Here is a 72,089-nt window from a genome sequence, read left to right as displayed (position 1 = left end):
GTCACGCAGCATCCATAGGAAGCAAAAGGCGACCAACATTTCGAGTTTGAGCACTTCATCAGGACTCTTCTTAGGCCTTCGTCAGAATTTATGAATTTCCTATGGACCCCAACATCTGAATGTTTTCCCGTTTAATATCAATAGTTTATATTTTGCTCCAGATTCCTGCATCTGCAGACACTAATGTCTCCTGATCCTCTTGATTGCCATTCTCCTTTTTTTGTCAAGAACTCTAATTCACCGACCCACCCCGAGCTTCCATCCAGTTCAATAAGCCAAATTCACTATTACATTGCACAACTTGACATCCAATATCTACCTCAATTTGTTGACGAGTTCTACAATAGCAAAGGCAGCAAAAAGCACATTCAGGGTATTTAATTGTGAAAGGCTAACTTATTGCAGTGAGATGCAAGGCAACAAGAGTATTAGCATTTTGTATGTCCAGTCATTTGCCATGCCAATTTTATACTTTCTCAGATGCTCTCTGACCTCATTAACATTTTCACTACTTCCGGTTTAATGTCAAATTTCCAGTATTCCATATATTTTGGTTGTGCATGAGCACAGCTAAAGAACTGAGACAGCAGGCTGTAAGTTTGTTTAGCACAATTGAAGTTCATGCTGCAGCCTTTAAGGCTGTCCGTAGCCTGCCACTCACGTCCCCGAACTTACGTCATGCTGTGGTAAGCGCAGATGTGTCCTTCCAGTCTGTAATGGGAGAGAAGGACCACGATGCCATCTTTGCCGTGGCTTCCCCACTGACCATGCTTGACGAGCAAGGCCGGTTCACCACAGGTTTTGTTTTTTTTTTAAGTTAGGAACCTCAGTAGACACAACACAAAAATAAATACTAACCAGTGTTTCTAGTGTTTCTGTTTGTGAACAAAGGAGATAGTGATCAAAATGTATAATATTCTGATCAAACTGCACCCTATGAGTTAAAAGATGCATCAAAAATGTATTCATCAAAGATGAATGGAGGTTATTCAAGCATTAGTTACATTCTGATAGACATTAAGACTGAATTCACAGTGTACTGAGATCTGAGTTATGAAGGATGGGGATATGGGTAAATATAGGAAACCCCATCTAACATATTAACATTGCATGAAACTTTGGGAACTAATGGACACAGAGCGATTTGCTGAAGATTAACTTTACAATTAATTTCAAGAAACCAGTTGTCCACAATTCTGAAATTTTCTGAGATCAGGCTGTGAGTTAGCATAAATAAATGTACAGTTGTACATGTTGGCAATGGAAATAAACATGCAGAATACTATTTGGATGGGATGAAAATTCAGATCTCAGATGTGCAAAGGGACCTGGGTGTCCTTGTGCAGGGGAAACCTAAAAGTTAATCACCAGTTGAAATTGGTAATGAAGAAAGTGAATGCTATATTGGCATTCATTTCAAGAGGAATAGTGATTAAAAGTAAAGAGGTGTTGATAAGGCTCTATGGGTACTGGTGAGACCTTATTTGGAGTATTGTGTGCAGTTTTGTGACCCCTATTTTAGAAAGGATGTGATGTTGTTGGAGAAGATGCAGAGGAGATTTACGAGGAGGATTCCCGGAATGCAAGGGCTAATGTATTTTGGCAGCTCTTGGGTTGTATTCGTTGGAGTATAGGAGAATGAGACGAGATCTCAGAGAGGCATTTCGTATTTTGAAAGGTTTAGGTAGAGTGCATGCAGGTAAGATGTTTCCCTTGGTGGGTGAATTGAGGACAAGGGGTCATAGTCTGAAAATTAGAGGTTATTCATATAAAGCAGAGATTAAGAACTTCTTTAGCCAGAGGGCCATGGATCTGTGGAACTCACTGCTGCATACAGCAGTGGAAGCCAGATAACTGGGAGTATTTAAACAAGAAATAGACAAGTATATCATTAGTGAGGGTATCAAGGGATATGGCGGAAAGGCCAAAAATTGGAACTTGTGTAAATTAGCTTAGTGTAGTTTTACAGAACAGACTCGATGGACCTAGTGGCCTGCTTCAGTTCCTTCATCTTGTGAATCTTGTGAATAATACTTGTGCCATTATGTTCCTTCATAATCGATTAAAGTTGACATTTGACAGGAATGATCACCTTCAGGTTATACAATATCCTCTTGTGAGCATCATTATGGTGGCGTGCTTCAGAAGAGCTTTTTTTTAAAAAAAAACTTAATATTCCCAAAATTAACTGCCAAGATTACAGCAAAGAAAATCTTTCTTGGGACTTGACCATACATTTGAATTTCTAGCTGCATGATGTGTAGACTCAGCCATTCAGCTGTATGCAGATCTGTAGGTTTTAGTAGGAAAATGCAAGAATCTCATGCGCCTCTGGCTGCAGGGCGAAAAAAATAAAATAAAATAAATTGGACATGACTTGCTTTCAGATTTGCTGCATTTTCTATCTTCTCTTTTGAACAATTTCATGGTGCACTCTTGAAACATTATTTTGTCAAAATCACAGAGTCTTCTCTTGTACAAGCAGTACAATTATCATGCAACTGGTTTATGGTCTGAAATCTACCTGAAATTAAGAATTGTCCCTATAAAAAGGGAAGACTTTACAAGTGATAGGAAATGAGGAAAAGATAGCAAAAGAATAGGCAGGACTGTGCTACTAGCAGGCCTATAGAGAACCATTAACATATTGCAGTATTTTGTGGACTACAGTGTCATAGAAGTGCAGAACACACTAGAGGTCAGATGGAAATGAACCTGACCTCTCGCTTTTCCTCTGGACTCACCATTGAGAAAAAAATAATCTGAGCTGAGTGTTCCGATACCTATCTGGTCCCTCCAGCTTTACCAGCTGTACAAAGAATATAAACAAATGCTTCAGCTTACCAAGTCTCTGTCAACCATCAATCACCCACTTCTAACAATTCTCCACTGATCTCATTTTATTTTGCCTGCATCCCATCAACTTCCTCCAGATTCTGTCACTAGCCCACTGCTGGCAATTCATGGTGGCCTTTCCTCTGACTGAACTTCGTGGGAGGAAACCAGACCAACAGACAATAGGTGATGGAGTAGGCCATTCAGCCCATTGAGCCAGCACTGCCATTCATTTAAATCATGGCTGATCTTCTACTGCCTTTTCCCCATAACCCTTAATTCCCCTGTCCACAAGAACCTTATCTAACTCCCTAATTAACTTATCCAGAGAATTTGCCTCTGCCACCTTCTGTGGCAAAGCATTCCACAGACCAACATTTCTCTGGTTAAAACAAAATTCTTTCTTATCTCTGTCCTAAAGGGCCTTCCCTTTATTCTTAAACTATAGCCTCTAGACCTAGTCTCCCCTAGCATTGGGAACCTGTAATCAGTTTCTATCATGTCCAATCCCTTAATAATATTATAAACCTCAATCATATCTCCCTTCATCCTTCTAAATTCCAATATATTCAACTGCAATTTATCCAACCTTTCAGCATACATCAACCCTGCCACCCCTTGAAGTACCTTGTGAATCTACACTGCATTCCCTCAATAGTAAAAAAGTCCTTCCTCAAATTAGGAGACCAGAACTGGACACAATACTCCATGTGTGGTCTCACCAGGGCCCTATACAACTGCAGAAGGACACCTTTACTCCTATACTCTATTCTCCTTTTTATGAAGGCCAACAAGCCATTTGCCTTTTTCACAACTCGTTGAACCTGCATGCTAGCTTTTAGTGACTCATGTACAAGTACACCTAGATCACGTTTCACTTCCCCACTCCCTAACAACTCCATTTAAATAATAATCTGTCTTCCTGTTCCTACCACCAACATGGATAATGTCATATTTCTCCACACTAAATTGCATCTTCCATGCATCCACCCACTTGCCTAACCTGTCCAAGTCCCCCTTCATTTTCCTAACATCCTCCTCTCACTTCACACTGCCACCTAATTTTGTGTCATCTGCAAATTTGCTATGTTATTTATAATCCCCTTTTCTAAATCATTAATATACATGATAAACAACTGAGGATCCAACACCAAGCCCTGCAGAACCCCACGTCACATCCTGCCATCCTGAAAGTGATCCATTAATGCCAAAAATTTGTTTCCTGTCTGTCAACCAATTTTCTATCCATGTCAGCACCCATAACCATGCTCTCAGATTTTGCCTACTAATCTCCTATTATCAAAAGCCTTCTGAAAGTCCAAGTCCTCCACATCCACTGGCTCTCCCATGTCCACCCTCCTCGTCACATCCTCAAAAAATTTCAGATTAGTCAAGCATAATTTTCACTTCAGAAATCCATTCTGACTTGTAATTATACTATTATTTCTGTCTAAGTGTTCTGTTATTTCTTCTTTTATAACAGATTCTAATATCTTCTCCACCACTTACGTCAGGCTAACCGGTCTATAATTACCCATTCTCTCCCTCCCTCCCTTCTTAAAAAGCGGCACATTAGCCACCCTCCAATCCACAGGCACCTCTCCTGAATCTATAGAACATTGGAAAATGTCGTCCAATGCATCCACAATTTCAAGAGTAACTTCCCTAAGCTCCCTGGGATGCATTCCATCAGGCCCTGGGGACTTATCAGCCTTCAGTCCATTCAATTTACTCAAGGACACATGCATCAGAATCTGGATTTCCATCAATTCTTTCATTACCGTTGGAATTTCTATCAATTCCTTTGATACCGCAGGACCTCTACCTCCTATCTGACCTTTACTTGTATCTTTCCTGGTGAAGACAGATCCAAAATATCTGTTAAACTTGTCAGCCATTTTCTTGCTTCTCGTAGTAATTTTGTCCGTGGTGGAAATCCATGCAGTCAGAGAGAGAAGGTGTTAACTAAACTTAGACACCACCAAAGGATAGGGTATAGCTGTGCCACTGTACCAACCCATTCACTCATATGAATGAAGCCATTGACCATCAAATCAAAGTGGGCTTTTTAAAATATTCTAAATATTATTATATCAATGAATTTGCATATTTACTTTTGTTTGAAGTGAATTTATTATTTTTGAATCACATATTTTTTTCTTTTTTAAGTGTTTTTAAATATTTCAGATCAGAGATGTTTAGACATAGTGACAAAGACTTTAAGGAACATAAGTGTAAGCAGGTCTATGGGTAGATCCTCCAAATTCACTGACTGTGGCTGAGTCATTGCTTTGATAGGTTGCTAAGAACTGCACAGTCACAATAGGCTTGTGCAGCTGTGAGTACACCACCCTTTGGCCAATTGGTCCACATCTAGACCGGGCAATTTAGTTGGTTAAACAAACTTGTTTGCTTTAAAACAGTTCAATGTAAAATTTAGATTGTTATCTAATGTGGGGAAATGCTTGAGTGTGAACTGTGCATGAAGATTTTGGGAACATCATTCTGGACACCATGTTTATATAAACCATGACCTGACAGTGGGTTATGTTGATTTGATACCAGTATGACCAATTTGTTGCTTAAAAGTGTAATTAGATGAGGCTTGATCAGAAAGCATATTTAGCAGTAGGAAGTAACCCTTTCCCTTTCTATTTAATAGAATTATCAACTATTGGATTAAATGATTATTTTCCAGCTTTTTTTCCCGTTCCACAAGTTTTTAGTTTCAGTTTTTTAAATCTGCTGCAAGCATTGTGGTGCATTTTGACTACAAAGCATCAGAAACTCCCTGAGAAGGTTGTTCCAGAAGGCATTCCTCAAGCCAAACAGCCTGATATGGAGAACAAGCAGCATGCAAGCTGAGCAAAAGAAACTGCTGGAAAAGAGAGGAGGAAGAGGTGCTGAAAGGTTTTCAGCAGGAGACAATTTCCAGCCAGGATATTGGAGTAGATCTCCTGCCTGAACCTTAATGTAGAAATAACATACGAGGGGTGTGTGTTCCACAATGAATGACCTCATTGACTTCTGCCAGAAATGCTTCTGCAATTTCATAGTAATTGCCAGTGTTTATTTAAATTTACACAATCAATTTGCTATTTTCTTTTCAAGAAGGATTCTGCATTGATCTTGTTCAAGTCTGTCCCTTGCAACTCCTCGCAACTTGGCATCTTCTCAGTGCAAGGCGACGCTGAGACTCTTCGTACAAAGATATATGAGCACATTTCACTGATTTTGTTTTCTGTCAGATAACTGTAAGAGAGACCAACATCATGGGTTGTCATGGGGTGTTGTTTAGTGTACATTCATCAGTTTGTATGTGTTCCTTAACAACCAGGTAACACCAATGCAGAAAATAATTTATTTACCTCAATGCCATATGATTTAATAGACAGTGAATCAAGCACATCAAAGCCTTGCTCGCATTGTTCATAAGTTTACCATGCCAACAACACTTAAACCAACATGATAAACCTAAAGGTGCATAGCAAGCTAAAGGATTTATCCACTGGTGATTTATCTAACTACAGGGACAGAATGTATAACAGTGGTGAAGATGCCATTCAAAATGTTGTGGATCAGACTGAGACCATATTTTTGTTGCCAGGGAGCACTTGGCAGACTGGCAGACATATATTCACATATTTTGCCAGATGTGACATAAACTTGCCAACATCAGAGGGCAAAATGGTTATATTTTCATGCCCCTACTTCTCCAAGAGAGAAGTAGGGGCATAAAAATGAGAGCAAACCCAAGGAAGAGGAAGTGGATGAGCAAAAAGTAAAGGAGAGAAAGAAGGGAACAAGTAAAATAAATAAGGAAGCTCTGCCCTGAAGTAGGATTTTTACCCAAAATATTGTCAGTCCAATTTCCTCCATGCATGTTATCTGACCTGCTCAATTCCTCCAGGATTTTATTTTTCCCAACCAAGCTAGTCAAGCAGATTCTGCCCAAGAAGAACACAAGTATAATAGTAGTGAGTTCCAGGATTCCAGAATCCAGGATCTAGTGACTTACCCAGTGTGTAATTGGATGCTGGATTTTCTCACCTCCAAACTCCAGTGTGGATTGGCAAAAACATCCCTTGCACAATCTCCATCAACACTGAGCATCCACCATGCTGCATACTTAGCCCCCGCTCTACTTACTTTACATTTATGAATGTGTGGCTCAGTATGACAACAAGATCATGATACCACAATAGTGTTCTGAATAAAAAGGGGCATTGAATCAGTATACAGGAGAGAGGTTTAAAATTTGGCTGAATGGTGTGCTAACAACAACCTCTTGCTCAATGCCACCAAAACCAACGGGCAGATTGTAGACTTTAGGAAGGGAAAAGCAGAGGTGTACAATCCATTGATCGTTGGGTTATCAGAGGTTGAAAGGGTGAGAATGTTTAGATTCCTGGGACTCACTATCTTGGAAGACCTTTCATGTACCCAACATACTAATGACATCGTGAAGAAAGGAGATCAATGCATCTAATTCCTCACAGGGTGCAGAGAATTGGAATGACTTTGGAAACCTTAGCAAACTTCTGTAGATCTGTAATGGAAATTAAGCATAATGGCTGCATCACAGCCTCATATTGGAGCACCAATACCTCTGAGAGGAAAGCCCTGCAAAAGATGATGGACACGGCCCAGTAAATCATAGGCAAAACTCTCCCCACTATCAAGAAAATCTACTTGAACACTGCCAGCAGAGAGCCACAGCAATCATCAAGGATTCACACCACTCATGTTCTGTTCTTGCCGCTACCATAAGCAAAGAGGTATAGGTGCTATAAGACATCACTCCAAGTTCAGGAAGTTTTACTACGTTCCTCCATCAGACTCCAAACCGATTCAATCAGAGACTCATTTAAGGATTCTTTGCACATTATTTATAAAAACCATTGAACACAGAAAACAGTAGTCTTCAGCCCTTCTAGTTTGTGCTGAACCATTTTATTTTTGCCTAGTCCCACTGACCTGCACTCAGTCTATACCCCTCCATACCTCTCCCATCCATGTACCTGTCTAAATTCTTAAATGTTAAAATTTGCCCACATTCAGCACTTCAGCTGGAAGCTCATTCCACACACCCATCACTTTCTGTGTAAAGAAGTTCCCACTCATGCTCCCCCTAAACCTGTCCCCTTTCACTCTGAACCCATGTCCTCTGGTTTCTATCTCACCTAATCTCAGTGGAAAAAAAGCCTATCTACATTTACTCGGTCTATCCCCCTCATAATTTTAAATACCTCTATCAAATCTCCCTTTATTCTTTACACTCCAGGGAATAAAGTTCGAACCTATTTTGCCTTTCTCTGTAACTCAGATATTGAAGTCCGAGCAACATCGAAGTAAATGTTCTCTGCACTCTTTCTATCTTTCCTGTAGTTCAATGACCAAAACTGCACACAATACTCCAAATCTGGCCTCAACAATGTCTTATACAGCTTTATCATTAGATCCTAACTCCTATACTCAATACTTTGATTTATGAAGGCCAATGTGCCTCATAGCTCTCTTTATAACCCTATGCACCTTTGACGACAGTTTCAAGGAAACTGCATTCTCGGGTCCATCTGTTCTACCACACTCCTCAGTCCCTTATCATTCAGTGTGGATATCCTTACTTGATTTGCCCTACCACTTATCTGTACTAAATTTCATCTGCCATTTTTCACCCTACTTTCCCAGCTGGTCCAGATCCTTTTGAAAATCTTCTTCATTGTCCACAATGCCTGCAGTCATAGTGTCATCTGCAGACTTTCTGATCAAATTTATCACATTATCATCAAGATCATTGATATAGATGACAAACAACAATGGTCCCAGCACCAAACTTTGAGACACACCACTAGTCACACGTCTCCAGTCTGAGAAGCAAATATCCACCACTACTCTCTGGCTTCTCCTCTCCAGCTATTGTCGAACCCAGTTCACTACTTCACCATGTGTACTTAATGTCTAAAACTTCATGACTAACCTCCCAAATGGGACTTAGTCAAATACCTCACTAAAATCCATGCCGACAACATCAACAGCCTTTCCATCATCAACTTTCCTGGTAACCTCTTCCAAATCTATAAGATTGGTTAACCATGACTTACCATGCACAAAGCCAATTTTCACTAATGGCCACAATGTAATAATTCCACGTGCCAATCCACACGCTAACCTCGTCTGCCTTTCCTACAACACTCCTTGCATTGAAATAGATGCACTATAGAAAATTTCCACCACATATTTGACTTCCAACTGTGCATGCAATTTTCACATCATCTCTTCCCTCCTCCAATCTTCCATTTGTTGTGTCATTCTGGTTTATATCCCCCTGAAAATCAAGTTTAAACCCACAGGAGCAGCACCAGCAAACATTCCCACAATGATATTAATCCCCCTCCAGTTCAGATGCAAACCGTCCTGTCGGAACAGCTCCCACCTTCCCTGGAAGAGAGCTCAATGATCCAGAAACCTGAAGCTCTCCTGCCTGCTCTATGTTTTAGCTATGTGCTAAGATATATTAAGTTTCTATTTTTAACCTCACTAGCAAGTGGCATGGGTAGCAATCCTGAGATCACAACCCTGGAGATCCTGTCCTTCTACCTAGAATCTAACTTCTTCAACCCTCCTTGCAGCACCTCCTCACCTTTGCTACCCATGTCATTGGTACCTATATGGATCACAATATCTGCTTAATCATCCTTCCTCCTGAGAATGCCATGAACTCGATCTGAGATATCTCAGACCTTGGCACCAGGGAGGCGACATGCCATTCAGGATACACAATCTCATTCACAGAACCTCTTGTCTGTCCCCATAACTATAATCCGCAATCACTACAACTCCCCTCTTCTCCTCCCTTCCCATTTTAGCTACAGGACCAGACTCCATGCCAGAGACCTGATCAATGTGACTTATCCCTAATAGATCATCCCCCTCAACAGTATCCAAAATAGCATAAGTGTGATTGAGGGGAACAGCAACAGGGGTGTCCTTGCACTACCTGCCTGTTCCCTTTCCCTCTCCTCTCTGTCACCCATTTATCCTCCTCCTGCCTCTCAGTGTGATAGTACCCCAGTAACTCCTGACTATCATCCCTTCTGCCTTCCGAATGATCTGAGCTTTAACTAACTCCAACTACAATTCCTTAACTTGGCTTGTCAGAAGCTGCAACTGGATGCACCTCTCGCAGATGAAGTCATCAGGGATACTACTGGCTTCCCTGAGAACCCACATTCTGCAAAAGGAGCCTTGGCTTCCATTCTCACTGTTTATGACAAGATGAACAAAATATATGATATATAAAAGCTGCCTTTACCTATAACTACCTGCTGAATCATTTTTTGTTCCTTGAAATGTGTGGCCCTTTCTTACTTCAACTCCAACTATACCTCACTTTTTACATGTTCTCACCGGATTACTGAATATTTATCTGCATTCCAATGTCAGTTTGTTTACATTCCTTTTTGTTTACATTTCTCTTTTTTGTATAATATCTTTTTCATGAGTGCAGTTTTCAGTAGAAATTCTGCTTGGCCCGTGAAAACAAGAATCTCAGGGTTGTATGTGATATCATGCATGTATTCTGACAATAAAGTTGTACTTTTATCATTGAATTTTAACTCATTCTCCAGCACCCACATTTTACCTTCCCACTGGCACTGAACATCATTCTGTTCAATTGATTACAATCCAAGAATAAATATCAACCCAGAAATTTGCCTTATTCCAAAAATAAAATAAATAACCTTGGATCTTCATTTTGCCTTGCTTGCTCTAAAAAGTGGCTTTCCCCAGAGGCTTCTACACTGATTGTAGTAGCGTAGTGATTTTATTATTTACTGGGCTGCAGAAAGTCTTGGAGGACAACTTTGACCTGCCCTCGAATTAAATAACTTGTTGACATCGTAGTCCGAATGCATCGTCTCCAATCATGAACAGTGGGCTAGATTGCTGTGTAGAATTAGTAATCTAGTACACTAGGGGACAAATGCAAATTGAAGAAATAGCATTGACTTCATAAGAGAGATCAGCAATTTCATGCCCCTTGAGTTACTACTATTTCATGCTTAGAGCACACTTAGAATATTGTGTTTTTTTCTGATCACCTCATTATAGGAAGGATGTGGAAACTTTTGAAAGGATGCAGAGGAGATTGCCTGTATTTTAAAATAAGTCATATCAGGGAAGATTAGCAGAGCTGAGCCTTGAGAAGAGACTATAATATTCTGAGAAGCATAGATAAGGTGAACAGCTAGCACCTTTTTCCAAGGGCAGGAATAGCAAACACCGGAAGACATCTCTACAAAGTGAAGGGAGGAAAGTTTAGGGGAGACATCAGGAGTAGGTTTTTTTTACACAGATAGGTGTTTGTGTTTAGAATGCATGGCCAAGGATGTTCGTGGAGGCTGAAATATTAGGGGCATTTCAAAGACTCTTAGACATACATATGGATGAAAGAAAAAAAAAGAGGGTTACGAATTAGGAAGGTTTTAGATATAATTTTTGCAGGAATATATAGATCAGCATGACGTTGAGAGCTGAAGGACCTGTACAGTGCTCTAATGTTCTATGTACTCCACAGTGTCAGCATCTCACCACTCTGGGACACCAGCTGAAGGACGGATTGTTGGAGGGTTAGATCAATCAGAAGCTCGCGGCTCATGGTGATCCACAGCAATGTTGGCAGTCATCCAGGTTTCAAGAGCAACAGTCAGGAATTTTATTCCACATACCATTCCCACAATGACATATCTATCCATGGCCTTATGCACTGCCAAACCAAAGTGACTCACAAATTAGAGGAACAGCCTAATATTCCATCTGGCTACTCTCCCATCCAACAGTATTAACATTGACATCTCCAGTTTCCATTAATCCCCTACCCGGAGTCTCTCTCATTCGGTATCCCTCTGAATTATTTCCTTGAACTCTGTACCCCATTCTCTTCCTTCTCCAATTAGAGAACTATCCTCGATCACTTCTCAATGGTTTGGTGACTCCTACCCTCCCACCTGTATCAACATCTGACCTCTTACTTGTTCTCCTCTCCCCACTCCTTCTTTCCTCCTCTCCTCTCCTTCTCCCACCCCCAACATTTTTATTCAGGCATGTGCCTGTCTTTTGCTGGTGTGTTGACAAAGGGTTCAGGCCATAAGTATTGATTATCCTTTACCACTTGAGACTCCATGACCTGTGGAGTGTCTCCAGCACTTCTCTGAAGTCATACACTGTCATGGCTTACCAGTCATTCCCAAAGTGGGTGCTGTTGCCCCTCCCCACCCCCCCACACCCAGGGGCAGTGGAAAGATCCAAGGGTATGATGAGAAAAAAAGGGATGGTCCAAAAATTTGTTTGTATCTTGATGACAGGACAGGACGTGCCACACGTCGACACCACGGGGACAGGCGATCATTGCATTTTCATGCCTGCAAGGGGCACTCTAGGTTTGTAAGTATTGCAAGTTATCTTCAGCTGGGGATGGTGACTGGCTGGGACAGGACTGCTCAGGATGGGACCACTCGGAAAGGTGAGCGGCCTGGACAGTGATCAACCACTAGGGATGGTGACTGCTCAAGATGGGGACCAACTGCTTGGGATGGGGACTGACTATGTTATATCAAAACCTGTGCTGTTCATAACCATGTTATACAAAGTGTACAAGGTATTTACATCTAACTGTAACTTCTAATGTTAAGTAGTTGTTAAGTATTTGATTTTTTAGTTTCACTTTCATACTTGTATTATTGTGTCATGTACTTCTCCTAGTAATTGCGTTGCTATTACATTTCCTTACTTTTTCTGCTGCATTTTGCTGTGATTGGCATGAATTTTACAAATAACGTATATGTTTTTGTTGCAGAATAAACTATGGCTGTATCATAGCAAATACAAAAAGAAGTGTAGGCAAGATGGTGTGTGAAAACTGAAGACAATGCAGTTGCAGGTGAGATGTAAATTAACCTATTTATATTGCTAAATAAATTGGTTTACTGTAAGTTTTATTTATGAAATACATATGCTTGTTTATAGTGTTAGATTAGTTGTTTTAAATTTGAAGTAGCCAATGTGTTCATTGTAATTGTGTGGTGGGGTGAGGAGGGTGGGGGGTGGTGGGCACTAGGAATATGGCCTGGGAGCCAAGGGGGCAGCAGCTGGAAAAGTTTGGCAACCACTGTCTTGGACTATTCACACAGTCCATCAAAATCTTGGCTTCCTTTATCCAGTGTGCTCTGTGTGCACCTTTGCGATCAAGGACTAAGGCAGCTTAACAAGGTGGCGTATGACTGCCTTCACAAGGTCAGTGGGAGACAAGAAAACAGATATTAACCTCATCAGTAACACCCACATTATAAAATGTTGATAGTGTCCAACTGTTTTTACCTCATAAATTTCAAAAATTCTGGTCAGCAATAAAAGATCAAGGACTTTGAACATTGTTTTGATGAGCTTAAAAAGTTTGCATTTTTGGCATGATTTTCCCGAATGGAAATGACGTGACAATTTTTTGGATGAAGCAACAACAAAGAGTCAGTACATGAAAAGAGGATTCTTTTTAAAGATGCAAAGGGCCTTAGCACCTTGAGTAATTACAAAGGCTTAGCCCAAGTATATTTGCACAAAAATAGCTTTAATTTATTCCAGTCATTATCAAGTGTGGCTTTCAGCAGTTCCCTGTTTGCACATAGTGTTCATTTCAAAATCACATTGACAGTGATCTGTAGGAGTTAGATGGACTTAACCGGCTTTCCGCACATGAAAACATGATTATTGAGCACATTGAACCTTTCTTTTGAAATATTTGACTCCAGTTTTGACAAATGTGAAATGTTCTCAAAAATGCGTAATTACTGTGAGCATTTCAAAAATGATTGTAAAATGCTAACACAATACAAATTTGTGATCCATTCAGTTGTCCTTTCCAAATCATGAGCTGCTGCATGCCAAGTGTTGTGCTTGTGCAACCCAAGATTAATTTTATTATTTCTTCTTTGCAGCTACCAACATTGCAGCTGTCAATCTTAATCTCTGGCATATTAGATCAGAGAATGTGAATAATATGATCTGCATCGAGTGCTGTGTGTGCCAGTTTGCAGTGATCTCCTCACCCATGGCATACGCATAATATGCAAAACTACATGCATTTTTAACAGATAAACAATAGGGCTTTGTTGTCAAACAGACAACTCCACAGTTTAAGAGCTCTGGAGAGGCATGTGTAAAGGGATAGGCAAGAGAGCACGTCCTATTTTCATGTGCACTAGCTTAAGGTGTATTCTTACCACTTACAGACTGCAAGGGCATATTCATGATCGACAAAGGAAGTAAGAGGCAGTGGCATGGCTTTTTGGCAAGGTACTGTAGCGGTAGCTACACGGAGTGGAAAGAACGAGGTCAGTACTCGATGGTTTGTCTGCACTCCAGTTGTTTTATTTAACTTATTGAGCTGCACCTTATCGGAAGTGACATCATGCCGCAATCCTGAGCGTATGCACGCTCTGCCCAACTGGCTGAAAAGACATTCCCAGCGGCGCTACCTTGACGCGGCCATAACATGTGGAGCCAGTTTGCCTGCTGTCAAGATTGTGCATCGCCACACAACCCCACCTCCACCACCCCCTCCGCCCCTCCCCAGAACAGGCAGTAGCATGTTGTGCTCCAGAGTCCAAATCTCCGAATCTGGTTGTACTTTTGGAGGTCTGCCCCGTCGCTTGGCCAGCTACAGAACAACTGGCTGGCTGGGGTCGAGATGTGCAAGCTTCAGGCAGTTGGCCGTGAATAGCTCCTGCCTGCCCCCAATATCCAATGTGAAAGTCTTATCAGTTCTGTGAATGACCCTGAAGGGGCCTACTTAGGGTCTTTGGAGGGGGGATGGGATGAGCCCCACAATGAACATAAACAATGCACAAGTTTGGAAGGCATGGAAGATGCTTGGAGCCCATGATGGGGAGGGGGGAGTGGAACAAGTACAGTTAACCTCTCTCAGCTTCTGTAGCACCACTCCTCCTGTGGAGTCCGTGTCTTTGATGGTAGGGAGGAATTCGCCTGGCAGGGTCGGGGTGTGCCATACACCAACTTAACTGAGGAGGCCTGCAGGTCCTCCTTGGGTGCAGTATGGATCCCCAGGAGCACTCAGGGAACCTCATCCACCCAGTTGAGTCTTGTGAGGTGGGCCATGAGCGCACACTTAAGGAGGCAATAAAGCATTCAACAAGGCGATTGGACTGAGGTAGTGGGCAGTGGTGTGGTGGAGTTTCGTGCTGAGGAGGGATATGAGTTGTGTCCACAAGGCTGAGGTGAACTGACCCCCATATCTGTGGTGATGTGGCTTGGCATCCTGAAACAGGAAACCCAATGTGCAACAAGCGCCCTGGTGCAAGAATCAGTGGAAGTGTCCTTTAAGGGAATGACATCTGGCCATCTAGTGGACCAGTCCACCACAGTGAGCAGGTATATGGCTTCGTGGGAGATGGGGAGAGGGTCGATGATATTCACGTGTATGTGGCTGAACCATCTGCCGGACAGCTCAAACTGTTGGATGGGGGTCTTCATGTGCCTGTGCACTTTGGATGCTTGGCAATGTGTGCAATTCCAGACCCATTGCATGACCTTCTTCCACAGTCCATGCCAGACAAACCATGCTGCAACCATACATGTTGTAGTTTTGATAGAAGGGTGGGAGAGGTCGTGCATGGCATGGAAAACTCTGCACCTCCATGGCTCAGGAATGACTGGCTGTGGCAAACCAGTGGAAATGTCACACAGCAGGGTGTTGGCTCTGTCTGACAGGAGGACGTCTTGGAATCGGAGGTTCGAGATGGCTGTGTGGAAAGCCTGGGTCTCCTCATCATCCTTCTGTGCCTGCGCTAGCTCTAAGTAGTCCTAACCCGGGGAACAAGGTCTGGAAAGAGGACCTGGAGAGGGCTTCTGCGATGACATTCCCTTTGCCAGAGACATGCTGAGTGGTGGTGGTAAATTCAGAGATACATGCCAAGTGGTGTTGTTGGCATGCTGACCAGGGATCCAAGACCTTGGAGAATACGTAGGTGAGGGGTTTGTGATCCGTGAAGACTGTGAAAGGCTGCCCTCGAGAAAATACCGGAAATGTCTGACGGCAAGGTAGAGGGCTAGGATTTCGCAGTCAGACACACTATATTTCATTTCTGGCGAGGCGCAAATGACGACTGAAAAATGCCAATGGTTGCCTTCTGCCATCGATGGACTGGTCAATGATGCCATCTATTGTTATGGCTGATGCATCAACAGTGGGGATGTCCATCCTGTGGTGCACCAGAAGGAAGGCATGGGCAAGGGGTTCCTTTGTCGCATGGAAAGGGGGGGGGGGAGAAAAAGTCACTGTATATGTGTGAAAAAGAAATAGTGTATATCATGGCTAATGTGATTTATGGTGTGAAAAAAAAAATTAAAAAAAAAAAAAAAGAAAGCTGTGTACGCCTCCGCACTTCAACCTAGGTCTTTTTATTCGGCAGATATCTTGATAAACAGGAGGTGCATGAAGAGGGCCGCAGGTAGTATGAAGAGGCTGTAAAAATTCATCATGCCAATGAACTCTTGTAAGCCCTCGAGGCTGTTTGGCCAGGTGAATTGTCGTATTGCCTCATCTTTTTCCTGCAATGGCATTCCGCCATCCTTGGTTATTTGGTGGCCCAAGAATTAGATTTCTTCTGGGCTAAACTGGAACTTTGGGAAGTTGACCGTTAGGTTAAACTCTGCCAGACAGGAGTAGAGTTTGTAGAGGTGTGTTGCATGTTCCTGGTAGTTCCTGTTGGTGATGAGGATGTCGTCCAGGTACATGAACACAATGTCCATGTCCTTGCCCACCACATCCATGAGGTGGTAGAACATTTAAGCTGCGTTTTTGAGGCTGAACGACATTTGCAGGAATTCAGACAGGCCAAAAGGGGTGATGTTAGCCATCTTCCCAATGTCATCTGGGTAGACTGGGATTTGGTGGTAGCCAGACACCAAATCGACCTTGAAGAACACCATTGCACCACGCAAGTTAGCTGTGAAGACCTGTATGTGTGGGATAGATAGTGGTCAAACGTGGTCGCATCATTCAGGTGCCGGTAGTCTCCGCAGGGTAGCCAGCCTCCCGTAGTCTTGGGCACCATGTGTAATGGGGAGGCCTACAGGCTGTCTGACTTTTGGACTATTCCCAGTTCTTCCATCCATTGGAATTCCTTCTTGGTGAGCTGCAGTTTGTATGGAGGTAGCCGCTTGGTCTTGGCATGGAGGGACTGTCCCTGCATCAGAATGTGGTGCTGCACCCCATGCCTTGGCATGGCGGAAATGAACTTGGGTCGGAGGATAGAGGGAAACTCACCCACTGAAATGTCTCGTCGCCAAGGCATATCAGTGCGCCGCACATGCCATAAGTCCTAATGGCAGTATTATTGACTGCTCAGAGATAATCTGTGTGGATCTACAGCAGCATGGGTGGAATAATGCTGAGCTCTGCTCCTGTGTCAAGTAGGAACCATCTGCCAATGTTTTTGTCCATGAGATGCAGGAGGCTGTTGGGTCGACCAGCCACCATAGCCATTAGTGGCAGATGGCCTGGACGTTTGCCGGAAATACCACCGTGCCTCCAGCACCTCTTTAACCTGCAGGGGCATGGTGGCTCCCTGTCTGTGTGGGGATTGGCCTGATGCTGGTAATTTTCAGAAGGCCTTTTTAAGGTGCCAGACATGAGGCTACCTAACAAGATAAGAGCCCATGGTATAAAAGGAACAAACTAGCATGGATAGCGCATTAGCTGATTGGCAGAAAGCAGAGAATCAGAGAATAGATATCATAGTTTACTGCTAGTTGCTGGTGGTGTTCTAGAGGGGTCAGTGTTGGGTCCACTTCTTTTCCTGTTGTATATTAATGATTTTGGTTATGGAACAATGGCTTTGTGGCCAAGTTTGAAGATGATAGGTAGAGGAACAGGTAGTAATGAGGGAATAGGGAGGCTGCAGAATGACTCTGGAAGATTAAAACAATGGGAGAGAAGTTGCAAATAAAATGTAATGTTGAAAAGTGTGCAGTCATGCACTTTGGTAGAGAAAAAAAAATGGCAAACCAGTTTGTAAATTGGAAGAAAATGGAAAATACCCAAATGCAAAGGGACCTGGGAGTTCTCATACAAAATTTCCTGAAAGTAAACTTGCACTTTGAGTCGACATGAAAATGGAAAATGCAATGCTGGTATTCATTCAAGAGGAATGGAATATCAGGACAAAGATGTGATGTTGAGGCACTGGTGAGACCTCACGGAGGATTGTAAGCAGATTTGAGTTCCTTGTTTAAGAAAGGATGTGTTGGCATTGGAAAGGGTTTAGAGGTTTGTGATAGTACAGATCTATCACCAATGTACATAGTGTATATAGTTACTGTATCTAGACTGTGCTTACAGCGATTGGCTGAGAGCTAAGCCACACCTATTGTCTGGGCCTTAAAGGGTTGTGTCCCTAGCCAGGTCGGATCATTCCGGACTGGTCGGCCACCTGTGAAGAGCTCCTGTCCTTTGCTAATAAAATCCTTGGTTTGGATCAACAAGTCTTTGATTCTTTCGACGAGCTCTACAATTTTATTAGCAAAAATAATTTTTTTTAAAAAGGGATGGAGCGTTTAACTCGGCCAGAAAAACTTGATATCGACCCACAGTCAGCTACAGCCTTCAAAGCCTTTAAGTTCTGGCTGCTGAACTTTGAAAACTTTCTAAGGCTCATTGAGGTGGAGGAGGATAACCAGCATCTAACAGCATTGCTGTTTATTGTGTCCTTGAGAGTCTACGAGAACATCCAGGATGAGACCACTTACACCGCAGCCATAAAGGTACTGAAAGAACTGTATGATCAACCGGTGAACAGAGTTCATGCCAGGCTCGTGCTTGCATCAAGGAAGCAACAGCCCAGCGAGTCAGCAAGGACTGTAACTGTGTGGACAAAACTACTGCTGAGATCACAAACGATCTTGTCCGGGATGCCTATGTGGCCGGGCTCCGATCGAACGAAGTGAGGCTGTGCTTGCTCGAGCAAGGGGTAGAAAAATTAGAGGACGTGGCCTGGATTGCAATCACAATGGAGGATGCAGCCTTAAAGTCCAATGAGTTCTCTAGGGACTGGACCCTACATTCTGATGTGAGTAGAGTGCCCTTCTAACCTACCACCCCCTCGAGATACTGACGGCCTGTCGGCTGCTGCTACAATGCCCCCTGCGAACCCAAAATGTTATTTCTGCGGGAGGGTCAAGCACAGCAGCTCCCAGTGCCCAACAAGAAAAGCCAGGTGCCAGAAGTGCCTTAAAAATGGCCACTTTGCTGCAGTCTGTAGGTCTAAAATGGCTGCCAGCAAACACAGTGCCTCGTGTGAAGCCCAACCGCCACTATCCCATTCAAACTCTTCTTCCCCAGAGCTCTCGTCCAATGAGAGTGAGGGCTCCCCTGCACGGCAACGCCTGACGTCACGGAGACGCCAAACCCGGAAGGAGCAGCCCACCCTCGTAACCATGGTGTTGGCCCGCCTCTCGCCCCTGTGCGGAACACTCAACCCAGCCTCAGTCCCGATATGGCAACTGCTACTGCTGCCCGCTCCCCTGCTGCCGCCGCCGGTGCGGCCACCACGACCAACTGGGGACCCGCCGCGGCCAACCAGGTACTCACCCTAGCATCCATCGCTGACGACTGCCAGGGCCCGACCGCTGCGACCGACGACCTACCCACCGCCAACCGCGAGCAACTACAAACCCCACTACTTACCTTTCATCCGCCGACGCCGCCACAACAGTACTTCCGGGAGGCCCTCCAATCTGCTCCTCCAGCGTTGACTACATCTATGATGTCATCCCGTTGTGTGACGTCATCATGCGGAACTCCCCTGTCAACTGGATCAGTGGCTGCTTCAATAACACTAAACCGGCAATGCTCTCATCCGCTCACTAAAGCAATGGAACTAATTAAACTGCTTGGACACTACACCAATTGCTTATTTGACTCTGGGTCAACTGACAGTTTTATCCGGCTAGATCTGGCCCTCCGTTGGGGACTTGACATTATCCCCACTACCCAGAGGATCTCATTAGCGACGAGGTCGCACTCGACCCGGATAAAGGGGTATTGCATCGCCACGCTGGAAGTACAGGGCGTAACGGTCATCCACTTCAAATTATTCATCCTTCCCCAATTGTGCGCCCCACTGTTGCTGGGATTAGACTTTCAATGTCAGTTCCGAACGGTGTCCCTACACTTTGGGGGACCCCATGCCCCTCTCTCGGTCTGCCATCGCTCCACCCCCGAAGCACCCGAGCAACCTGCCCCCGTGCCCCGCCAGCACTCTTCGCAAACCTCACCCCTGGCCTGTAGCCATCAAAAGTCGGCAATATAGTTACGAAAACAGGCAATTCATTAGGAGTGAGGTGCATAGATTGCTGGATGAGGGCATCATCGAACCCAGTTCAAGTCCCTGGAGAGCTCAGGTGGTGGTTGTCAAGAATGGGGAAAAGCTACGGATGGTGGTCGAATATAACCAGACCATTAACCGCTTCACTCTTCTGGATGCGTACCCCCTGCCATGCATCACGGATGTGGTGAACCAGATCACCCAATACCGCATATTCTCCACCATTGACCTACGTTCGACCTACCACCAGCTTCCGATCCGCTGTGAGGACCGACCATTCACAGCCTTCGAAGCGAATGGGCAGCTGTATCAATTTCTCAGTGTACCATTCGGGGTCACGAATGGTGTCGCGGTCTTCCTACGGGAAATGGACCGAATGGTGGACCAGAACGGGCCAACCGCTACCTTCCCGTATCTGGACAATATCACTATCTGCGGCCACGACACGCAGGATCACAACGTCAACCTAGACAAATTTCTTCAAACTGCCCGTCGGCTCAACCTGACATATAATTTGGACAAGTGTGTCTTCCAGACCACACGACTCGCTATTCTAGGTTGCGTGGTGGAGAACGGGATAGTCATGCCAGATCCTGACCGCGTGCTTCCCCTAATGGACTTACACCCTCCCCCCCCATACCCAGAAAGCGCTCAAATGCTGCCTGAGCCTTTTCTCGTATTACGCCCAATGGGTTCCACACTACGCCGACAAGGCGCATCCTCTTATCAAGACCACCTCCTTTCCCCTCATGACAGAAGCCAGAGCGGCTTTCGATCGAATCAAATCCGACATCGCCGCTGCGACGCTGCACGCGATCGATGAGTCTGTCCCGTTTCAAGTCGAAGGCGATGCATCCGACTTCGCCCTGGCAGCCACCTTGAACCAGGCCAGTCGGCCTGTAGCCTTCTTCTCCAGAACCCTCCAGGGTCCAGAGAGTAGACACTCCTCGATCGAGAAGGAGGCCCAGGCCATAGTTGAAGCGGTCCGTCGTTGGAGACATTACCTCGCTGGGAGGCGCTTTACACTGTTGACTGATCACCGCGTGGTCTCCTTCATGTTCAGCAACACCCAGCGTGGTAAGATAAAAAACGACAAAATCGCCAGATGGAGAATCGAACTCTCCACCTTTAACTATGACATCCTGTACCGGCCTGGTAAGCTCAACGACCCGCTTGACGCGTTCTCCAGGGGGACGTGCGCCAGCATACAGATGGACAGACTACAGAAACTCCATGAGGCGCTCTGTCATCCAGGGGTCACTAGGTTTGCCCACTTTGTGAAGGCGCGCAACGTACCCTACACAGTCGAGGAGATCCGCTCCATGACCCAAGCCTGTTCGGTGTGCGATGAATGCAAGCCCCACTTCTTCCGTCCGGATAACTCCCACGTTATCAAAGCCACCTGCCCCTTTGAGCGTCTTAGCGTAGACTTTAAGGGGCCCCTACCATCGACCAACCGTAATAACTACATCCTTACGGCCATCGACGAGTACTCCTACTTCCCGTTCGCAGTGCCCTGCCCAGACACCACTGCCACCTCAGTGATACAGGCCCTTCACAGTATTTTCGCCATCTTCGAGTACCCCAATTCCATCCACAGTGATAGGGGGTCCTCATTCATGAGCGCAGAGCTGCAACACCACCTTCTGGAGTGTGGTATCGCTTCAAGCAGGACCACCAGCTATAACCCACGCGGTAACGGCCAGGTCGAGAGGGAGAATGCCACCATATGGAGAGCGGTTAGACTGGCTCTCCGGTCTAAAGGTCTCCCCACCTCTCACTGGCTGCAGGTTCTCACTAGTGCCTTACACTCCATCCTCTCCCTCCTATGTACCGCAACAAATGCCACCCCCCACGAAAGGATGTTCCGTTTCCCGAGGAAATCTGAATCAGGAACCACTGTACCGGCATGGCTCACTGTCCCTGGCCCTGTCCTTTTGCGACGCCACGTCCGGCACTCAAAGAACAACCCCTTGGTCGACCGAGTGACTCTACTCCACGCGAACCCTAGTTTGAGTTCCCACATGGGTGGGAGGACACTGTTTCGGTGCGGGACCTAGCTCAGGACGCGGTAGACCCAGCAAACCCCCCAACCCAACCTTCCCCAACTCTTTATTCCCCAGGCCCCGTGCCGCAACAGAAGGACCAACAGCACCCCAACGACCTGGGCCACCATGCCGACAACACGACTGGGGAATTGAACGAAGGAGCGGTCGCACCCGACGAGCCCGTTGGCGACACCACTCCAGCGACCCCAATCCCAGCACCACGGCGGTCACGCCGGATGGTCAGACCCCCTGACCGCTGCAGTCCTTAACCTACCCCTTCCTTTCATTCTATCCCTTGTTTTTTTTTTCCAGGGTCAGTTCTCCAAGAAGGGATGAATGTGATAGTACAGATCTATCACCAATGTACATAGTGTATATAGTTGCTGTATCTAGACTGTGCTTACAGCGATTGGCTGAGAGCTAAGCCACGCCTATTGTCTGAGCCCAAGCCAGGTCGGATCATTCCAGACTGGTCGGCCACCTGTAAAGAGCTCCTGTCTTTTGCTAATAAAAGCCTTGGTTTGGATCATCAAGTCTTTGATTCTTTCGACGAGCTCTACAAGGTCCATTTGGGCGATTCCAGGAATGAAAGATTTATTATTTGAGTAGTGTTTGTCAGCTCTTGGCTTGAACTCATTTTAATTTATCAGAATCCATCCCATATGTATCCCTTAAACCACACATGTCAAACTCTGGCCCGCGGGCCAAGATATAATTATATTTGGCCCGCAAGATCATATCAAAAATGTATTAGAGGTGGCCCGCTGGCCGCCGCGCCAGTATAGCGCATGCACAGTAACCGCTGTGTCCCAGGGTGAGAAAGAGAGAGAAATATCCTGGTCCTTGTAAAGTAGTGGTGGGTGGTTTTATAAACACGCTGTCATGTCCCCCCGCCCACACCCCCCCACAGCAGCGCGGCCTGGCCGGTGTCAGGGGAAGCCAAGGCCGCTTCCCAGTGCCCAGAACCCCAGTGGCACAGCTTTTCTTGGAGCTGCAGATGAATTCGGGACGCCGGAGGGAAGATTGGGGCTCCCCGCCGGGCGAGGGGGGTGCCGGGCGCCGGCCGCCCTGCGCCTTCCCACCGGACTAGCGGTGGGTGCCTGGAAAGCGAGGCTGGTCGGGCAGGTAGGGTGGAACCCCCCCCGCCAATCTCGGGAGTGGCGTGGGCTGGATCGGGATTAGCTGCGCTCACCTGCTCCTCCACCGCTGACCGGGATCCCAGCGAGGTCCTGAGCGCGGAGACTGCCTTGGAAAAGTCCTGGGATACCGGCACGGAAAGAAAACGGGGTCCGGGAGAAACTCAGCAGGTCAAGGGAGGTCCGGGAGAAACTCAGCAGGTCAAGGGAGGTCCGGGAGAAACTCAGCAGGTCAAGAGGGGTCCGGGAGAAACTCAGCAGGTCAAGGGGGTCCGGCAGAAACTCAGCAGGTCAAGGGGGGTCCGGTAGAAACTCAGCAGGTCAAGGGGGGTCCGGGAGAAACTCAGCAGGTCAAGGGGGGTCCGGCAGAAACTCAGGGGGGGCCTGACCTCGCCAGGACCATTGCCCACTCCCCCTCCCTGCCGCAGGCCGACCCGCGACTCATGGTGACGGGGCCGCTGATCCGCCGAGATACCGCTCTGCAGCGAGAGCCGATGCCCCCGCACTGTCGTTGTCCAACCCGATCGCCCGCAAACCCCGCCCTCCCGCACACTGGCCTGAGTAAGGATTATGAACTTTAATCTCAGGATAAAACGATCTTCCAATAGTTTCATGTCACAGTGATAAATATATTCCTGGTTAAAAATGGTCCTGCACCTGGATACAAGCTCATTAGGCATAAAACTTGAAAAGTGTGTAAATCAAAGGATATCTGTACCAATGGAAAAAGAGCATGGCAAATAACCCTGCTGGAGTTCATGCCCACAATCAGTCACCCATTTGATTGTTTCAGGAATCATGTTATTCTCCCACATTCTCAATAGCCCTCAGATTTTACTATTCGACAGCACACTAGCAACATTTGACAATTCCTCTATAGAGAAATATTATTTATTGAATATTTTATTTCTCATTTGTTAATGCTTCTGGAAAGAGATTATCCAAAACTATTATTAAACATTTATTTTAATAAGAAAAAGTTTAACATTACATATGTTGAAAGAAGAGAAAACATGCAGATGTGATTGAAAATTTTCAATAAATATTTAGTTCGGCCCTCGACTTTGTCCAAGTTTTTAATTTTGGCCCTCCGTGAATTTGACTTTGACACCCCTGCCTTAAACTTTCTTCTCTTCACTTTTACAGTTGTCCTCTTTTTTCTGTACCTGTCCTGGGAAATGAGCACTGGCAGACAACCTTATCAAGACCTCTCAGAATCTTGTTGACCTCTATTAAATCTCCTCTCATCCAATTAAATAATTAGTTTAAAGAATTTTTTTTACCTTAATGAGTCCTGTTAAGATGTCCTTGACACAGTGGTCCCCTCTTTAGAAGACATTAATTGGACTCATCAATATTATTAAGATGAATACACTTGGTAAACTTTTATATATTTTTCAAGTTGTACTTGTTTTTGTTCCTAAATCCTTTTTTGATTCATTGGATTCTATCATATTTTCTTTTTTATGAAAAAAATAAATGCCCCCATCTTAGTAAAGTCTTCCTTCAAAATATAAAAAAAATAACCTAATGGCATTACCTAACTTTAGATTTTATTATTGGGCAGCTAATATTAGATATGTTTTTTGAATTCCTTTTTAATTCATCACAATGAAAATGTAGGTGCATTAAGTTGGATTAATTTCAAAATTAAATCTACTAAAAAAAAATTATCTTCTTTCGATACTTGGAACAAGTTTACCTTTTTTAACATGTAAATTAACTAATCATTTTTTTTTGTTAGACATATATTGAGAATCTCGTTTCAATTTAGGAAACATTTTGTGTACCATAGATTATTATTAATTAGTCCTATTTGAGGTAATTCCTTCTATTTTTACTTTCAGATCAAGAGAGCGGTTATCATCAGTGGTTACATTTAGGTATACAATCTTTTTCAGATATTTTTACAGACCAAAATCTTGCTTCTTTTGAATAATTATCCACCAAACTTAAAATGCCTAGACATCATATTTTTTTGCTATTTACATGTTAGGAGCTTTTTAAATTTTTTAATTTTGAAACTTCTCGAAGACCCAGAACCTAATATGATAGGGATTATTTATAATTTTCAACCTAATTGTAAAGGGGTGGTATCTGGTCTGTATGAATTATTTTTAAATTCTAGGGATAGCTCCCTGGACAGATTTAAAAAAAAAATATGGGCCAGGATTTTCAAGTCATTTTCTGAAACTACAGAGAATTCTATTCTGAAACGAGTGCATTCATCCTCTCTTTGTGCTAGACATTCATTATTACAATTTAAGGTAGTACACCAGGCCCACTATTCCAAAGTCCAATTAGATAAATCTGTTTTGATCTCTCTTCTAAATGTGATACATGTATAACTGAAGAAGTTACACTCTAGCATGTATTTTGGTTATGTTTTTCTCTTTCCAATTTTTGGAAAGGGGTATTTCATAACTTGTCTTTAGTTTTTAATATTAATTTGACTCCAGATCCTTTTATGATTCTCTTTGGAATAAGTGGACCAATGAGTTTGGTATTGATTGCTTCACAATCCCATGCAGTTGCCCTCTCCTCCCTTATTGAAGGAGAGTAATTTTAATGAGATGGAAAGATGCTATCCCTCCAACTCACAATCAACGGTTGTCCGATGTGATTGCATGTCTAACTTTGGAAAAAATTAGATGTTCCACTATTGAAATGAATCTTAACTTTGTTTTTGGAGGATTATTTTCTTAATTATTTTCAAAATTGTAAGATTATCTAATTTTTGGATAATTTTTTTTAAATTATTAGTAGTGGACATTTTATGTAAGCCAGTAGTCTCTGAAGGAAGGGTATTGATTTAAATATTTAGTATAATGTTTATCATTTTTATCTTTTTTTATTGTTATACAATATTTATTGATACTGTTTTATTGTGATGTACCTATGGAATATTCATTTTATAAAATCAATAAAAATATTGAAAAAGAAAATCACCTCTCATCCTTCTAAATTCCAAAGTGAAAATCCGATCTCCACTAACCTTGCCTCATATGACATATTTTCCAATCCAGGCAGCATCATGGTAAATCTTCTCTGCATCCTCTCCATAGCTTCCACATCCTTGCTATAATGAGGTGACCAGTACTGAATAAAATACTCTAACTGTCGTCTCACCAGAGATTTGTAGAGTTGTAACATGACCTCTTAACTCTTGATCTCAATCCCCCTGTTAATGAAGCCCAGTATCCCATAGACCCTCTTAAGTATCCTATCAACCAGCATGGTAACCTTGAAAGATATATGGTCTTGGACTAGTCACCGTGTTCCTCCATACAGTTAAGTATTTAACCATTAATCCTTTACGAAGTCTTCTGGATATCCTTCCAAAAGATATCACCTCACACTTATCTGGATTGCACTCTATCTGCCACTTTTATATCTATCTTTGCATCCTGTCTATATCATTTTTTAATCTATGACAACCTTCAGCTCCATCCACAACTCCTCCAACCTTTGTATCATCCACAAACTTACTGACCCATCCTTCCGCCTCTTTATTCAAGTCATTTATTTTAAAAAATATCAAAGAGTAGGGGTTCCAGACATATCCCTGCAGAACACCAATAGTCATTGACCTCCAGGCAGAATACTTTCCATCCTCTACCACTCTCTGCTGTTTGCAATGCAAGTCAATGTTTAATCCACACAGCCAAATTTCCCTGATCCCATGCCTGAAGATTTTCTGAATGAGATTATCATCGGGGACATCTTCAAATACATTACTAAAATCCATATACACCAGATCTACAGCCCTACCTTCATCAATTTATTTTGTTATCTCCTCACAAAACTCAATTATGCTCATGAGGCATGATCTTCCCCTCATAAAGCCATGTTGTCTATTCCTGAGTAGATTGTACTTCTCCAAATGCTCATCAATCCTATCTTTAAGATTGAAGGGCCTCTGCTTAGAACAGAGATGCGGAGGAATTTCTGCAGCTAGATTGTGGAAGATCTCTGGAATTGCCACAGGCAGTTGTGGAGCCAAAATATTGGGTGCATTTATGGCAGAGATTTATAGGTTCATGATTAGCCAGGGCACCAGAGGTTATGGGAGAAAGCCGGGCAATGGGGCTGACTGGTAAAATGAATCAGCCCATGATTAAATGATAGCACAGATTTGATGGGCTGAAAAGCCTATTTCTGCTCCTACATCTTATTCTCTTCATGTCTAATGGTCTAATATAATTCCCAGCAATGCAAAATTTCACCACAGCCTTTAGATGTCTCAGGAAAACAAATATTCAAAGATTAAAACCTTCAATTTATCAATTTTCATTGGTCTACTGTCCTCCCAAAGAAGTCTCTCAAATCACTGGAGAGGTGCCTCCTGTGGTGTCTCTGCTAAATCTTTCAGGGCCATTGGCAGGATATAGAACTGATATCAATGTCTTTGAAAGGTTTACCTAATCATCATGGTGGCTGGAGAAGGTTGCAGGCCAGACTTTGATTCAAGCTCCATCATAGTAATGCATTTCCAGTCAGCCAACATACCATTTCAAGGACACTCTTAGAATTGTTTATAGACTTCTGAAGGAAAGGTGAAGTTCACTGCCTGGTCCACATCAGAAGTGCTAAGTTAGTGTTAGTAGTCAACTTTAAGTTCTTATGACCCTAGTCCACTTACGATAATACAATGGGCAACAAAGTGCACTGCGAATTCTATTTCCTCTGTAACCTGCATCCCTTAACAACTACAGGTGCACTATTAAAAGGATCCTATCAAGGTGCATATCTACGTGGTATGGTAACTGTTCCATTCAAGACTGCAAGAAATTACAGAGGATATATACATCACTCATTACATCACATACACACCCATCCCATCCATCACCTCCATCCATAACTTATGCTAACGTGGAAAAGCAGCAAAGCTCTTTTCAACCCTATCCTGTCACAAGTAAGATTTGCAAATATGAGATGACAGATCACCAGATTCAAGGGCAGTTCTTACTTGTGGTACTATGTTCTGTATTAGATGTCAACTTTCAAATAAACCTCTATCACTACATTTCTGATACTTGCGGCCATAAACAAACTTCTCTGAGACTCCCTGAAAAAGATGTAACATCCAACTCAAAGGAAACACTGGTAGATGACTGCTCAAATTGGAGAGAGAGCATGACAAAAGCATTAGTCTCTTGAGAGAAATGTGCATACATCAGACACAAATATTGGATGGATGCACAAAACCCCAAATTATTGACTAACCCCGTTGGATCAAGCACAACTTGCTCCTACCTGATGTATTTAATGGATTCCAAATGGACAAATCTGAGCTACCTCAGATCTCTCAGAACTGTAATGGAAACAAGTGCTTTGACTCCAAAAGGCTAACTAAGAAGAACGTCTTACAATGAGCAACTTACTTGAAAATTAAGCTGCACCCCAATATAGAGAATATTGGCAGTTCATTGTGACAGTTTCCATAGCATATTTTCTCATTTTCTTCAGAATGCAGCAAGGCCTGAAAGCTGGAATTGGGATCTGAAGAGATGCCTGTGAATAGTTTAGTGATTTAATGTCTTAATTAATCCATTACTTTGTGGGCAACTAACTGAAGAGCCAGCTCTTCAGCGCTTGATGTCCTGCTTTGCGGAAACTGCCAAAATGTTTGGCCTGGAAGTCAGCCTGAAGAAAACTGAGGTCCTCCATCAGCCAGCTCCCCACCATGACTACCAGCCCCCCCACATCTCCATCGGGCACACAAAACTCAAAACGGTCAACCAGTTTACCTATCTCGGCTGCACCATTTCATCAGATGCAAGGATCGACAATGAGATAGACAACAGACTCGCCAAGGCAAATAGCGCCTTTGGAAGACTACACAAAAGAGTCTGGAAAAACAACCAACTGAAAAACCTCACAAAGATAAGCGTATACAGAGCCGTTGTCATACCCACACTCCTGTTCGGCTCCGAATCATGGGTCCTCTACCGGCACCACCTACGGCTCCTAGAACGCTTCCACCAGCATTGTCTCCGCTCCATCCTCAACATCCATTGGAGCGCTTACACCCCTAACGTCGAAGTACTCGAGATGGCAGAGGTCGACAGCATCGAGTCCACGCTGCTGAAGATCCAGCTGCGCTGGATGGGTCACGTCTCCAGAATGGAGGACCATCGCCTTCCCAAGATCGTGTTATATGGCGAGCTCTCCACTGGCCACCGTGACAGAGGTGCACCAAAGAAAAGGTACAAGGACTGCCTAAAGAAATCTCTTGGTGCCTGCCACATTGACCACCGCCAGTGGGCTGATAACGCCTCAAACCGTGCATCTTGGCGCCTCACAGTTTGGCGGGCAGCAACCTCCTTTGAAGAAGACTGCAGAGCCCACCTCACTGACAAAAGGCAAAGGAGGAAAAACCCAACACCCAACCCCAACCGACAAATTTTCCCTTGCAACCGCTGCAATCGTGTCTGCCTGTCACGCATCGGACTTGTCAGCCACAAACGAGCCTGCAGCTGACGTGGAATTTTTACCCCCTCCATAAATCTTCGTCCGCGAAGCCAAGCCAAAGAAGAAGATAATCCATTACTTTGTAGTAACCCATCTTTGCGGAGGCATCTTAATAAATAACGTCTTCTTGTACTGAAGAGGAATACTGTAAAGTTTAGAATCATGAAAAATGGAACCAAATTAATGATAGCACATGAACTGAAAAGAAATAAGTAATGCTAGTGGCACGTAGGTTTTTATATATTGCAAGGTGATAATAATTGATAGCCTGTCAAATGTGACTTGTCTCATCCTCAAAAGAAATAGAGAATGATAAGGTTAAATGATTTTAAAATAATCCTGTAATAAAGAAAAATCATGTGGATGTGGTTGAATCGCTTAGAACTTAAAGAAAAATGTCATTACAGTTTATGACAAAAATATTTTTTTAAATATTGCCATATATGTTAAATGCACAAATTATTATATTTGGTTATTTTGTTCAGCTGAGGGGAGAGACTATTTTCAATGGATATTGGTGAGGCTCTATTCATCTCCTGACTGAAACTTGACAAATGCAATTGAATTAAATACTTAGTGTACAATATAAATAATGGTCAAAGGATCCTTCACGGTGATTGATGCCAGTTGTTATTTTCTCACTCTTAGTGACTTGGGAAGAATTAAAACACTCATGTGCGTGCGCACACACAAACACACACACACACACACACACACACACACACACACACACATTTTTTTAATATATATAATGCACCATCAATAATATCACTGGAACGACTTCAACACCAACATCGAAGTACTCAAGCTGGCAGAGTCCATAAGCATCGAATCCATGCTGCTGAAGACCCAACTGCGCTGGGTGGGTCACGTCTCCAGAATGGAGGACCATCGCCTTCCCAAGATCATGTTCTATGGCGAGCTCTCCACTGGCCACCGAGACAGAGGTGCACCAAAGAAGAGGTACAAGGACTGCTTAAAGAAATCTCTTGGTGCCTACCACATTGACCACCGCCAGTGGGCTGATCTCGCCTCCAACCATGCATCTTGGCGCCTCACAGTTCGGCGGGCAGAAACCTCCTTTGAAGAAGACCACAGAGCCCACCTCACTGACAAAAGACAGGAGGAAAAACCCAACACCCAACCCCAACCAACCAATTTTCCCTTGCAACCGCTGTAACCTTGCCTGCCTGTCCTGCATCGGTCTTGTCAGTCACCAACGAGCCTGCAGCAGACGTGGACATACTCCTCCATAAATCTTTGTCCGCGAAGCCAAGCCAAAGAGAGAATATCAATAATTCCAAAAGACTGCAGTTGAAAATTGATAGGCTTTTATTTGCTATAGAACAAAGGCATATCCATGCTGCTTGGATGTCCTAGGCTGAGGGACAGTCACCTTTATTCAGGAGCCTGTGGGAGGAACCATAGGCACGTGGCCTATGGGTGTGTCTAAACAGTTTAAATATACACATACGTACAGTGGTTTACCATATTCACCCCGTTTTTTTAAAGGAGTCTGACAGGGAGAAGTGGTGATGCTACAGTTACAGATTAATTTTTTCAGGTGGTCTATTTTCTCACTGTGACTGTCGTAAAACTGGCTGCGATTGTGGTACAGTTGTGGGATCCTGGGCAGTCTGGGGCACCTAAGTGCAATCATTGGCATTGATACATTGCAACGGATCTGTTGGGGGTGAGGTAATGTGCTATGGCCCTGGTGCATCATGGGTGTTTAGGGGTGAGGGGTGTGTGGAGTGATCAGTGAAGGTCTATAAATCCCTAATGGAGACAGTACTTCATACCTATCAGTGTATGCCACACAGGTGTATTGGGGTTGGCATGGAGGATGTGAACCCTTTCGAACAGAGGGTTGGACTTATGGCCCCCACTTGCTTCCAGAGTGAGCCTGGCCCTGGGCATGTCAGCCATGTTGGCAGCGTGGGCCTTGTCACAGAATTCCTGGGAAAAGAAAGCATTATTCATGCCTTGTGGCATTCATGGCAGTACATAGGAAATGGAGTGGAGTGCCTCTCAGCTGACCTCATGTCAGCGGGAACTGGTAGGCCTTTAGTCCACAGGGCAAGGAGGATGGGCTACCAGATGGTGGTATTCTCCCTTTCCATCTGCCAATTCCCCTGGGGGTTATAGCTAGTGGTCCTGCTCATGGCAATGCAAGTACTGGCTCAGCTTTCACTCATAAAATAGGACCCCTGGTTGCTATGAATATAACTGGAGAAGCTAAATGGAGAGAAGAAACTGCACAGGGCCTTGATGACTGTGGCAGCTGTCAGGTCAGAGCAGGAGCTGGCAAAAGGAAAACGGGAGTACTCATCAATAACATTGAGAAAGTATACATTGCGTTCCGTGGAAGGCAGGGGTCCTTTGAAGTCAACAATCAGGCATTCAAAGAGGCAGGTGGCGTTTATCAACTGCACTCTGTCTGGCTGGTAGAAGTGCGGTTTGCATTCCACGCAGACCTGGCAGCTTTTGGTCATTGACCTGATCTCTTCAATGGAGTATGGCAGGTGGTGGGCTTTGATGAAGTGGAAGAACCTGGTAACTCCAGGGTAGCAGAGATTTGAAGAGATTATAAGCTGTCAATCTGTGCACTGGCCCAGGTCCTGTGGGATAGGGCATCAGGTGGCTCATTGAGTTTTCCGGGCTGGTACCAGGTATCATAATTGTGGGTGGACAGTTCAGTTCTCCACCTCAATACCTTGCTGTTCTTGATCTTACCCTGCTGTTGATTTTATTGAAAATGATGCAGCTGCACATCAGGATGAATTAAACTCTCTCTGCTCCCACTATTGAACAGGCAACTCATCACTTGGCTGTTTACCTGTATATCCATCATTGACCTGGTGAGCTGATGCAGGCTGTCTTGGTTGAGTATGATGCTGGCCAATGTTGGAACATTGGTTACCGCTGTGGCAAGAGATCATGTGCTGATTCAGAAGATGGCCCGCACACGGCACTGCTGAGTCTGAATATGGCACCAAGATGGTGGGCCCCATGACTTGCATGTGGTGCTGCTAGTTCCTGTCAATGGCAGCATCCAAGAGGTCGGTCCCAACCGTTCGCACATGGTACTTCTGGGAAGGGGTTGAATCTTCACACCTTAGCTCAGTGGCCCTTTCTCCTGCAGCTGAAGCAGACCACGTCTTTCACTGGGCAGCATTTCCTCAGTTGCTTGCCCAGACCGCAGGAGGAGTAGCACTTCGGGTGTTCCTGGAGTACATCAGCCACGTTTGAGCCGCTGTTGGGGCCTGGCGATGGTGATAGAAGGCGTTTGTGGAGTACTGTTGCCATGGTTGAATCAATAGCAAGACGAGGGGCTGGCGGCACAACCCAAGATGGTGTCATCCAGGGCAACTATAAGATGGCCGAACTTTTGGTTGAGTAGGCTTCCATATTCTGAAAGGCCACCTCCAGTGTACCTGCCAGCTTGATTGTTCTCCATAGGATGAGCTCCCCTTCCTCCATTGGTCTTTGGAGAATGTAATTCAACCTGATCCCTGCAGCATAGGCATCCTTGATCAGGTCTTCCATGTACACTGCAGTTATCACAGCCGGAGTTACTCGGCATTTGATCCCCCCAGGTCGCTGCTTTCGGGTCACCTGGAGGTGTCTGGCGAAGTCTTCATTAATCTTTCAAAGATACTGGCTTTTAGAATGTCTATGTCCTCCTGATATGACCCAGCGTCCCTGATCATTGAATGCATGAGGGTGATAACTCAGGAGTGCAGTACCTGTAATTTGTTGGTCTCTGGCCGCACGATTGATGAAGGTGCCCACAGGAAGGCCTCAAAACAGTGTAGACAGAGTTCGAAGTTGGTAGATACCTCAGGTGATTGAGGGTCGATTTCCAGCTTCTCTGGTTTCAGGATCTGCTCTATTATAAAAAAAATATAGCTAATAAAATTTCTGCACCATCAATGCCTCCAATAGCCTGAAGTTGAGCAAACTAATGGGCTTTTATTTGCTATAGAATCAAGGCACGTCCATGCTGCTCGACTGTCCTGTTCTGGGGAGGGGCTGTGGAACAGTCACCTTTATTCAGGAGCCTGTGGTAGGAGCCACACGTACAATTGGCCAATGCCTGTGCCCAGATAAATATATACATACAGTGGTTTACCATTATTTACAGATATATATGCAAATGTCTTTATTTCTTTATTCTTGACTGCTTCCTTTCATATACCCAAAAGTCTATTTCTAAATTTTGAAGTATACATCAAATCATTCCCATCACACTTTTTTCAGGGAAGCTGTAGTTCTGAACAGCAATTGTTAACTTCTCGTGGTTATCTTTGCCTAATCATTCATTTTTTTTCCAAACAAAGTCGGAATGATCTCAGGAGATGATTATCCTGAGCCAGAACACTTGCATCTAAACTGACAAGATGCTAATATGCAATGTATTTATGCATATTCTGGAAACTTAATTTGTTCAACATGGATTAATTTTGCTTAAATTAAAATCAATTGCCATCAAACAGTTCCATCTCTACATTTACATACTTTTTTTATTTGCCAGTTTCTGAACAATTTTTTTGGTTACAGTAAGCAAATTGTAATAGTTTAATGATGGTAAACAATTAATCAGCCATGTTGAAGAAATATTTTTGAATTTTTATTTTTGTTTTATGTGCTGTAGTCCCTTTTTAACTGGCACATTTCTATTTCTGAGGACACATAATGCAAACACTCAAAGCACCCTTTGGTGGTGGCAATATTTCTACCCTTGGTTTGTATTGTCAGAAAGAAATTGCTCATGAGCCTCATAGGAGTCAGCAATAATAATGGTCAAAGTGGCACACTTTAAGGAATATCTTAAAGGACAAGGGAAAAGATGAAGGTGGAAGTTCCAGGCGATTAAGCTGAGTCATTTGAAACCATAGTCACCAATGGCAGAAGAATGAAAATTGAGAGTACACAGGGTGCCAGGTTTGGAGGAGCGCAGAAAAAGTCACAGATGTGGTGAGGGTCAGGTCTCTGGAGGGATTTGCGAATAGCTTGGGAATTTTTAAATCAGTGCTGGATCAGATGAATCTCTTGCCACACACAAAGCAAGAGAAAGCTTCTCTCCAGCGTGAATGTCAGGAAACAGAATGATGCTGTGAATCCTATTCCACACACAGTAGCTGCAGCATCAGCCTCATGCATAACCAGTTTCAGCTTGGCTTTGGATCAAACACTTTACATCTGCATGGATTTCTGAGGATTATCTCTTACAGGAAATTGAATGTGAGAAAATAAGTGCTTGATAAAAGTGGTAGCCAAAAATGTTGAACTTCTTGTGTAGAAAACACACAGGTGTTTAATATCTGAGAAGAAGACTCCAGAAGCATTAAACTGCTTCTTTCTTTTGTCAGTGAGTGTACAGTGTTTCCTATTTTTAGTTCTGGCACACAGAATCTTTCATTGTAATTGTCAGTTCTCATGCAAGTGCACATTTGATTGATGTCAAGATCAACATCTATGCTAAGCAGGAATATTGGAATTAGCTTGAAGTAAAGAGTTTGGGAAGATTCTTTGCCAATTTTATCAAAGTAATTTAATAATCCTTCTCAGGTTTGAGGTTTGCACAAGGATCCTTAAAATAATCCTTTGCGTAGTTTGGCTAAGAACAAACAAATCAATCCAAAACTATATGTATATTGAAGGCCAGACTGACAAACTGGCCTTTCTAGATAGTTTTCAGCAAGCTGTCAATAGAAGATGTCAGGAAACCTTCTGAAGGAGATTTGATTTTCATATTGCAGTATGAATTATGTAATAATGTAAGTGGCATATTTGGTATCATTAGCCTTCTATATTGGAATATGGCAAGCCAATACTCTGTAGGAAATGTAGATGTATCGAATTATGCATCGAAGTCTGTAATAGCAATCTCCACTAAGTTCCACTTGCACCTCTGTTGTCTGCCAATCACAAAGCTAATGTTTAGAGTTAAATTGAACAAACTCCTCAGATGTCCATTTTAAGGCATCACCATAGAGCATTTCAGTTCAGAGAAAGACACCTTCAGCCCTTCTAGTCTGTGCCAAATCATTTAATTTTGCCTAGTCCCACAGACCTGCACCCGGTCCATATCCTCCCCAGTCATATACATGTCCAAATATTCCTTAAATATTAAAATTAAGCCCACAGTGATTGCTTCAGCTGGCAGTTCATTCCACCCTCCAACTACTCTCTGTGTGAAGAATTTCCCTCAATGTTTTCCACAAACTTTTACCCTTTCACTCTTAATCTATATTCTTTAGTTTGTATCACATCTAACCTCAGTTGAAAAAGCCTACTTTCATTTATTCTGTCCACACCCCTCATAATTGAGGATATCCCTATCAAACGTCCTCTCATTCTTCTATGCTTCAGGGAATAAAGTCTCAACTTCTTTATCCATTCCCTGTAACTCAGTTTTTCAAGTCCCTGCAACATCCTAGTAAATCTTCTCTGCATTCTTTTAATCTTATTGAAATTTTTCCTGTAGTTAGGTGATCAAAACTGCAAACAATATTCCAAATTTGGCTTCAGCAATGTCTTATACATCTTTACCATAAAATCCCAACTCCTATACTCAATAATTTGATTTATGAAGGCCAATGTGCCAGAATCTCTCTTTACAAATCTATCTACCTGTGATGCCACTTTCAGAGAATTGTGTATCTATATTCCCAGATCCCTCTGTTCTACCACACTCCTCAATGTCCTACCATTTACTAATTTCTATTCAGGATGTGGTGTACAATCAAACAGAAGCAAACACACAAAGCATGAAGACTGTACAACAGGCTTTATTCGAAATAAACTTCCACAGAGGAATGCTGTGAGAAATGCTGTTGCAAGCTCTGAGACTATCTTCAAAGGGCCAGCTCTGACTTACATCCTGGAGGGTGACTGACAACTGACCAGGTGGGACTTGGTCCATTCAGGTCAGCTGATTGACAGCCAGTCAGATGTTGTCTAGTCCCCCCTGCTCTTCTGCATGTACAGAGGTTTCCCCCTGCAGTAGGCCGGTGGTGTACCACCACACAGATGTATTGCTATTTTTACCTTAATGAGAGCATCAAACATTTTCCCAACTATGGACATTAAGCTAACGGGCCCATAGCTACCTGTATTTTGTCCAATTTCTTTAAACAAAAAACAATGGCAGAACATTTACTGTCTTCTAATCCACTGGAACCTCATAGAGCCCACAGAATTTTAGTAAATTACCACAAGTGCACCTGCTATAATGTCTGCCATTTATTTTCGTTATCTTCTCCTTCTGTCATCTTAGGTGGTGGAAGTCCATGGTAGGATTTCTCTAATGTGTTTCATGTATGGCTCCCATATTTGTTCGAATATTGTAATGTTATTTCCTAAAATGATAGAAGGAGAAGATAACGAAAAGAACTGACTCAGTAAAATTTCTTGTTTATTTTTTATTAAGTGACAACATTGTTTAACGGGTTTAATGTATCTTATAGATTGAACTTCAAATAAATGGGGAAGGGGGTGAGGGAGGGAGGGAAGGGAGGGGGAAAAGGGGGAGAAAATGACACTGTATATATTTAAGAAGAGATGCATTCCATCAGGATCAGGAGAGCTATCTACATTTAGGCTCACTGGTATGTCTAGCACAACCTCTTAAATTATGATGATTTCATCGAGCTCCTCACTCACCACTTCCTTAACATCTCTCTTTATCTATTTGGCTCATGTCTTCCAATGTGAAGACTGACACAAAATAGTTGTTTAAGCTCTCAGCCATTTTCGCTTGACCCATTATTAATTTCCCCTTCTCATCCTTTAAGGTGCTGACAGGAGTCCTCTACAGCAGTTCACCAGGTCAGGAGGCAGAACAAAGTCTCGTGCGCCACTTTGTCATCAAGGTAGGACCAAGATCTTTTATCTTCTTATCTTCTCATCATGTTCCCGATATCATTGTTATAACTTTTTCTTTTTTTTGGAGGCATCATTAATGTAGAGTGAAGAAGTTTAGATAGACTTTAAAAATGCTTGTTTAAACCTTTTTTTTTAGCAAATTTCCCAAGCGAGTCATGAGCCTACGTGTTGATCCTACAGCATCACGTGACATCTCCACTTTTCACAGTGTCTAACAAATGTATTCTAATTAAAGACCAGGAGAGTAAGGGTAGGAATAGTCTGCTGCAGATAACTAAGGAAATAAAGGAAAGCATCAAATTAAAACCTGATGAATCCAAAGTTTCCAAGAATAGTGAGAAATTAAATGATTAAGAACACTTTAAAAAGTGACCAAAAAAATCACTAAGAAAGGAATAAAGAAAGAAAGATAATGATTGTAAACTAGTACAGAATGTAAAGATGGTAAAAGATTTCATAAATGTGTAAAGTGGAAAAGAGTGGTTTAATTAGAATAAATTTAAAACTTTCTAATAAAGTGGATACCTTGGAAAATTTTAGCAGAAGAAATAATATTAAAATAGTGGGTCTGTTAGAAGGGAAAGAAGGCCCAGATGTGGCTTGTTTTTTTTTCAAGGTGGGATTCTTAAAATATTTGGAGAAGATCATTTTGACAATAAGATTGAAATTGAGAGAACTCATAGGGCCCTCTCCGAATCAGAAACCATGTTCCATATTAATAAAGTTTCTGCATTACCAAGATAGAGAAGTGGTTTTGAATGTGGCTGTGAAACGAGCAAAGGAACAGCAAGGTTATAGGATGGGGAGAGAATCTTGTTTTACCCTGACTTGAGTGAGAATTTGTTAAAGAGAAGGAAAGACTTTAATACTGTTAGGAAGATGTTATATGAAAAAGATTACAAATTTGTTCTTTGTTATCCGGCTACTTTGAAGATCTTTGTTCCAGGAGAACAGAACATTTTTTTTTACAAGATTTTCACATGGAAGAGTATGTTTGGAGTTTTCCTCAAGCTCAACCCTTAATTATTACCCACCTGATGTAATGAATTTGTTCTTTTTTCCCCTTTTACCTTGATTTCCTAAATAGGATGAAAGAATTTGGTGAGTTATTTCTTCCTGCATATTAATCAACTGAATTGTGATTAAACCTTACATATTGAATATACCAAGGGAGTTGGGAGGAGTTGTAGGTGTTTTTTTTTCTGTGGGATATGTGTGTGTTTGTGTCCTTGGTCACAACCAGTAAAATGGAAGGAATTAATGTCAGACAACACCTGTTGGGAGGGTTTTTCTTTGTATTGTTATAAGAACAGCTATGTATATACATGCACACATATTTTTGCATTATTGTTTTTCATTTTCTATCTTTTTGTGGATTCCTGGAGGAGGTATGTGTAGATGAATAGATTATTTTTGTTGGATTGTAGGGAGATCTGTAAGACAGAGTGAAGAAGAGGGATTAATTAATATTTAGTTTGATGAGTAAAGTAATTAAGTTTGTAAATGTTAATCTTAATGGGTTAAATGGAGTAATAAAAACAAGAGTTTTGGCATATATTTTAAAAGTAGGGAGTAGATATAGCTTTTTTACAAGAAACACATTCAATGGAAAAAAAAAATTGAAATTAAAAAGAGATTGGGTCAGATGTGCGATGTCTTCTTCATTTAATTCTAATGCAAGAGCGGTAGCGATTTCGATTAAAAAATCTTCATGTTAAGGTTCAAAATATTATTATGGATCCTTCAGGTCGATATGTAATGATACATTGTCAAATATTTTTTGGAAATGTGGACAATTTTGAATTTATATGCTCAAAATATTGATGATGAGAAACTTATTCAAGATACTTTTTCTGAATTTATCAAAGGCACATAAAAATATTTTAATAGGAGGAGATATTAATTTTTGTTTAAATCCTTTGTTAGATAGGTCTCCTGGAATAGAAACCAGAACAAAAGCTGCTAAACCTACACTGAGTCTGATAAGAGATTTGAATTTGATTGATGTATGGAGCAGAATTCATCCTAGAGAGAAAGATTATTCATTTTATTCTAGTAGGTTCGATTCTTAATCTAGAATTGATTTATTTTTATTTTCAGCTCAAATACAAACTAGGATTTTTAAAGTAGATTAAAAACGAAGGATTTTATTTGATTCATTCACCGTTGTTTATCTCTATGGAAATGCCTGATAAAGAGAAGTCGATATATAGATGAAGATTAAGTTCTCTGTTGTTGAAAAGGAAAGATTTTTGTAATTTTGTTCAAAATCATATTTTTTAAAATTGTGATATAAATTTGAATTTGATAAATTATAAATTTATTATATGGAATGCTTTTCAAGAGATAATCAGTTCTCAAATATGCGCTATTGTAAAGGAATTGTTAATGTGGAGAATTGATCTGAGAGAGGACAATTAATGTCACTTGAACAATTGAGGAAACAATATAATATACCACATACTGGTCCTTTTTGTTATTTTCAATTAAGGGCATATTTGAGAGATAAATTAGGACCAGGAATGTTTTTGTCTAATTGTACTGAGGTAGAACTTCTTATTAGATGTGAGAATGTCAAAAAAACTTATTCCATTGATATATTCATTATTGTAAGAAGGAACTTGTAAGTTAGGATTTTATAGATCTAGGTAGAGATGGGAAACATATTTAAATATTATGATAGATCAACACATTTTGGAAAATTTATGAAGACACTCTATGACTAATACTATCAATGTAAGGCATAGATTAGTTCAATACATTTTTTAACATCAATTTTACCTTATACCACAGAAGTTGAATAGATTGAAATGAGATTTAGCAGATGTGGTGAGGATCTAGGATCTTTCATACATTCAACATAATCTTGTCCAAATGTGAGAGCCTTTTGGATGTCTATTAGTATTTTTTTACAAGTTACAGGAGTTTTGTTTTCCATTAAATTATGAAATATTGAAGGTATAACTCCTAAATTGAAATTATCAATTTATCAATTAAAATTTGTTAAATTATCATTAGTAGACACAAGAAAATGTATTGTAATTACATGGAAATTGGATATATCATTAACATTGCCAAGGTGACATGCTGAAATTCAAAATTGTATCCCTTTGGAAAAAATAACTTAGAATTTAAGAAATAAATATTCTATGCTTTTCTATATTTGGTGCCCGTATACTCAGGTAATAGGATTAAATTTATAGTGATATACTTTTTACCTCTCTGATCCTGCAGAATCCTCTATATGCTTGTGTTAGAACAGATGAGCTGCACTGCACATCTCTCTCTGCAGTCCAAGATTTTTGTTATTTTTTTCTTTTTCAATTTTTTTCTCTTCTTTTATGGGGTGGGAGGTTGGGTGGGATTAAAAACCATTGTGAATATAATCAATTTGTCCTTCTTTGATATCTGTATATTATAATAATTGCAGTTACTTCATTTATAGAGTATTAAGTAAATTATTCAAAAATATTGCGAAAAATATCTTTGAAAGTCCTCCATTGTTCCACAATATAGCCAATGTTCCCAGTCGATGGAACCCAACTCCTTAGATATTGTTGTAGTTTCATTTGTTTAGGTACAACACACAGATTCCCGATGAAGGGCTCAGGCCCAAAATGCTGGTTACTTTCTACTTCCTAATGATGGAATGTGACCTGCTCTATTTCTTAGCTTGTAGTGTTCTTTAACATATTGTACGAGGAATGGGAATTATATGTAAGAGTAAATGGAATTTGGTTTCTTCCAGACAAATGCCTTGGCTAGAATTAAAATGATATGTGTAACTTGCTTTTAGGATTTTTTTTCAATGTTATATTTTGTTTGATTTCATCAGAATTTTGAGCTACCATTTCTTATTTTCAAGACACTGTTGCAGTATAATGACACACAAATTATTGAATTAGTTATTGAATCCATTAAGTGGTGAACTTGTCAATTGCTTCTCTCTCTTCTGGGTCAATCTTATAAACACTCCAAAATGGCACTGAGATTCCACTCCTTAAATTAATGCTTCAGTGCATTCCATTTTTGGCAGATTATCTGCACTTCATTTGAAAGAAGATCTCTGCCTTTCACGAGAAACAAAACATGTATATCCAGCTCATTTTCAAACCAAGTCAAATATGTTCAGCAGGATTATTTATTTTTGTTACTTTCTTTATCAAATAATAATCACATTCTGAGGAAGCCACAAAATATTGATGATTTTATTTAGAAGCATCTCTCTTATATCAAAATCCCCTGACTCCCTGCAAGATAATGCAGTGTCAACAGATGGAATCCTAAATTGATAGTCCTGGGGGTTAGCTGACAATGAGGCATGGATCATAGATTGTGAATACATTCATTTATGAACACAGTTCAAAGATTTTGAAAATGAGACAAATAAAAAATAGACTTTTTCTGTCTCTTTTGTGGATTGAGTAATTGAAATGCATGTGAGAAAGAACTCGACATTGGCTATGAGAGCAAATATCATTCAATATATATTCACTTCCGTTTTATTTCTCTGTTCATGTCTTAATTCGCTGAATCTGGAGGGGGTTTGTTTACTTCTTTTTTTGGCATGGCATTCTGTGATATTTCATCTTCACCACGTTGCTCGATTATCATGTTGCACCAGCACAATAAATCAGTCCAGGCTACATCTCTTGATTTGTACAAGAGACCAGAAAAGAATTGCTACTTTTGCAGGATTCCCAACTATTTTTTTTTCTAGTTTCTTTAAGCAATGGTTCATCATTCCCAAGTGGAGACCAAATATCTTGTGAAACAATTGTGAGCTACAGTGACATCTTGATAAAACTGACTTGATTTTACTGAAAAGAAAAAAAAAGGAACTGTGGTACGCTGTTAGCCAGAATCAGACACACACAAGGTAAAGACTGTATAACAAGTTTTAATCCACAAAGACTTCTACAGAGCCAGGCTGGCGGTAGCTGCAGTAACTCTGAGTGATCTTTGGGAGGCCGGTGCAGGCTTATATCCCGAACGTGATTGACACCCAATCGGGTGGGGCTTGATCGCTTCAAGCTGACTGATTGACAGCGGCCAGATGTTGTCCTGTCACCTTACACTCCTGCAGGTACAGGTGTTGCCCCCTGCAGTAGGCTGGTGGTGTACCACCATTCACCACTTTCTTGAAAATTGTTCAGGGGGGGAAGGGTGTAGTACCCAGTATACACATACAATATTTACAAGTTGAGACGGAGGAGAAGAGGAGGGGCTGGTGGCAGGGGTCTGTGTGACTGATGTGGTGCTGCGCGGAGGGGTGGCCGGGGAGACCGGAGTCGACGTATGAGGGTCGTATTGGATGGGTGGGGGGGCAGGTTCATTTCCCAGGGCTGAAGTGGGCCACTGGTGGTCAAGGAGGTCCTGCGTGCCCCATAGCTGCCTGGGGATGGGGATGTATGCCCGGTCAGCGTCGTCCTGGGCTGTAGGATGGCGTAGTGTGGTGAGTCCTCCTGCTGGTGCCAGATCCCTGGTTGAGACGGTGTCCTCCCTGCCACTGCCGAACGTAAAGTAGGCATAGTTTTGATTTGCATGTAGGAGGAAGACCTGCTCGACCAGGGCTTCGGCCTTGTGTGTCTGTACATGCTTACGCAGGAGCACGGTCCTGGGGACGTGAGCCATGCTGAGAGGAACATTCCAGTAACCGACTTCCTGGGGAATGAGAACAGACGTTCGTGAGGGGTCTCGTTGGTAGCCATGCACAACAGCAACCAAATGGTTTGTGCGCCTCGGGTAGGGGATCCTGCCAGTACTCCACGGCCCACCCTTTTGACCTGAGAGCCAGGAGTACTGCCTTCCAGTCCACCTCATTTTCATGTTCCACTTGCCTATTGCCTCATGGATTATAGCTCGTCATGCTACTGGTCATGATTCCCATCGCCGTCACGAACTGGCGCAGCTCATCACTCATGAAACTAGACCCCCAGTCGCTGTGGATGAAGGCAGGGTTGCCAAACATGGTGAAGATCTGCCCCAGGGCCCTGATGACAGTGGCAGTGGAGGTTTCCAGGCAAGGGCTAGCGTAAGGGAAGTGTGAGTACTCATCCACTACCATGAGGAAGTAGACGTTTCAGTTCGTGAATGGCAGGGGCCCTTTGAAGTCCATGCCGAGATACTCGAAAGGCTGAGTAGCCTTTACAACATGGGCCGGGGGCAGGTGGAAGAAACGGGGTTTACACTCCGCACAGACCCGACAGGCCTCGGTCATGTGCCTGACATCCCTGATGGTGTACGGCAGGTTCTCGGACTTAATGAAGTGGTACAACCTGGTGACACCCAGATGGCAGAGGGACTCATGCAATGCTTGCAGATTGTCATCGTGCATAGACGCGCATGTGTGAGAGAGGGCATCGGGGGAGTTGTTAGGTTGCCAGCTCAACTCTCCAGCGCAGGATCTTGTCATTCTTAATCTTAGTGTTAAACAAGAACGCCACAGCCCACTGGTCCATGAGGAGGGTGAATCTCCTGCTGGCCAGGTAGTGGCGCTAGTGGCAGACCGCTTCCATAATCGCCTGGGCCTCCTTTTCAATGGTGGAATGCCCTAGCTCGGAGCCGTGGAGCATCCTGGAGAAGAAAGTGACAGGGCACCCCTCTTGGTTGAGGGTAGTGGTGAGGGCTACCTCGGAGGCATCGTTCTCCTGCTGGAAGGGGGATTCCTCATCCACAGCCTGCATTGAGGCATCCGCGATGCCTTGCCTGATGTGGATGAAGGCTGCCTGTGCCTCGGGTGGGAGGGGAAGTTGTAGCTTGGGCCAGTGGGCGGACCTTGTCCGAGAAGCAAGGGACCCACTGCGAGTAATAAGAGAAAAGGCCAAGGCACCTGCAGAGGGCCTTTAGCATGTTGTGGGGGAGAGGTAACTCCATTAATGGGCGCATCTCTTCTGGATTTGGGTCGACGACTCCATGGGCTAAGATATACCCTAGAATGGCGAGGCGGGTGGTGCTGAACACACACTTCTCCTTGTTGTAAGTGAGGTTCAGCTCCCCGGCCATCTGGAGGAATTTCTCCAGGTTAACATCGTGGTCCTGCTAGTCATGGCCACAGTTAGTGATGCTATCCAGATAGGGGAACGTCACCTTCAGCTTGTGCCAGTCTACCATGTGATCCATCTCCTGCTGGAAAACAGGGTGCTCATGACCCCAAAGTGAAATCGGCGGAACTAGTACAGATGCCCATCGGCCTCAAAGGTGGTGTAGGGCTTGTCCTTCGGGTGGATGGGGAATTGGTGATACGCTGATTTCAGGTCAAACGTGAAGAAAACCCAGTAGCAGGCTATCTCATTGACCATGTTGGTGATCCTCGGCAGGGGGTAGGCATCTAGCTGGGTGTACCGGTTAATGGTCTGACTGTAATCCACGACCATCCTCAGCTTACTTCCCCCTTTGACCACCAGGACTTGGGCTCTCCAAGGGCTGTTACTGGGCTCTATGACACCTTCCGCCAGGAGTCGCCGCACCTCCACCTTGATGACATCCCTGTCTGCGGTGCAATAGCGCACACTTCTGGCAGCGATCAGCTTCCAGCCTAATGAAAGATGTGGGAAGAGCACCAGTGGGATGATGCGCAGTATGGAGAGGCCGCATGTTAGCCGGGGCTGGTAGGTTGGCGTGCTGTGTAAACTGAGTGAAGGTTGGGGCCTCCCGAATGCAAGGGTGACACTCTACAGATGGCACTGGAAATCTATGCCCAGGAGGACTGGGGCGCAGAGTTTGGGCATGACCAAGAGCCTAAACCTTCCCTTCCCACTGTTATATCAGCCAACCAGCGCCCGAGGGTACCAACTGTCTTATTTTTGGCGGCGAAGGTGATTGAGCAGGTGGTGAGGTGGACTTTTAATCTCAGGGAGTGGGCTACGCTCGGGTGAATGAAGCTCTCGGTGCTGTCTCTGTCAAACAGACACTTCGTTACCTGCCCATTGACTTGCACGTCCATCATAGAGCGCCCAAGGTCATGAGGGATGTTCCTGGTCAGCATGGTGGCAGCCAGGACCATCTCAGAGTCGGAGTCATCGCTCTCCAGTTGTGCGCAGCGATTTATGGCATTCGGAGGCGTAGGGAGCATTGGTAGGGCAGCCTGGTCATCGCCTCTGTTGACCACGTCGACATCTGTCGTGGGGTGTGGTGTGCGGTAGCCGTTGGCACCTGGAGGCATGGGGAGCATCGATATGGTGGCCTGGTCACCGCCTGTGTTCACCATGTTGTTCTCAACGTCGTCGGGAGCCCTCCGTTTCAGCCGCTGCCTGGTCCAAGATGGCAGCAGCATGTGGGGGCCCGCTGAGTGGCTGGCATCCTTCTCCAGCTTTCTTCATTGCTCCAGGGGAAGCGATGTCATCGCGGCCAGCAGTAGTGACATCATTACATCAGCCAGAAGTGATGTCATACCGTGAGCTGGAAGTGACATCGCTGTAGTTCTCGGCAAGCGACACTGGTGAGGGTGGGGGTTGTTCCAGGTGCACGGGACAGTCACTGGTGGGGCTGGATGTTGCAACATCAAGGTCAGGGAAGGCAGAAGTCATAGTGGGGACAATGGCGCCGCCTGGCACGTGTATGTGGAGGGGTCCGCAGGGGTGGTGGGGAGGTCATGGAGGGCCGCTGAGCTGCCGGCTGGTTTTGAGAGGCACATTTTAGCGAAGTGGCCTTTCTTGCCGCATCGGAAACAATACTGGTTCCTAGCTGGGCAGTTTTGGCGCGATCGTTGGTCTGACCCACATCAGGACCCACAGTATTTACAGGGGCGCAAGGCACCTGCCGCAGTGATGTTTTCCTCCGCAGCTCGGTCTGGGGCTGCAGCTGCAGTGTGAGAGGGCCATGAGGGAGCCTGGGGGAACCTGGAATCGAAGGCTTTGATGTGCAGGGCTGCCAAATCCAGGGTTTGGACCACTTCCACTGTCTTGGTTAGGGCGAAGATATTGTCTTCAAGCAGCTTCTGCTGGATGACTCTCGAGCATAGCCCTCGGACGAAGGCATCCCGGATCAGCCTCTCGACCTCCTCTGCACCTACCCCGGGTTCAGCCAGGCACAGTCGGGCAACTTTCGCAGGTGTTCCAGGTAAGACTCAGCCATCTCCCCAGGATGCTGGGCTCGGGTGTTGAGGAGGTACCTTGTACAAACCTCATTCATGGGGGGCTTATACAAGTTCTCGAGAGTGTCCATTGTGCTCTTGTATGTGGAGCAGCCTTTGGATGCCTGGAAGGCGTGAGGACCCGGCTTTGACCAGAGTAGGACCAACTGCTTTCAATCTGAGTCCAGGATGCCACCTTCGTGTGCCTCGATGATTGCCTTGACTGCGTGCTGCCAGATCTCGAAGCATGTCTGGGCTTCCGGGTGGCGTGGGTCAACTTTGAGGCTCCCTGCGCTCAGGAGTTTTTCCATGGCAACCGTGGGAAAATTTTGTGGATTAAATTGTGGTGTGCTGTTAGCCAGAATCAGACACACACAAGGTAAAGTCTGTACAACAGGCTTTAATCCACAAAGACTTCCACAGAGCTCGGCTGGCTGTAGCTGAAGTAACTCTGAGTGAACTTTGGGAGGCCGGCGCAGGCTTATATCCCGGTAGCATGACCAGTAGCATGACGAGCTATAACCCATGAGGCAATAGGCAAGTGGAACATGATTGACACCCAATCGAATGGGGCTTGATCACTTCAGGCCGATTGATTGACAGCCAGCCAGGTGTTGTCCTGTCCCCTTACACTCCTGCAGGTACAGAGGTTTGCCCCCTGCAGTAGGCCGGTGGTGTACCACCACAGGAATAATGTTATCAAAGCTGATCTCAAGTAGAGTCTGCGATTTCACTGCTTTAATAAAAATATCAGGCTTTCCAGCCACAGCCTAGAACTGAGCTATTTATACCTTAGGAATGTAAATGGTCCTTAATCCTCAGTCATTTCTTGTAGTATGTATATTTGAGTTCCTTTAATAAATAGGAGAGTTCAGAAAAGCTCTTTTCATAATCATTTGAAATCTCAGGAGGATGAACAACATGAAGGTTAATGTAAATCTATATCTGACATTGATTTGAAATCATTTCTAATTGGTTAAAACTAGAAGAAATTCATAATGGGGAAAGATTGACAGGAAGTACAGGCAGAAGGAAGTCTTCTTTTTAATATATTGCTCATCAATCACCTGCAGTGTTCCAGCCTGAGACTTGGAAAGCAGGAGATGCCAGATGAAAGGGTTTGATTTGAGAGACTGGCAAGAACATTTGAAGGGAAGAGTCTACCAGTAAAGTTCCATGAGCAGCAAAAAATGAACAGCAGGTGTAGTACAGCAGAAAAAAAAAGATAATTTAGTGAAATGAAAATGCCAGCAAATACATTTATTTCAAGAGCATGAGTGGGTGGGGCAGCAGATATTTGGATAAAAGGGTAATTTAATTTCTTAAAAAGGTGGTAGAGGATAAGTCTATTGATTTTTAAGTATAGCTGAGTGAAAATTGTGCTATGATTAACAAAAGAAGGAAAAATTACATGAGAGAACTGGAATGATCTCAGTTCAGGAATGAATAGCAGCAGCTTAATATATTGTAAAAATGAAAATAAATAGTGGCAGAGATTTCATGTCCAGGATCTGTGGAGGACATTCAAAGTTATATTTTACTAATCTCAAAAGTATATTCCAGTCAAAAATAAAGCAGAGATAGCCAGCCGAGGATAACTAAAGAAATAAAGGAAGGCATCAGGCTATGAGCTAATTTATTAAAAGTGGCTGAGAGTAGTGCAAAACCAGAAGACTGGGAAAACTCAGCAAAAAAAAACACTACAAAAGCAACCAGGATAGGAAAGATTATGAAAGTAAATGAGCTCGGAATATAAACCCATAAAGATTTTGACATATAGAAAGGAGATATAAACATAATAAACACTGACCCTTTAGAAGATGAGATGAGGGAATTAAAAATGGTAATGCAGAAATGGCTGAGGCTCTGAACAAATATGTTGTGTTAGTCTTCACAGTGGTGTCATGCTAAAGATTCATTTCAAGAAAGAAATGAGAGGTGAGAATGATGCTAAAATTAATATCATTAAAGAGACATTGCTGGTCAAATTAGTGGGCCTAAAGAGAAGTAAGTTCCCTGGTCCTGCTAGATTGTCCCCCAGGGATCTGAAAGAAATGGTGGAAGTCACAGCAATGCATTTGTGATAACTTATCAAAATTCTCTGGGCAAGTCCCAGCAAATTGGAAGATAGCAAATGTAACTCCGTTGTTTGAAAAGGAAGCAGACAAAAAGCAGGTAACAGGTCCATTAGCTTAATGTGCATAGTTGGAAAAATGCTTGAAACTAACATGAAGGAAGAAATAGTGAGGCACTTAGAAAGATAATATTTCATCAGGCCGGCACAGCACTGATTCAGGAAGCATAGGTCATGATTAACTGCCTTACTGGAGTTCTTTGAATTCAGTGGCTGGAGAGGAACAGGAGGATATGGTATTCTTTACATATTCAGAAGGCATTCAATGAGGAGTCACACAAAATACTTCTGTATTAGATAAAGGCTTAATTATTGGCATGGATACAGGATTGGTTAATAAATAAAAGGCTGAGGGTTGGCAAAAAAATTATGTTTCTTTGGTTAGTAATCAACGGTTGGTGGGTGCCACAGAATTTGGTGCTGGGCCCACAAATGTTAACAATATAAGTATGATTTGGAGGTGGGGACCAAGTGTAGCATATCTAAGTTGGCTGATGACACTAAACAGAGTAAAAAATATGCAGAGGATACAGAGAGTCCACAAAGAGATATAGTTAGGTTAAATAAGTGGATAAATATCTGGCAGATGGAGTACAACATAGGTAAATGTGAGGTTATCATCTTAGGAACAAAAAATTAGAGTTTGGACCATTATTAAATGGCAAAAAGTTGTTGGATGCTGCTTGGCTACTTTTTTTTCTTTGTTTTTGAATATTTTATTTTGATTTTTACAGACTCAACAAACCATAAATAAATCAACTTTAAGCATGTGTGTATATATATATGTTAATTCTCCTTACTTCCTACCTATCTCCTTCCCTTATACAACCGATGAAGCAATCAATAAACTTATATTCATACAGAATTAATTAACTACCTTTCTTCATTAAAAACACACATACATACACATGATGTCTGCATCATCTTCTTTGCAAGTAGGGGGAATTAATCAAATGGGGTGACAATATAATTCGAATAAGTTTTCAATAGTTTAACAAATGTGTAGTAACTCTTACTTATATTGTAAATGATCTTCTCTAGGGGAATGCAACTCTCCATTTCCATATTCCATCGTGAGATGGTTAACTGGGAGTTGGACCCCCATGAAACCGTTATACACTTCCTGGCTGCAGCTAAGGCGACCTTCACAAAAGAAATTTGGTGTTTTGATAACTTAAATCTCATGCTGCTAATGTCTCCCAAAAGATACACTTCTGGATCTTGTGGAAAATTCACTTCTGTAATTTTATTAAGCGTGTTCCCCTAATTCACCCAAAAAGACCTTACCTTTTTTACATAGCAAGGTGGTGTGGATAAAAGTTCCAACCACTACACCACATCAAAAGCACATTTCCAAAAAAAGATTTTGATTTATGTATTTTTTGTGGTGTTAGTTATAACTGATGTAAGAAATTATATCGCCCCAATTTATATCTGGTATTAATAATTCCAGTCATACTGTTTATACATTGGTCTTGCCACCACTCTTTGTTAATTTTGTATCAAGTCTGACTCTCTTCTCTTCCTAGATCTATGTAAATTTGGTTTTGAACTCTCACTTTGGAATATGTAATACATTCCAGATATAAATTTATATACATCCCCCTGTTGAATTAGAATCTCCACATTGTTGCATCCAGTTAAAATCATATCTGATCCTAATTTTCCCATTAAGAAAGGTTTTAGTTGTAGACGGCAGAAGAATGTTCTGGTAGACAAATCATAAACCAGACATATAAGGGTTTAAGATAGACCAGCTGGATTATAAAATCAAACTTTTTCCTGATGATGTGTTAGCATATTTGACAAACCCGGGGAAGTCACTGACTACGTTAAGGACCATACTGGAAGATTATGTGAACATTTTGGGCTATTAGGTAAATTTTAATGAGAGTGAAATTATGCCTTTAACAAATGGAAATTATAGACAATATAAACAAGGAAGTCAGTCCAGGTGGCCAGAAGAAGGCATAAAATATTTAAGAATAAAAATAGATAAAAATTGATGAAATTTGTACAAACTTAATTACCTCCCTTTGTTCCGGAAGATTGAGGAGGACTTGGCTAGATGGAGAGCACTGCCTATAACATTGATAGACAGGGTTAATTGTATCAAAATGAAGGTTATGGCAAAACTTCAATACATTTTTCAATTGTTTCCCATTTGATTGACCCACAGCTTTTTTTAAGGTATTAACCAAGGTGTCAGGAGGTTCCTATGAAATGATAAGGTGGCTAGAATCTCCATCGAGAAATTAACATGTTATTATAATTTAGGTGGTCTAAAATTACATGATTTAAAAATAACACTGGGCAGCTCAGGCAAAGTTGGATTAAAAATTGAGATTTCTCCAAAAATCCCTTTGACCCAAAATAATTTAATGCCTTTGACTAAGGGTAACAAGATCCTGGATATCTGGTGCCAGTAAGAGATCAGGCATATTGAGGATTGTTATATACAAAGGCAGTTTATGACATTTGAACAATTAAAAAAAAATGCTGTTTGGCTACTTGGGAGGGCTTGTGCATGAATCACAAGAAGTTAGTTTGAAGATGCAGAAGGTAAATAAAATATTGGCCTTCATCACTAGAGGGATGGAAAATACAAGGAACAGTTAAGGCCACACCTGGACTTAAGTGTGCAGTTCTGGTTTCCTTATTTAAGCATATATGCAATGCAGGAAAATGGTGGAGAAACTCAGCAGGTCATGCAGCATTACAGGAGGCAAAGGGTAACCAAGGTTTTGGTCTTGAGCCCTTTGTCAGGGTTTTGTATATTGTACTACAATCACAGCATCTGCAGACTTTCCCATTTAACTCGAGAAAGGATATACTTGCTTTGGAGATGGTGCAGAGAAGTTGATGTTAGAGAAGAAGTGATTATATTAAGAAAAAGGATCGGCTAGCCAGAGACAATATCAATTGGAGTTTAGGAAGATAAGGAAAAACCTTATAGAAACACATAAAATTACGAAAGTAATAAATAAGATAAAAGCAGGGAGGTTGTTTTTTTTTACTGGCTGATGAGAATTGAACAAAGGAAAATGGCCTCAAGTTTCAGGGGAATAGATTTAGGATGGAGATGAGGAGTAACTGCTTCTGTCAGAAAGTTAAACAAGAAAGACCTCAGATGCTATGATTGTCGTGAAATACACAAAGGTGCTGGAGAATCTCAGCAGATCACGCAGCATCTATAGGAAGTAAAGGGTAACCAACGTTTTATGACCGAACCTTTTGTATGAGCAAAAATCAAGCAAGTGCCTGTGATAGTACAGATTCTATCACCAATGTGTATATGTACAGATGGTAGTGTAGGATGAGTGTGATTGGCTGAGAGTGTAGCCACACCTACTGACAGGTCTTAAAGGATTGCTCCTAACCAGACCAGGTCATCCTGGACTAGTCGACCTACTTGTGATATGCTCCAGTCTTTTAGTTAACAAAAACCTTGGTTTGGATCAACAAATCTTGGTTCTTTCGACGCGCATTACAGAGCCTGAATATAAAAGGTGAAGGGAGGAGTGGAGAGGAAAGAGGAAGGGCAGGGGGAGGAGTACAGGCTAACAGCTAAGAGATCATAGTACTGGTAGATTATTCCATTGTGCACCTTCATTTTGTCTACTACAATAACAGGGTGCTTCCAATGGCCAACCATTTTAATTCCACACATCATTCCCACTTTGACATGTCTATCTATGGCCTCATGCACTGCCAAACCAAGGCCACCAAAAAATTTGGGTAACAACATTTAATATTCCATCTGTGCACTCTTCAATTAGATAACATTAACACCAAGTTCTCCAATTTCCGCTGAACCCTTCCCCCAGCTCCCCACCCACTTCCCTTCCCTCTCTATTCGGAGAGCTACCCCTTACCCTGATCACTTCTCATTTTTAAAATTATTTTTCTATCCTCCGCCAGATTGTCCTGAGCCTAGCACATATCATATCTCATGATCAGCTCTACCATATACTTGCTGACATTTGTCTATTGCACCCATATAGTTTCCAATGACTTCAATACTTTTCTTCTGTTAGATAAATGATCTGCAAATTATGAATAGACCTCAGATTGCAGAAATAGAGTGTCTTCCTATGCGTACCCTGATAGCCTTCTAATAGTTCATGTTACCTGACGTCTTTTGCACTGCTTTAAATATTGCTGGTCAACAGAGACATTTACAAACAAGTGAAGAGGAATTAAATAATTTAAAACATCTATTGTAAAACATGCTTAATTCAAGAACATTAATTATATTATTTAAAATTGATGAAATAAACCACTAAAACTTCACTTCCAGATGAGCTCAATCTCTTCTACACACAATTGATAACTAGAACAAGGGAGAACCATGTTCTGTGATGAATCCCTACTGTCAGTATCAAAAGCTGTCTTTGCGAGAGTGCATCCAAGGAAAGCATTTAGTTTGGATGAAGTACTGAAACCTTAGCTGACCTACTGGCCAATACTATCATGGATATCTTCAAAATCTCACTCCGATGGAGTGTGGTACCCAGCTGTTTCAAATAGATCTCAATGGTACCTCTACCCAAGAACAGTGTGGTAACCTGCATAAATGACTCACAAGCAGAGGCACACACATCCACAGTGATGAAGTGTTTTTGAGAGGGTGGTGTTGAAGAATATCAGCTCCTGTCTGAGCAGCAACATGAATCTGTTCCATTTTTCCTACAACAGCAACAGGTCTACGGCAGATGCCATCTCACTGGATCTACACAAAACCCTGGAACACCTGGAATACAAAGATGCAAACCTCAGAATGCTCTTCATAGATTACAGTTTGGCATTCAACACCTTCATGCCCTTAAAACTGATCAGCAAACTTCAAGACCTGGGCCTCGATACCCCACTCTGCAAATTGGATCCTGGATTTCCTCACCTCCAGACCTCCAATCAGTGTGGATTGGCAAGAATATCTCCTCCACAATCTCCATCAACCCTGAGCATCACAACGCTGCAAACTTAGCCCCCTGCTTTACTTGCTTTACACTTACAACTGCATGGCTCAGTATGACAACAAATCTATTTACAAATATGCTTGCAATAGCACAGTAGCGGGCTGTATAAAATGGGGCAATGAGTCAACATACAGGAAGGAGATTGGAAGGGGATGAATGGTGTATTAATAACAACCTTCCACTCAATGACACAAAAACCAAGGAACTGTTTGCTGACTTCAGAAGAGAGAACTGGAGGTTCATTAGGGTAGCAGAGGTGAGATGTTGAGCAAATTTAAATTCCTGGGAGTCACTATCTCAGAGAACCTTTCTGAACCCATCATACTAATGTTATCATGAAAAAATCATGTCAGCGGCTTCTATTTCCTCACCAATTTTCAGAGATTCAATATGACATTGGAAACATTGGCAAACTTCTACAGATATGCAATAGAAAGTGTGCTGTCTTTCAGCATCACAGCCTGGTATGGGGTCACCAATACCTTTGAGTGGAAATCCCTACTGAAGGTAATAGACATAGGTCAGAAAATCACAGGCAAACTCTCCCAACATCCAGAACATCTATATGGAATACTGCTGTCGGAGAGCAGCAGTGATCATCAAGGATTCACACCACCGAGAAAAAACTCTGTTCTCACTGCTGCTATCAGGAAAGATGTATAGGTACTGCAATACAGTACCAACAAGTTCAGGAACAGTTGCTATTCCTTCTCCATCAGACTTATAAAAAACAGATTTAATCAAATACTCATTTAAGACTCTCACTTTGCACATAATCTATAGTTGAATATTTTTTGTGTATTTTCAGTGTGTTTAGAGTTTGCTCTCCCTTGAGAATGGCTGGTTTACAGTACTGATAAGTAGAAATTCTGCCAAGCCCAAAGGGAGAAAAATCTCAGGGTTGTATGAAATGTCATGTATGTATTCTGACAATAAATTTGAACTTGAACTTCACATAACTTTTAATGAAATCACAGGGGATTTCATTAAATGGCAGAACAAATTTAGAGGTCCACAATCGCTTGTCCCATTTCAAGGCATTGGAGTGACAAAGAAAACATAGGCTTATGTTTTTCTCTCTATCTTTCTGTCTGTCTGTCTGTCTCTCTCTCTGACTGACTCTTAGCTCTCTATCTTTCTCTCTCCCTCCATCACCCTTTAGTGAAGATTATGGAGGGTCATGTGACTGCTCCATCTGGGACCTGGTGGGAATCTAGATTGTGGAGAGTCATGTGACTGCTCTGACTGGAGCCTAATTGGAAGTTACCTCACCTTCCAATCAAAGGTTAGATCTGCACATGGGTGAGGCTAATGCATGATTGCTCCTCACAGGTCACATGGATGGGTCTTGCATTGAAAAAGGTGAGCACATGTAGTCTCTACTCACTCTCTCTTTGTTTGCGGCAGTTGCATGGAGACCATCACTAAACTCCAGGCTGCAGGCCATGGACAGCTCCAGAGGGCTAAATGCAATGGGCTTGTCCCAGATCCTCAGCCGTGGTCAATGCTGGAGACTAGGTTCATTTGATATACTTGTTAGTTGTAATAATTTTTCTGTTTGTTAGTGTGCCTTGCCTGCTAGAGATAGAGAGAGTAGATGGTACAGTGTGTTTAACCCTTGTGCTTCCAATCAGGAGTTGGGAATATTTAGCAGTGATTTATTCGCACCCAATATGCAGTTATGTATTCTATTAACCATATAACCATATAACCACTTACAGCACAGAACAGGCCAGTTTGGCCCTACTAGTCCATGCCGTAACAAATCCCCACCCTCCTAGTCCCACTGACCAGCACCCGGTCCATACCCCTCCAGTCCTCTCCTCTCCATGTAACTATCCAGTCTTTCCTTAAATGTAACCAATGATCCCGCCTCAACTACGTCTGCCGGAAGCTCATTCCACATCCCTACCACCCTTTGCGTAAAGAAATTTCCCCTCATGTTCCCCTTATAATTTTCCCCCTTCAATCTTAAACCATGCCCTCTAGTTTGAATCTCCCCCACTCTTAATTGCTGTGTATGTTTTTGTTAATTGTGACCATTACTGAATTTCAGGCTACAAACCATGGCATCTCCAGTGGGATGACTCAATGGGCCCATTCCAGAACCTGAGGAGCGGTAACACTGAGATCAGGTTCATGTGTATGTACTTGTTAGTTACACAGTATAGTTACATAGCCTGTGGGTGGTAATTGCTGAAGAGGTTAATCCCTCATTTCTGGATATACCATACATGTGGGTGATGGGTGCTGAAGAAGTTAAACCCCTTGTTTCTGGGTTTACTGTGCCTGTGGGTGGTGAATGCTAAAGAAGTTAAACCCTAATTTCTGGGTATACCGTACCAATGGGTGGTGGGTGCTGAAGAAGTTAAACTCTTGTTTCTCAGTTTACCATGCCAGTGTATACATTTGTATACATTTGTCTGGGTGAGTGTGTGCTCTTTTGTGAATTCCTCTGTGCTTAAATAAAGTCTACGTTTGTTGGTAATGTGTTCAGCCTTGATCCTGCTTGAACACATGAAACCTATTCTTGAACACAACACACCCTCCCTCACTTTCTCTCTCCCTCCTTTTTCTTCTCTCCCTCCCTTTCTCCCTCCTTTCCTTCTTCCCTCCACAGATACTATCTCAACTGAGTGTCCAAGACTTTTGTTACTTGTTCATTTTTTTAATATGTGCATAAGTTTGTTTTGGATCCATTTTTCACCAGTCATAGAAAATCAATTGTTTTTTTAAAAAAAGTGAGTTGCAGTTGTATTGATTTTAATTAATTGAAGGAAAGATATCAGAAATGCAAGACAACATACTAGAGCAATGAGAAATGAAAAAAAAAAGCTTGCTCAAAACTGAACCAGACTGGATATAAACATGTTAAAAACATTTGTTCTAATTTTTTTGTTATTGGGAAAACAGAGGATTGGAATATTCCAATCAAAATTTGAGAAATTAACAGAATCATCGTATTGGAAAGGAAGAAGAAGAGAAATTTTTAAATATTAAACTCATAGAACTGATAGGTCAGGTGGATTAAAAGGGCCTCTCAACTAATATGAAGAAAGCTATGACATTTGAATTTTGAGAGTTTGGGGCATTGTGAAAACTAAATTAAATGGGGAGAAGTAAGGTATAATTGATGCAAAGTTTGCTGGAGAAAATATGTTAGAAATTAGACTAAGATGAATGGGAATGTACATAAAATATAACAAAAATCCAATATTAAGTTTACATATTAACTTATTTAGAGCTTGGATAAATGGAAGGTCAAAGTAGTCAGGCAGTTTTGAGTGCATAAAGTAATGAGCAGCCACTTTAAAGCAGGCAGGTTGGATTTGATCCACATTGAAAGCTTTCTCATTGCATTAGAAATAATGCATTCCATGATCATGAGGAATTAGGCTGGACAGAAAGGAAAATGGTCAGCAAACATTGAAAATGGAATGGGCAAAGTCGAGTGGACAGAATGGTCGATAGTGTTTGAGAGAATCACAGCTGGTAAACTCGGTGGGAAGGAGGTCAATGTCAAAATAAAAAAATATCAAACCTTTTATTCAATCCTTCCAAAAGGTAGACTGGTAATCTTTGAAAACATTTAAAAATGATTAAGCTTTATCCAGCAATATTACTTGAATATCACCAGAGAAGATAAAGTGGAGTGGCACTTTATGCTTCCAAAACTTTATTGGTTAGTAGAACGCTTTAACAGTGCCAGCAGACCAGGTTTAAATCTAACATAGTATGTAAGGAGTTTGTATGTTCTCACCATGATCTGCATGAGTTGTAATTTAATTTAATCTGTGATACGGAAAGGCACACAATACCTGGAAGTATCTAGGAAGGTTAAAGCTACCTTTAAAAATCTGCATGCTAATATTATATTCTCAGGGTAACTTTGTCTTTGTAATGTAAACTGGATCAAACATTTGTTCCACTGGCTTTAATTCCTTCTGAAGATCACCTGTTTTAAATATATACAGTGCATAGATTGACGGCACTTCCCAAAGGAAAATTTAAGAATTTTAGTCCCATCATCTTCGAAATCCAGGTGAAAATCCAAAAGCAATAGGTGCTGAAAGTCTGAAATAAAAAAAAACAAACAAACAAAAAATACTGAAAACACTCAGAAGTCAAGCAACATTTGTGGAAAGATGCCAAAAATGAACTACTCTTCTTTTTCCACAGATGCTACCTGATTAGTTCAAGCATTTTTTTTTTTGTTTTAATTTCCAAAGAGAAGTATTCACAGATTATGGTAATTTTCTTTGAGCAGTTAATTAATGCTTCAGGACTATATTAAATTCTATTGGAAAGCAGAACTAGTTATTTTTCTTACTTTGTGACCAAACGGAGGATGCAAACCCTATGAAGGCCAGTTTGGAGAACTTTTATGCTTGTTCAACAACAAATAGCTTTCGTTATTAGAGGCTGGCAATTCACTTCCAACAGGATCAAGTCTCATTATATGCCTCTGCAATTATATCAAGGTCAAGAATTTTGAAAACTATTCAAGTATTAATGTGCAATGCTCTTCAGATGTATCTTGTAGGTGCTAACAGACTAATGATATTTGTGATTATACAGTTAATCCTAAGAACTCACTAGGAGGCTTTACTAATGTGCCTTCTGAGTAGCTTGATTCATCACTGAAATGCCTGAAATGCATTTTGATTATATAATGTTTGGGTGGACATTTCCATTTCCAGCTTGAATGATTCAAAGACAGGTTATTCTTTTAGCACCATCCAAGAAAATTTAGTTGGTTTGATGAATACAATAATGCTGTAAGAAAGCCAAATGTATAATAACTGTCATTTTAACCCTTACATTTGATGTGATGTGGGATAAAAGCTTCATATGAACTGAAACTGATTCCTGATTAAATGGCAGGACAGATTTGATGCGTTAAATATTTCTGCTCCTATGTTTGATGGTCTTACAGAATAGAATTATGATATAGTTTCTCAAGACTGTCAGAATTTAAGTGAAATCATGGTGAATCTGACTGTAATATCAACTCCATATTCCCCATCCACCTCCAACAACCTTTCACCTCTTTGCTTAACAAATATTTATCTTTAATAAAAATGGATGCCCTGTGGCGGTGCACTCATTCGTGGTGAACCAGTCCCATTTGTACCGCCATGTGACGGGGAAGCCATGAGAATACGGTGCTGTCGGGGGTCCTCCTTACTGCAGTGCATGCCTCAGGTAGCTGTTATGACATCACCGCTCATGCGGTGGCCGAGCTCACGCTGCCCTTAAAGGGGCACATGCATTTGAATACATCAATCGTTGAGACCATCCAAGGCGTGAGTTTCTTTGCTGTAGCTCCCGCTACATTGGTGACCCCCGATGAGCCCAGATGCTTTTCTGGTCTCCCAACATGGATCCAGCCGAGATCAATGGCATCGCTGAGAAACTTCCCCCTTCTGGACCCATCACCCGCGTACGAGGTTGGGCAGGCGGAGGTGCAGATTCTCTGGAGACTCCATGATGTTTTACCACGTCGTGAGTGTGCTAGATGAGGAGATGGCAGCCAGAGTGCACAATCTCATCCACAACCCACCAGATAAGGGTAAATACCCTGCCCTCAGAAATCTCCTCCTGGGCACCTTCTGTCTCTTCCCACAACAGCGTGCCTCCAGATTCCTGCATCTGGACTAGGAGACCGAACACCATCAGCCCTCATGGATGAGATGCTAATGCTGTCAGAAGGTCACAAGCCCTGTTTCTTGTTCCTCCGGATCTTCCTGGAGCAGATGGCCGAGGACATTCAGCTCATGCTGGCGGACAAAGACTTCAGTGATCCACGGTGAGTTGCGGCCCAAGCGGACATCCTCTTGTGCACCAAGAGAGAGAACGAATGAACAGGGGAGACTACCATAGGATGAGGGAGGAATTGGGCAGAGTTGACTGGGAACACAGGCTAATTGATCAAACAGTTGAGGAACAGTGGAATATTTTTAAAGAAATATTATGTAATGCTCAACAAAAATATATTCCAGTCAGGAAAAAGGGCAGCAAGAGAGGGAAAAATTAACAAAGGAAATAAAGGAGAGTATAAAATTGAAGGCGCAGGTGTACAAAGCTGCAAAGAGCAGTGGGAAACTGGAAGATTGGGAAAACTTTAAGAGTCAACAAGGGGTTACAAAGCAGGTAATAAGAAATAGGAAAAAGGATTATGAAAGTAAATTGGCACAAAATATAAAAGCAGAAAGCAAAAAAATTTATAAATATATAAAACGGAAGAGGGTGGCCAGAGTTAACATAGGACCCTTGGAGGATGAGAAAGGAAAACTGGTAGCATAAAATGAGGAAATGGCTGAGGCATTAAGCAATTATTTTGTGTCAGTCTTCACGGTGGCAGACACGTCCAGCATGCCCAAGTGCGGAGTTAAGGATGCGAATGTTGGGGAGGGCCTTGATAAAATAGTTGTTACAAAGGAAGTAGTGATGGAGAAACTAATAGGACTAAAGCCAGACAAATCACCTGATCCTGATGATATGCATCCAAGGGTTCTGAAGGTATAGTTGATGCATTGGTGGTCATATACCAAAATTCCTTGGATTCTGGGCAGGTCCCGGCAGACTGGAAGACAGCAAATGTCACGCCACTTTTTAAGAAGGGATGTAGGCAGAAGACTGGAAATTATCAGCCAATTAGCTTGATGTCTGTAGTTGGTAAAATGCTTGAAGCCATCATTAAAGATGAAATAGTGAAACTTTTGGAACATAAGGTTTCAATCAGGCAGACACAGCATGGTTTTAGAAAGGGAAGATCTTGTTTGACAAACTTGTTAGGATTCTTTGAGGATATAATGGGTGCGGTGGATAGAGGGGAACAGGTTGATGCTGTATATTTGGATTTCCAGAAAGCGTTTGATAAGGTGCCGCACAAAAGACATCAGTAAGTTACAGGAAAGTGGAGTCCGGGGAAGTATATTGGCATGGATCGAAAATTGGTTGTCTGACAGGAGGCAGAGAGTCGGGATAAGAGAGAGTTTTTCAGGTTGGCAGAGAGTGGACATACCCCTCCATAAATCTTCGTCTGCGAAGCTAAGCCAAAGAAAAGAAGAGAGTGGTAAGTGGGGTGCCACAGGGGTCAGTGCTAGGCCCACAACTGTTCATCATTTACATTGATGACTTGGAGGAGGGGACAAAATGTGGTGTAGCCAAGTTTGCGGATGACACCAAATTGAGTGGAAGAGCAAATTGTAATAAGGATGTGGAGAGTTTGCAGAGGGATGGATGAGTGGGCAAAGGTTTGGCAGATGGGGTACAATGTTAGTAAGTGTGAGGTTATCCACTTTGGCAAGAAAAGTAAAAGAACTGAATATTATTTAAAGGGTGAAAAACTACAGCATGCTGTAGTGCAGAGGGACTTGGGAGTTCTTGTGCATGAATCACAAAAAGTTAGATTGCAGGTGCATCAGGTTATTAAGGCAAATGGAATGTTGGCCTTCATCGCTAAAGGAATTGAATTCAGGAGTAGGGAAGTAATGTTGCAACTGTATAAGTTACTGGTGAGACCGCACCTGGAGTATTGTGTCCAGTTCTGGTCTTCATATTTGAGGAAGGATATACTGGCTTTGGAGATGGTCCAGAGGAGGTTTACTAGGTTGATCCCTGGGATGAAGGGGTTGACTTATGATGAAAGATTAAATCGTCTAGGATTGTATTCGCTCGAGTTCAGAAGAATGAGAGGAGATCTTATAGAAACATATAGGATTAAGAAGGGTATGGATAGGATAGATGTAGGAAGGTTTTTTGATCTGGCCAGGGAAACTAAAATGAGAGGACAGATTCTCAAGATTTGGGGGAGTAGATTTAGGACAGAGATGAGGAAAAGTAGATTTTCCTGGAGAGTAGTGAATGTTTGGAATTCTCTATCCAGGGAAGTGGTTGAGGCTGCTTCATTAAACATATTTAAAATTCGGTTAGATAAATTTTTATAAATTTATAAATTTTTGCATGATAGAGGAATTAGAGGATATGGGGAGAAGGCAGGTAGGTGGAGTTAGGTCATAAATTAGATCAGCCATGATCTTATTGAATGGTGGAGCAGGCCATTTATGGCCTACTCCTGTTCCTACTTCCTATGTTCCTATGATGCTATGTTTCACCCTCAGCCAGGTCACCCATCCAGGAGGAAGCCAGTCACAGTCCCCCCCACCCCCTAAGCACAAGCCAGAGGAGTACCACCCCACTTGGTGCTTCTATTATCAACACAGGGGGGCACAAGCTTGCAAATGCAGGCAATCCTGTATCTACCCAGGAAACGACTCAGCCAGCTGCCGTTGATGGCTGCAGTGGCTGGCCACACGAACAGCATCCTGAATGTGACCGATAAGTTCACTGGCCGGCATTCCCTTGTTGACACTGGAATGGAACTGAGCATCTTGCCCCCAACCACCCTTGAGACCCACACCCGACGTCATGGTCCCACCCTGCGGGCAGCCAACGGTTCTGCCGTCAAAGCTTTCAGCACCCACAGGGCACAGATCCAGATTGGGAAAGATAAATTATGCTAGAAGTTCGTGCTGGCCTCAGTGAGTACCGCGCTCTTGGGGGCCGACTTCCTCAGGGCACATGGCCTGCTGGTAGATGTGAGGACATAAGACTAGTTAATGTCCACATGTTCCCCTCAGTCTGCCTTGATGCCACGAACTTCTGCAAGCCCGAAATAGCTGCCATCTCCGCCCCTGGGATGAGTATTCCAGCATACTCAATGAATTCCCCTCGATCCTGCAGCCACGGTTCACCACCATCTTGCTCCAACATGGGGTCTGCAACCATATCTCTACGCCAAGCCCCCCTGCTGCATGCCAAGGCTCGACGACTTCCGCCTGAGAAGCTGCAGTTAGCTAAGGAGGAGTTCTCTTGCCTGCAGGAGTTGGGTATCGTCTGCCACTCTGACAGCCCCTGGGCATCCCCTCTTCACATGGTCCCCAAATCTTCTGGAGACTGGCGACCCTGGGGGGATTATTAGCACCTGAATGATGTGACTTTGCCAGACAGGTACCCAATCCCTCACATTCAGGACTTTACAGCCAACCTCCGCAGCCTCCAGGTCTTCTCGAAAGTCGACCTGGTTCGGGGCTATCATCAAATCCCAGTTCACCCCGAGGGCATTGGTAAGACAGCAATCGTCACCCTGTTCGGCCTGTTCAAATTGTTGCGCATGCCCTTCGGACTTAAAAACACGGCCCAGACTTTCCAGCATCTCATCGATGCAGTGGGCATGGACCTGGACTTGGTCTTTATACATCTTGATGACATCCTAATTGTCGGTCATGACCACGAGGAGCACAAAGCCCATCTCTGCACCCCTTTTGCCTGCCTGGCGGAATTCGGCCTCAAAGTCAACGTGGCCAAGTGCCAGTTCGGCAAGCATATGCTGCATTTCCTGGGACACACCATCTCGGCAGCAGGAGCCGCCCCGGCACCATAAAAGTCGCGGCTGTACGGCAGTTCCCCAAACCCACCACCCTCAAGGGCCTGCAAGAATGTGTAGATATGGTGAACTTTTATCATCGTTTCATCCTTGGTGCCTCCCACATCATGCGGCCGCTGTTCTTATTGATCATCTCTAAAGGCAAACTCCTGGTTTGGTCTGAAGAGGCAGAGGACACTTTCGCGGCCACAAAGGAAGCACTGGCCAGCACCACCTTATTAGTTCAGCCACGCCCGGAGGCACACACTGCGGTCTCAGTAGATGCCTCAGTCAAGGTGATTGGGGGTGTACTGAAGCAGTGGCTCAATGGACAGTGGCACCTGCTGGCCTTCTTTAGCAGGCACCTTTGACTGCTGGAACTCAAGTACAGCGCCTTCAACCAGGAGCTCCTGGCGCTGTACCTTGCCATCCAGCACTCTGTTACTTCCTGGAGGGCAGGCCATTCACTGTGTTCACTGACCACAAATCTGTCACGCAGGCCTTCGCAATGGCCAAGCATCCGTGTTCGGCCCACCAGCAACGCCATCTCTCGTATGTGTCGGAGTTCACCACCGACATCCGGCACAGGGCAGGTAGAGACAACATCATGACAGATGCGCTTTTCTGACCGACAATCAACACCCTCGACCCCGGCCTCAACTATACCCAGCTAGTTCAGATGCAGAGGGAAGACGTGGAGATGCAAGCCCTCCATACCACCATTTCAGGGCTCCGCATTCAGGACATTCGGTTACTGAACAGTCCGGACATGCTGCTCTGCGACGTCTCCACCAGTTTACTGTGCCCGGTAGTCCTGCTGCAGTGGAGATTGTGGGCCTTCAACATGGTCCACGATCGAGCACACCCCTCAGTGAAGGCATCAATGCGAATGGTGGAGGAATGGTTCATGTGGCACGGGCTCAGGAAGGAGGTGGCTGAAATGGCTAGGAGCTGCACTCAGTGCCAGGCCTCCAAGGTCCACCGGCATACGAAGGCCCCTATTCAGCAGTTCAACCCAGCAGTCAAAAAGTTCCAACACATACATGTTGACATCGTAGGCCCCCTGCCGGTGTCCAGGGAGGTGTGATACCTGCTTACAGTGTTCAACCAGACCACGAGATGGCCGGAAGCCATTCCCATCAAGGAGGCTTCCACTGAGACGTGCACCAAGAAATTTGTCACCCACTGGATCGCCAGGTTCGGAGTTCCGGCTCTCCCCTTTGGACTTAATTGGCAAACCTACTGGGGGTTAAACTCCACCACACCATGGCTTATCATTTTCAAGCAAATGGCCTGGTGGAGAGATTTCACCGCCACCTGAATTCAGACCTCATGGCTCGCCTCACAGGTCCCAGCTGGGCAGATGAACTAACCTGGGTCCTCCTTGGCATCTGCAGGTGTCATCTGCAGAGTTGGTGTACTGCACATCACTCTCGTTGCCTGGTGAGTTCTTCGGCCCGGAATCTGACTCTACATCCGACCATCCAAACCTATTGGCGGACCCATGCAGCAAGCTTGCTTCGCTAGCCCCCCCACCTCCTATGCATCATGGTGCCCGACCAGCCCGTCTTCCCAAAGAGCGTGACTCGGCGGAATTTGTTTTCGTTCGGCATGGGCCGCACACTGTTCCTTTGCAGCGCCCTTATGAGGGCCCATTCAAAGTCCTCCAGCAAGACTTTTACATTAGACATTGGGGGAAAAAATGAACTGTTCACAGTAGACCACCTAAAGGCAGCACACTTGGACCTCTCGTGACCGGTTCAAACGGCTAAGCCCAAACGCCGAGGCCATCCGCCCAAGTGGTGGGACATGTAAGCTAGTACTGGGGGGGTGTTGTGTGGCGGCGCACTCTCTCTCATGGCAAACCGGCCCCGTTTGTACCACTGCATGGCAGGGCAGCCATGAGAAGAGGGCACCGTAAGGTGTCCTCCTTACCCCATGGTTCCAGCCCAGGGCGTGCCTCAGGCAGACCTTATGATGTCACCGCTCATGCAGTGGTCAAGCTCAAGCTGCCCTTAAAGGGGCGGGCATGGAATTTGAATAAATCAGTCGTTGAGAACATCCAAGGTGGTGGCTGTGAGTTTCTTTGCTGTAGCTCCCATTGCAGCGCAAAGAATTGGTCTGGTTATACACACTGACAAAGCAATGGAATATGTTATAGCACCTGAGTGATTGTTAAAAACTTAGTGGACCTTTCCCATTTTGTCTCAACCTGGATCCAGAATGTATGTGTGGAACTGGTCAAGTTGCTGCTCTGACCAGATAGCATGTGGCTGAACTAGAGCTAAAGCAGACCATTGGAGATTCCTGCTAAATGAAGGCTGCATTTGCAACCACTAATTATACTACCCTTCTGAATGAGCTTACTCTTAAGGTACAAAAATAGCCAGTTCATTATGACTTTTCACTATTCAATGAATTTATGACTGATCTGGATTTGCAGTTGACTTAGTCGTCTTGTATTTTTTAACTCTTAACAACAGTGTCTGTTAAAAAATAGCAAACCTTAGTTATGAATTTTCCCACATAATTTTTTTTTGGATGAGGACATTCCAAACTTCCACACCTCTTTGTGTGAAGAGTTATTTCTTGAATCCATTGAATGACCAGACAAGGGAGAAGAGGGGTTGTTAAAATTCTGGGCCTAAGCAGATGGCCCTATCTTCCCATGGGAGTTGGACCCAGAGGATCAGAAACCTTCAGGTATTGGACTAGAACAAGGATCAGGAGAATAATTGGGCTAAGGGATGTGGTGGGTCAATGGCATGTGGCTGTGAATCCAAAGGACCAAAGATAAACATGAGATTTACATAGATCGCAATGCAATGATTGTGAAAATCTAATTGTCAGGTGGTACTCAAAAGGTGTGTAACATCCCTCAGGTAACCCACACAGAAATCACAGCAGAATGCAAAAGTGTGAATCACTTATTCAACTGTAATTCAGGAAAGATGGTGGTGCATGTGTGTCACAAGGCTCAGTGGCTTATGCGATTTTAGGAAAATGGCATTAAAATACCTGCTTGTTTTCTGCGAGCTTGTTTGATTCAGCTGTGTGAATTACATTTACAGCAGACAGTTACTTTTGGACATGTATTACCATTATAAAAATACAGGTTTGGATCATTTATTCAATTCATTCAATTTTGACCAGATACCTCCGGAGTGCACCATGGGCTCATATTCTACTCACCCCAGCCGGAAATGTTCAGCATTGGCATCAAGACTGTAAGCAAAGACCATGGAAGTGTGGAATCCCGTGTGCTAGGCTAACACTAAATCCAGTCCGGCTAGCGTTGCCTAGCATTTTTCTCGCTAATGTTTAGTCTTTGAAGAACAAGCTGCATGAATTAAGGATTTGGACCTTTACAGAAAGAAGGCTTATGGATTGCAATGTTATGTTTTCAATGGAGATGTGGCTAAAAAGTGATGTACTTTAGTGGTGGAACTGGAAGGGCGCAGTAGTGACAGATAAAAGTAGAGGGGGTGGTTTATGCATCAATGTGAATTGATCAGGGTGCATTAACTCTACCATTGCTGATACTTATCGCTCTGTGGATTGGGAATACCTGACTATTAAGTGTGGACCTTTTCTATCAACCACAAGGGTTAACATGTATCATTGCTGTTGCAGTTTATGTACCACTCGACACTAATGGTAAAGTAGCTATGAAAGACCTCAGTGCTGCTATTATCAAGCTTCAGACATTGCATCCAGATGGAGCCTTTATTGTGGCTGGGGACTTTTATCTTTGGTATCTATGTACCGTGCTTCCAAGATTTTACCAATATATCATGTACCAAGAGAGGAAATAAAACTTTAGATGAGGTTTATACAAATGTGGCTGATGCTACCCTCCCTCACCTGGGACAGTCTGACAATCTTTCACTGTTTTTCTTTCCCAAGTGTATCCCAGTCATTAAATGTGTAAAACCCACAATGAAGACTATTAATATCTGGTTTGAGGGAGCTGACTTTGTTCTTCAGCAACATTTCAACATCCAGATTGGAAGTGTGTTTGCTCTCCATGCTACCACAGCCTCTCAGATTGATATTGATTTATATACCAACTCTGTCCTTAAGTATATAAATGTGTGGATGGAATGACATCACAAAACAAATAAAAAATATTTGTTAATCAAAAAGCATGGATGGACAGTGAGGTTCAGCATCTGCTCAAAGACAGAGATTCAGCCTTCAGATCTGAAGACTGGAAGACTGATAGCTCAGTCAGGGACAACCTAAGGAGGGAAACCTCTCAGGTTAAACATATAGATGAACAAAATATTGGAGAGCATTTCAACGCTTCTGACCCTGGGCATATGTAGCATGCCATAAAGATCATTACAGACTATAAACCATCTAGTATTATGCCTCCCTCTCTGAGGACCTTAATTATTTCTATGCTTGCTTTGATCTCTAAAACAAGAAGGTCACCTTCAAAATGATCTTCCACCTGATGAACTGCCTCTCTCACTTTCCATCTCTGATAGTTGGGCCACCCTGAGTAGGGTGAATGTACGGAAGGTAGGTGGTCCAGATGGTATACCTGGTCATGTGATTAGAGTCTGTGGAGAACAGTTGGCCAGGGTCTTCATGGAAATTTTCAGTCTGTCCCTGGCCCAGGCAGTTACTTCCATGAGCTTCAAGATTTCCACCAATGTGCCAGTGCCAAGGCGTTCCACTGCCATGGGTCTGAATGATTTCCATCCAGTTGCAGTCGCCCCCATCATTGCAAAGTGCTTTGAGAGATTGGTTTTATCACATTTGAAATCCTGTTTGCCCATCACCCTGGACTCTCATTAATTTGACTATCCTATCAACAGGTCGACTGAGAATCCCAATTCCATGGCACTTAAATCTGCCTTGACTCACTGGGACAGCTCTAACTCTTATGTCAGAATGCTGTTCATTGACTTTAGTTTGGCATTCAATAATGTAATTCTCGCCAAACTTCATCAGCTTGGTATTAGCTCATTCTCTGTAACTGGATTTTGGACTTTGTGACTAACACACCACAATCTATTAAGTTAGGCAATCTCTTCTCTTCCATTCTCGCCTTGAGCACTGGCATGCCGCAGGGCTGTGTGTTGAACCCTCTCTTGTATTCCCTATTCACCTCTGACTGAGTTCCTGTATATGGTTCTAATTCCATAATCAAGTTCGCAGATGACGCCATGGTGGTTGGCATGATCAGAGATGATGATGAGACGGCCTGTAGGGATGAGGTCCAGCACCTGGCCATGTGGTGTGCCAACAACAACTTGGCACTTAGCATTCAGAAGACCAAGGAGATCATTGTGGACTTCAGGCATGCTGGAAGCCAAACTCAGGTCCCTATTTACATCAATGGAGTTGTAGTGGAACATGTATCATGCTTTAAATTCCCTGATGTCCACATTTCTGATGATCTCACCTTGTCCCTGAACTCCTCCATCCTCTAATCAAAAAGATGCCACAGCATCTTGATATTCTGTGAGCATGAAGAAAGTACACCTCCATCCCAGGATTTTGATGGATTTTTACCACTGTACTATTGAGAGCATACTTACCTATGGCATCTCAGTGTGGTATGGCAATTGTCTCATATCGGACTTAAAGCAATTCAGCAGGTGGTGAAAACCTCCCAGCGGATTATTGGCATCCATTTGACCACCATTCAGAACATCTATCAGGAATGCTGTCTGGGTAGGGCAAAGAGAATCATCAAGGATGCATCACACCCAAATTAGGGATTTTTTTTTACTCTTCTCCCATCCAGTAGGTGCTACAGGAGCCTTTGCTCTCGAACCAGCAGGCTCAGGAAGAGGTTTTTTTCCCTCTGAGGTTGAGACTCTTCTGAACCTTAAATCACAGCGCTGAGTGTTATTCACTCACATTGTACTGTTGGTACTTTATAATTGTTTACTTGCTGAATGTGCTTGATTTTATTTACTTGTAGTTATTTGTATATAGCACTCTTTAAACTTCTGCCTGGATGCTAATTGTATTTCATTGGCTTTGTATTTTAATGGAAAAATGACATTAAAGTTGAATCTAATCTAATCTAATTTAAATAGCCATTTGAACTTGGGAAGATGTAAAATGACTCAAGAATGCCCATAGACTATCATAATAAATCTTTTTTGTGCTCCATCCAAATCAAGTCCAAGTTCTTTACTTCTTATATTACTTAGAAGAAAGACCTCTGGATTATTTGGTATGTTGCTTTTTGTGATTTTATTTAATATCTGATTTAGATCTTCCCAAAACTTTTCCACTTTCTCACAAGCCCAAATTGCATGTACTGTTGTTCCCGTTTCCTTCTTACAGCGAAAACATCTGTCTGATACTGTTGGGTCCCACTTATTTAACTTTTGGGGCGTGGTGTATAGCCTATGTAACCAATTATATTGTATCATGCGTAACCTCGTGTTTATTGTATTTCTTATAATTCCGGAGCATAGTTTATTCCCATGTTTCATTCTTTATCTTTATGTTTAGATTTTGTTGCCACTTTTGTTTGGGTTTACAGCTTGTTTCCTCATTCTCTTTCTCTTGCAGTTTGATGTACATGTTTGTTATAAATCTTTTAATTATCATTGTGTCTGTAATCACATATTCAAAATTGCTTCCTTCTGATAACCTCAGCCTGCTTCCCAATTTGTCCTTCAAGTTGGTAGTATGCAAACGTTGTACTGTGAGTTATATTATATTTGTCCTTCATTTGTTCAAAAGATAATAATTTATTTCCTAAAAAACAATTTTCTATTCTTTTGATCCCTTTTCTCTCCCATTCTCTAAAGGAAAGGTTATCTATTGTGAAAGGGATTAGTTGATTTTGGGTCAATATTAATTTTGATAGTTGATAATTTATTTTATTCCTTTCTACGTGAATCTTCTTCCAAATGTTAAGCAGATGGTGCAGTACAGGTTATTATTATTATTATTTTGATAGCCTTAGCTGTAGCAAAAAAATGTATTATGTCAACCTGGAAATTAGAAGATAGCCTGAGAATACATCAATGGTACATAGAAATGAATAAATGTATTCCATTGGAAAAAATAACATATAATTTAAGAAATAACATTCAAACAAATTTGGGAACCATACATGGGACACAACAGAGAAGTCCTACCATGGACCTCTATCCTCTAAAATGACAGAATGAGAAGAAGATGAAATGAACTGACCCAGTATGTAAAAGTAGAAGACACATTGTTTATTTTCATTGTGTGATGACATTGTTTAATGGATTTAATGTATCATATATGTTGAACTTTGAGTGAGTGGGGAGGGGGGTGTGAAGGAGGGAGGGAAGGGAGGGGGAAAAGGGGAGAAAAAGACACTGGGTATATTCAAGAGGGAAATGTTTGTGTGTATTTTGGTCAGTATGGTTCATAGTGTGAAAAATTTTAAAAATTAAAAAAAGAATGTCCATAGACACTTTCTTCATTGGGTAGGGTGAAATTTCAAGCATCCAAAAGTAAAATAAACAATACAAGCTAAAATTGCTGAAAGCACTTATTGAAATACAATTTCAATTTTGCAATTGTTAACATAAATAATGTTAATTAAACCTCAAGGTGAGTAGTCAGTGCTTTTCTTTAATATGAAGGTACTCAGTGGCTCAGACAGAATCTACGGAGGGAAATGAACAATGGATGTTTTAGGTTAAGATCCTTCATCTGGATGATTGACTGTTCATTTACTTCAACCCACTGAATTCTTTTAGGAGTTTTTTTTTGGTCTAGATTATTGCATATGCAGTTGCTTTTGTTAATCTGTTATGTTCAAGTGAAGAGAATCTTCACCTCTTCAATATATTTGGATTAAATCACAGGATTGAGTGTCACTGACAATGTCAGGATTTATTGCCTAAACCTAATTGCCCTTCGACTATATGGCTTGCTGAACAATTGAAGGATATGCAGTCAATTATTTTGAGAACTGGAGTGTCATTTTGGTCTCACCAGAGACAACATGATTCCTTTGCTACAACTTCATAACATCATGCTCACAACCATTGTGTTCATCTATCTTTATATTTATTTAAATAAGTTCTAGTTTTGCAGAGAATGTCAAATATTAATTATTTAAAACAGATTTAGTAAAAGGCCTAACATGCGAAAGTCCTCAATCCTTTGAGATCCAAGTCTCAAATCTCTCAACCCCTCCGACCTATTCTTCTAACCTCCATTCTCTTCCAGTTGGCTATTCAAGGGAGCTAGGAAACACAAAAGCACATATGAGTAAGAATTAAGCATCAGGCCCCATATTCAATATAATCTTGGTTGATCTGCAAGGGCTGAACTCCTCTTCTGCATCAGTTCTTTCAAACCTGATCTTTCAAAATGTATCTACTTTCTCAAGGTCAAATACAAGTTTATTATCATCTGATTGTACATAAACAACCTGATGTTATATCGTGTCTCTCTGGACAATGATGCACACACAGAAATGCACAATACTAACAATTACTTAAACAAGTCAAGGAAACATTGCTAGCTGGATGGCCGAATGTGTAATGGAGTCCTTGATCCACGTTTCTGTAACTACTAGAGACCAGCCCTTCATTTTCCTCAGATTGAGAGGCAGCCACAGATAATTGAGTTTATTTTCCAGAGGAGGAATATTTGCAAGTAAAATTGTCAAGAATGTGGGCATGGATAGATTCACTTTGAGGTTTACATGAATGTCAGCAT

The sequence above is a fragment of the Narcine bancroftii genome, chromosome 3 (assembly GCF_036971445.1).
Source record: "Narcine bancroftii isolate sNarBan1 chromosome 3, sNarBan1.hap1, whole genome shotgun sequence".
Classification (NCBI taxonomy): domain Eukaryota; kingdom Metazoa; phylum Chordata; class Chondrichthyes; order Torpediniformes; family Narcinidae; genus Narcine; species Narcine bancroftii.
Note: the sequence above shows the minus strand (reverse complement) of the source record.